General features: G+C 42.1%; 3 protein-coding genes across 4 annotated transcripts in view; all 3 read left to right on the top strand.

Annotated features, from left to right (window-relative positions):
- The window catches only part of Slc30a5 (solute carrier family 30 member 5), a 29,392-nt gene extending 3,847 nt beyond the window's left edge, over positions 1-25,545 (top strand). Inside the window, exons 2-16 of the mRNA XM_048442904.3 lie at positions 1,558-1,680; positions 4,058-4,124; positions 5,917-6,002; positions 8,902-8,989; positions 11,806-11,893; positions 12,900-12,976; positions 13,390-13,560; positions 14,030-14,318; positions 14,490-14,698; positions 15,429-15,586; positions 16,686-16,815; positions 18,488-18,689; positions 21,122-21,348; positions 24,377-24,505; positions 24,742-25,545. Coding sequence (XP_048298861.3) covers positions 1,558-1,680; positions 4,058-4,124; positions 5,917-6,002; positions 8,902-8,989; positions 11,806-11,893; positions 12,900-12,976; positions 13,390-13,560; positions 14,030-14,318; positions 14,490-14,698; positions 15,429-15,586; positions 16,686-16,815; positions 18,488-18,689; positions 21,122-21,348; positions 24,377-24,505; positions 24,742-24,912 — 2,215 coding nt within the window. The 3' untranslated portion in view covers positions 24,913-25,545. The remainder of the gene's footprint in view (positions 1-1,557; positions 1,681-4,057; positions 4,125-5,916; positions 6,003-8,901; positions 8,990-11,805; positions 11,894-12,899; positions 12,977-13,389; positions 13,561-14,029; positions 14,319-14,489; positions 14,699-15,428; positions 15,587-16,685; positions 16,816-18,487; positions 18,690-21,121; positions 21,349-24,376; positions 24,506-24,741) is intronic.
- Positions 25,546-36,739: 11,194 nt separating this feature from the next.
- Ccnb1 (cyclin B1) lies at positions 36,740-44,664 on the top strand. Its single transcript, XM_087896862.1, has 9 exons — positions 36,740-36,900; positions 37,375-37,545; positions 37,640-37,789; positions 39,344-39,526; positions 41,850-42,008; positions 42,222-42,458; positions 43,333-43,473; positions 44,077-44,187; positions 44,444-44,664. Exons 1-9 carry the CDS (start codon positions 36,880-36,882, stop codon positions 44,549-44,551), a joined length of 1,281 nt encoding a protein of 426 aa, XP_087752988.1. The 5' UTR covers positions 36,740-36,879; the 3' UTR covers positions 44,552-44,664.
- A 5,158-nt stretch (positions 44,665-49,822) lies between these two features.
- Positions 49,823-65,015, top strand: Cenph (centromere protein H). 2 transcript variants are annotated; one of them, XM_087896860.1, is made up of 10 exons: positions 49,823-50,000; positions 52,538-52,593; positions 53,488-53,536; positions 53,962-54,036; positions 55,248-55,304; positions 57,191-57,238; positions 57,840-57,903; positions 59,308-59,359; positions 62,491-62,654; positions 64,210-65,015. In XM_087896860.1, the coding sequence occupies exons 1-10, from the start codon at positions 49,876-49,878 to the stop codon at positions 64,300-64,302; spliced, it is 783 nt and encodes a 260-aa protein (XP_087752986.1). In that variant the 5' UTR covers positions 49,823-49,875; the 3' UTR covers positions 64,303-65,015. The 2 variants fall into 2 exon arrangements, with proteins under 2 accessions (XP_087752986.1, XP_087752987.1); XM_087896861.1 differs by lacking the exon at positions 57,191-57,238.
- Positions 65,016-70,765: the final 5,750 nt, after the last annotated feature.

Below are 70,765 nucleotides of genomic sequence, written 5' to 3'. Positions count from 1 at the left end.
TACCTTGAAGCTTGAAACTGGAGAGGCTTAAACAAATAGGGATTCTCTCACAAAAGAAACCAGAGGGGTCAGGCGGTGGTGGCACACATCTTTAATCCCAGCACTCAGGAGGCAGAGGCAAGCAGATCTCTGTGAGTTCGAGGCCAGCCTGATCTACAGAGCGAGTTCCAGGACAGGCACCAAAGCTACACAGAGAAACCTTGTCCCTGTCTCAGAAATTTAAAAAAAAAAAAAAACCCACAGTGATAGCCCCTGAGACAAATTCGTTATTGTTGTTTACAGTATATTAACCTTCGTATTCAGACATACAAAATGGATGCAACATCTTTAGCTAAATTTTTTAAATTATTTTTGTATATTTTTGGGTTAGGCTAAAAATTTAAGTCTTAGGTAAGTTAGGTGTGATATAATAGGCAAGAGAGTCATGAGTTTTGAGACCAGTCTGGACTACATAGCAAGACTCTGTCTCAAATATAGAGGGGTAATTTCTCCTTAAAGGCAGAAATAAGGTAGATCAGTTCAAGGCACTACTTTGCCTGTTGAGAGGAAGAAATGAGGCTGTACCTGAAGCTACCTGCCAGATCTCCCTTGTTCCCAAGGGCCATATGTAGCATCCAACACATACTGAGTGAGCATGGAATATTCATCCAAACCAAGCCAGAAGTTGGGCCTCAAGTCGTTGGGAATGAGTAGTTGCCTGGATGTGGGGAAGCAGGAGTCTGGGGGCCTAGTTTCTTGGAAGCCTAAGCTCTTCCACCCCTCCTCCTTTCCGGGACTCTGGATTGGATCTAAATCACTTTCAACCACAACAGTGCAGTTATCGGAACAGAGGACGGACAGATGCCTCTTTTTGTGTCGTAACTTTCTAGTCTCTTCACATAAAAATGTGGTTTCTGTTTTGTTTCTGTAATTCTCATTTTGACTAACAATAAGTAAAGCATATTTCAAATTTCTCCATGAATTTTGCTGAACTATATATATTGTCTGTGTGGGTTAGGGAGCACTGGGCATTGAACCTATGACTTCCCACAATCTACGCGATCACTCTACCATGAAGCTACATCCTCAGCCTCTTGCTTATTTATTTTTTGTTGTTCTTTTTTTGAAGATCAGGTCTCACTAAGTTGCCTGTGCTATTTTAAACACACTTTCTTCTCAGGCAGGGATCTGTGAGTTCAAGGACAACTTGGTCTGTGTCTTGAGTTCCAGGTCAGCCAGGGCTACATAGTGAGACCCTTGGGGTTCTGGGCGGGGGCAGATCCTTCTACCCAGCTTCCCAAGTAACTGGGATTACCAGCATGTCCTACCCTGACTGACTCAATGTTGCTTCACATATGGCATTAATATGCATTGAATATAAACCAAGAGTATATGTACCAAAAATAAACAGTAGTTGTGTGGATGGTGAGTTATTTGGGGAAAGTTTTTATTGTTGTTTTTTTGTGTGTTCATGTGTATTTCCATGATTTTTAATGTCCTCCTGTACTTGTAAACAAGATTCCAACAATCCTAATGATTTTAATTATATTAAAATTGTTTCTGTTTTTATATTTTCAGATTAACAAAATACATTGTGTTACTGTGTTTAACCAAATGTTTGAAGGCTGTGGGACTTTTTGAGTCATATGACCTCCTAAAAGCTGTTCACATTGTGCAGTTTATTTTTATATTGAAACTGGGGTGAGTATAGAGAGAGCCTTAATGCTTCTTAGTTCTCTGTGTCTTTAAGAAATCTTACCTACATTTCCTGTGAAGTTTATTCCTTCTGACAACTATTTGATAATTTTCTTTTCTTTAAATAGAAGCTTACATAAGGGTCTAAGTCCAGAGACCCGTCAGAAAAGGGTTATTTTAGCTGAGTGTAGCAGCCTGTAATCCCAGCACTAGGGAAGTTGAGTCAAGAGGATCATGAATTGGAGGCCAGCCTCAGTTTACACAGTGAGACTGTCTCAAAAAAAATTAAAAGGAGACGATTAAACTCTTACAACTTGCCAAGCGTAAGGATTTAGTGTAGTGTGTGCGGCTAGGGTTTGCAGGGCTCCTTATACCTGTCTTACTAGATGCTTTGGTTCATGTCTGTCTTAGCAGCCAGTCTTCTGTATTATCTTATATCATTTAATCTCATGGGGGTAGGTGGGGGGCTATACTTACACTCCTGAGAACAAGTATAAAAATACATCTTTTTTTATAAAAAAATAATTTTGACAGTTTGTTCTGCAGTTAAGAGCAGTTGCTCTTGCAGATTACCTGAAGTTCCCAGTGTCTACTCATGTGGCTCACAAATGCCTGTGATGTCAGTACCACATCTGACACTCTGTTGCCCTGTGAGCACCAGTACACACATATGTGGACAAACACATCCACATACCTGAAAATACAGTTCATCTTTAATAGTTTTGGTTTTGTACTTCCCTAGGGATTTATAGACTGTCCCTGATGTAGCTCAGTCTTGAGGCGGTCATAAAAATGTTACCTGAGGTGTGTCTTAGCACAAACATTCCCTGTTTGCAAGTTAAATCATGCTGTGCTGTGTTCCTACACAACCCATCGAAGGACAGGGTCCTCCTGTATAGTTTGTATATAGTGTTCTTCCTAAATGCTGATTCTTGGATCTTGAAATTAATAGTAATCCCCGTGTGTTAATAAAAGTCTTATTAAAGATGCTTGAGGGTGTAATTTGGTGAGTTAAGAAAGAAATTCTTGACTGGAAGAATTATATAACATAGTAAGAAGATAGCTGCATGTTACTGTTACATTGGTTCAAGATTTATTACTACTGAATGTAAAAGAAAATGGGTTGCTCTCTGTGCTTTGTTAAGGTATTGAAAGTATTAAGAGCTAAGCATAGTGGCTCATGCCAGTAATTTCACCACTTAGAAGACCCAATCTAAAGAATCACAAGTTCAAGATCAGCCTGGACTGCATCATGAGATACTTCCTCTACAATACAATACTCATTATTATGAGTCTTGACACTCTTTATTACTTCTGTGTTCTGAAGACAGTTACCAGGGAAGCCTCATCACTATAAAGGCAGTAGCTACTACACTTTTGTGATAGAGGCAGGGACTCTGAGTACCCCTGACTGACTTTGAACTTGCTTTGTAGATCAGGCTGACCTTGAACTCAGATCTGCCTGCCTCTGCTTCCCAAGTGCTAGGATTAAAGGTGTGTACACAGCCTAGAGCAAGGTTTCTTTAAATGTAATAGTCATGAAAAATTTGGCAACAAAAACTTAATTCAAAATCGAATGCATTGTTTAACTATGGGTGTAGAAAAAAGATCAAATGCATACTGAATCTGAGGTGTTTCTGTAGCACGAAGTAACTGTAGCTGCAGTCTTGTTTCTGCTCACGGCATGAATGCTTCGCGCTGTGCATGTCATCTTGTCATACAGTTCCAAAGAATACTTCTGGCTCATCTTGACCCACACTCAAGACTCTTAGGTTTTGAATTAGTATTTTTACATTATATATAAAATGTTCTAGTCTTAGAGAAACATAATGGTTTAATTACAGAAAACAAAGATTCAATATTTTCTAGTGTCATTCTTCAGCATGTTCATATCACATTAGTGTATCTAAGGATTGTACATACATCCATCTCATTAGTATGCAAATTTGCTTTCACCTCTAATAGTAAAACTGTATACACCAAAGAATTTAAGATATTTTAAAGCCGAACTTTAATCCCAACACTCGGGAGACAGAGACAGGCTGATCTCTATGAGTTCGAGGCCAGCCTGGTCTACAAGAGCTAGTTCCAGGACAGGCTCCAAAGCTACAGAGAAACCCTGTCTCAAAAAACAAAACAAAAAAAGATTTTAAAGATAAAATTTTGCTATGATGTTAGCAGTAAATGTTTGGTTTGTGTATATATTTTACATACGTGTATATCACGATAGCATAAAAATATATCAGATAGAAAGGGGCCATAGGAAGAAAGAGTGTAAAAAGCTCTGCTCTGGAGGATAGCATGTTTCCAGTTCCAGTGTGTTTGTTAAACTACACCTAATATTTAATGTAATGTTAATATATTATTCTTTCAATGTTTACAGGACTGCATCTTTTATGGTTTTGTTTCAAAAACCGTTCTCTTCTGGGAAAACTATTACAAAGCATCAGGTGAGATGTCGACAGAACATTTAGTCCTTCAGCCTCCCTTTCAGTAGTCCAAAATAAAGTGCCATTTTTACAGTTTGTTTTTGTTGTTGCTTGTTTGTTTGTTTTGAGACAGGATCTGTTATGTGGCCAACAACGACCTTGCACTCCTGATCACCTTGCCTCTGCTTCCCTAGTGCTGCTATTGTAGGCTTACCCCACCATTCCCAGTTTACATAGAACTGATGCTAGTGCTGCTATTGCAGGCTTACCCCACCATTCCCGTTTACATAGAGCTGATCCTGCGACTCATCCATGCTGGGCAAGCGGTCTCCCAACCTAGCTACATTCCCAGTCCTAGGGTTAGTTAACACTCTCCTGACTTGCTGTTTCAAAATTGAGGCTCCAACAGTGAACTATAAAATCTTAATGTAATGTAGAAAAGGGTAACAAATTTTAAAGGGATGTCTTTAATACAGTTTCCTTATTCAGAACATACACAGATCAGACATGGAGTCATGCCTCAGAGGCTAGAGTGTCACTGGGGAATAGATTGTGTGCAGGGGGTAGAAGTTTGGCCCCTAAAATCAGCTATAAAGATAACAATATTGTTCTATGTAATTGTGAGGAATAAATTATTTTGTACATAGGTTTATTTTTTAATTATACCTCTCATGTGAGGTATACACAGTGTATCACCCTGGTCATCATCGAAATTCCCCTCAGATGACTTCATGACAGAAAAGTTCCCCATTCAGCTCAGTCTCTCACAGAGTGACTCCCTGGGAGTGGTTATTCTCTACTGCGTGTCTCTTCATGTCACAGTTACGGTCCTCTACCATGTTATTATCAGCATGGCAGATTGAAGTTCTTCTATTTAAGATTTATTTATTACTTATGTATGCAGCATTCTGTTTGCATGTGTCCCTGCAGGCCAGAAAAGGGCACCAGATTTTATTACAGATGGTTGTGAGCCATCATGTGGTTGCTGGGAATTGAACTCGGCACTCTGGAAGATTAGTATGTGCTCTAAACCTCTGAGCCTTTGCCCCTGGAAAACAAGACATTTTAAAAATACAGTTAATCTTTTTAACTTCATCTAAGTTTCTTTCTCCATTTTCAGATAGCTGTAGCATAAAAATTCCTCATGGAAAGACAAACATGGTTGCATACACATGTACGCATGATACCCAAGGCATCAGAAACAGGAAGATTAGTATGAGTTCAAGGCCAGCCTGAACTGCGTAGTGAGACCTTGTCTCCAAAAGAATCCTCATAGAGATTTTAAAAAAGAAAGAAAGAAAGAAAAACCTCAACCATTATTCCTAGAAAACTAGTGGAAAAAAATTAAAAATTGTGCTGTGTAGGAAAAAAATATTTAAGACCTAAAAGGCAGGTGTAGTAGTGCACCTCTTTAATCCCAGCACTCAGGAAATGGAGACGGATGGACCTCTGTGAGTTTGAGGCCAGTCCAAGCTACATATTAAGACTCTTAAAAAAAAGAAAAAAAAGAAAAGAAAAAACCTAGCAACAGATGAGAATATAGACAATGGAAGTAAATCTAGCTAATAAGAGAATTTGGGCATTTTCTATTTAATGTTAAATTATGGGATCTCACTGTTAGCCTGAGCAACTTGGAATTCATTATGTAGACCAGGTTGGCCTGAAATTGAAGGTCTGCCTGCCTTATCTCCTGGTTTCAGAAATCAAAGACATGCTCTACCATATGCTGCTTTTTGTAGGTGTTATTTAAGCATGGAATATTTACTAGCAAATGGATATGACTGAAGTTTTGGTTTTTTTTTTCTGTTTATAGTGGATCAAAATATTTAAACATGCAGTTGCTGGATGTATCATATCACTTTTGTGGTTTTTTGGCCTTACTCTTTGTGGACCACTAAGGTAAATAAAAACATGTATTTTCACTATTTATTTACAGTTATTCATTTGAATCTTAATTTTGTTCTGTATCTTTTAGTATTTGCATGTGCATATATGTAGAGGTCAGAGGACTGGCAGTCCCTCCTTCTACCAAGTGGGTCTTGGGGACCATGCTTGGCAGCAAGTACCTTTTCTCACAGAGCCATCTCCCTGGCCCTTATTCCGTATTTTACATCAAGGATTTACTTGCACAGCTGTTTCTGTCACTTCTATAGCATTGAATACATGTCAGCATAGAAGAACTGGTTTAGTCTGTAGAGTAATTCTTGGGTAAATATCTTTAACATATTTCTTAATGATCTATCATAGATATTTTATTTGCTAGAATCCAAAAAAATCAGATAAAGAAGCTAATTTTTTGTTTTGTTTTCGAGACAGGGTTTCTCTGTGTAATGGTTCTAGCTGTGCTGTAACTAGCTCTTGTAGACCAGACCAGCCTAGGCCTCACAGACCCGCCTGCCTCTGCCTCCCAAGTGCTGGGATTAAAGGCATGCGCCACCACTGCCTGCCCGGCTCAGACAGAGAAACTAAAATGTCTGAAACGGGAAATGAAATAAACCAATAACCATAAGACGTCTTATAAAGGTCTCGTTTTTCTCTTAACCCTGCAAATGCCCTCATAAACTATTTCAGAGTACTGTGTAGTCATAGACTACAGGTGTGTAGGCTGCTCTCCTTTTGTTTCCTCTTAGATCTGTGTTGAGTAATCTCTGCATATGGGCCAGTTTAGGAAGGAAATGCTTTAAAATAATACATTGTAACGTGCGGCTCAGCATAAGAATCTTGTTTGTTTTTGGGGGGGGGGGTTGTACTCTAAAAGGTGTTAGCAATATGGCATAAGAAAAGGTACCTTAACTAAGCAGTGGTGGCACAAGCCTTTAATCCCAGCACTAAAATTTACAAAATTATGTTCATGTATTCCTGACCGTACATCTTAAGATAGGGATAGAAAAGAAATACTGGTTCTTTAGTCATCTGCTTTCTGCCGTATGCCCTTCCCACTACCCACACTGTCTCCGTCTCCCCATGGTGCACTTCAAGCGCCTGCTCAGAGCCAGGCACAGTGACGCTCTTTAGTGTTGCCATGTTGATACATTCATTTCTTTTTTTTTTTTAATTTTTTTTTTTAAATGTATACATCATTCTGTATACCTGCAGTCTGGAAGAGGGCACAAGATCTCATTTTTGATGGTTGTGAGCCACCATGAGGTTGCTGGGAATTGAACTCAGGACCTTTGGAAGAGCAGCCAGTGCTCTTAACCTCTGAGCCATCTCTCCAGCCCGATACATTCATTTCTTAAATTAGACTCTTTCAAATACAATAAAAGCTAAATTTATAATCAGTGTGTTCATTACAGACTTGGGTAAAGGAGAAAAAGGAAACATTTAACAGCTGGAACAGGGTTGATATTTAGATCTCTAAGACTCCTTCATTGGTTTTGGTCTGTTCTGGGGATCGAATCTAACAGAGACAGCACTGAACTGTATCTCTCCAGCCACTCTCCTGTTTTGAGTTTGGGGTTGTGTTTGTGAGTTTTTACTTTGTTTTGTTTTTAGACAGGATCTTACTATGTAGCTCTCACTGGATCTGGAGCTCACTCTGTAAACTAGTCTAGCCTCAGACTCAGAGCAATCTACCTGCCTCTGCCTCCCAAATGATGTGACTAAAAGCATGTGCCACCACACCCAACCTCTAATAACGTTCATTTTTTAATGAAGTATTTACACATAAAAACAGTAAATATATATCATAAAAAAGTTTATGTCTGTGTGTGCCACATGTGTGTCAGTGGCCATGGCTGCCAGATGAGGGTGTCAGTTCCTCTGGTATAGAATTACAGGTAGTTGTGAACTGCCTAACATGGTTGTTCGGAACTGCTGAACCACCTTTTTTAGCCCCTCTTTTTGTTTTAGGCATAAGTGCGTGTACCTGAGTGCATATAAGTGCACCACATGCATTTGTGTGCCTGAAGAAGGCAGAAAGGTATCACTTCTCGGCCTTTTGGCTAAGATCAAATGTAGAAGTTAGAAAGGGAGTCAGATACCCTGAAATGGGAGTTCCAGGTGGTTGTGCACTGTTATGTGGGGCTTGAACCAGGTCCTCTGTAAGAGCAATGAGCTCACCTAACCACTGAGACATCTCTCCATTCTAACACAAATATATTTTAAGAATAATAATTCACTTCCTGATCTGGGAAGCCTTTCTTCTTACTTGGGCTTGGTAGCACACAGCTGCAGTCTTAGCACTCAGGGCATAGAAGCAGACGGATCTCAGAGTTCAAGGCCAGCCTACTCTACAAAGTTAGTTCCAGGGCAACCTGAGCTACACAGAAACCCTGTCTCAAAAAGTCCAAAATAATAGTGATGTAGAGAGCAATAGAAGTTACCCAGAGTCAGCCTCTAGCCTCCATGTAGACATCACATGTACACCCACAGAAATCTGGACCAGCAGAGTGGCTGAGAGAGGAAACACGCTGTGCAGGCCCAGCATCCTGAGGTCAGTTTCAGGTGCAGTGGTAGGAGGGGAACACTCATTCCTGAAAGTTTTCCTCTGTCCTGTCTCCCCACCCCCCACAAACTGACGATAAATAACATTTTTTAACAAAAAGATAATATATTCTCAAAATATGGTATTTTTTAAAATGACATAATTCTAAGATTGAAGATTATTATTGCCTGGTATTTTGTAGTCTCGTTCTTTCTAAGACACTTAATACCAAAATACTTTTCAAAGGAATTGTCCCTATTTCTTTTTCTCATATTTTGTGAAACCAAAGGGATTTTCTTTTTTTACTCTGACTGAATTTGTACTTCCTGAAAAAGGTCAGATCCATTCCTGAGCAGTGTTTTCTTTTTGTAGGACTTTGCTGCTGTTTGAACACAGTGATATTGTCGTTATCTCACTACTCAGTGTGTTATTCACCAGCTCTGGAGGAGGACCAGCAAAGGTAGGTTTTCCATCATTGTTACGTAGAAAGTACAGGTGTTAAACACATTGTTCATAGCAAAAATAAACCATATCTTTTACCATTTATAATAATGAAGAGACTTAATACTAACTTAAACATTTTTCTGGTTTCATTTTGATTTGATTAAAGTTTCGTAGGAAGTTGTAAAAACAGTGCAGCGATGTGCTTTCTAGTCAATTTTTCCCAGAGGAGACGTAGAGGTTGATAATAGTATAATCCATGCTTTAATCCTTTATTCAGGTTTTAGCAATGTTACACATGTGTTTGTAGATTGTGTAAGCACCTCTCCAGCCACAATAGAGAACTGACATATCACCTGCGAAGATCTCCTTCATGTGCTACCCGTGGCCTTCTGCCTTATTCTCCACGTTCACAGGAAAAGCCTGTGAGCTTGCTGTGTTTAGTCTGCTGAACAGTTACCCAGCGCTTCACCAATTAGTCATCCCTGTTGAACAGAAATAATTTAAGTATTACTGTCTTTTGGAAAATGAGTTGTCAGTCTACCATCCAAATGTTAAAGCTGGCACTACACTATCTCCATTTTACCAAATTAAAATATTCCTACTCATGGTGCCTTGTCCTGGAAACTGGCATCTGATTCCATAGCAATTGCATCCCCTCCCCTACCACACACAGTAAATAAATCTAATTTTTAACAGATAAGAGAGTTTGAGGCTAGCCTGTACTACATAGTGAGACTCCCTTTAAAAGCAAAAAAGAAGGGGCAGCAGAGAATGGGGGACAGAAAAAATGAAAGGAAATGGGGGTTAAGAGAAAGGAACATTTTAGTTGTGTGAATTTTTATATATACTGCTTTTGGGCATAATTCTCATCGCACTAAGAATTTAATGAACAGACAAATGTCTTGTTTTCTTTTCTTTTGGTTTTTCGAGACAGAGTTTCCTTGTGTAAGAGTTCTAGGTGTCCTGGAACTAGCTCTTGTAGACCAGGCTGGCCTCAACTCATTGGGATTCCTCTGCCTCCTGAGTGCTGGGATAAAAGGTGTGTGCCACCACCACCCGCCCTAATGTCAGACACTTTTTTTTTTTTGGCTTTTTTGTTTTTTGGGGTTTTTTTTTGGTTTTTTGTTGTTGTTGTTGTTGTTGTTTTTGGAGACAGGGTTTCTCTGTAGCTTTGGAGCCTGTTCTGAAACTAGCTCTTATAGACCAGGCTGGCCTCAAACTCACAGAGATTCACCTGTCTCTGCCTCCTGAGTGCTGGAATTAAAGGCGTGCATCACCAGCACCAGGAATATCTTGTTTTCATTTGGAATATTTTATTACTGGAAGTTTTATAGTTCCATTTATAGTTGTAAGTGTACATGATATTCTTATGTAAATGTGTGAAATAACACATGTAAGTGTAAGTATTGCGTAAAATACTTGAGTTTACAGATAACAAATTGTAGTAAGAACATGAAGTTTTCATATCTAACTTTCTGAAATGTTTATATAAACTAGGCTTACACATTTTCTCCATAACTTTCTTTTATCCAAATTCTTTCCCTTCAATGACAACATAGACTTTCAAAGTTTATCAGGAAGCTGGGTGGTGGTGGCACCTGCCTTTAGTCCCAGCACTCAGGAAGCATAGGCAGACAGGTCTCTGAGTTGGAGAACAGCCAGGGCTACACAGAGAAACCCTGTCTCTTTAAAAAGGTTTATCAGGGCACTGGATGTATGGCTGTGAAAGCACCCATGTAAAAACCAGGCCCCAGGCCTTGCTCTTTATGTCTGTAACCCCACTGTTGTGTGGTAGAGACAGGTAGGTCCTGGGACAGGTCAAAGCAGCCAATTTCAATTTCAGGTTCGTTGAGAAACCCTATCTCAAAAAGTAGGGTAGAGAGTTAAGAGGACTGGAGTATGGATTTCCAGCATCCCCTCTGGGTGCTTACGACTGCTTGTGACTCCAACTCCTAGGGATCTGACACCCTCTTTTGTTCTCTGAGGACACCTACGTTCATGTGCACGATTCCCACATGCATACACATAGTTAAATAAAAGCAGAGAGCGATAGGAATCACCAACTGTCTTCGTCTGTCGTCCTTATGCTTGCGTGCAGCCAGCACACGCATCCACCATACGCATCTTTCACGCTATCTTAGGAATGACTTGATTTTCTCAGCATGGTTCCATGAACCTTTTCCCTAGGGTAACACTAGCTAGACTGTTCTGTTTCTTAAATATTGCAGAATGTGAAACAACTCTACTAACTATTGTTCCTTAGATACTGAGGGCTTTTCAACCAAAAATTAGGAAACTTAGTCTGTACACCTTAATGGTTTCTTCATATTAATATGCCTAGTCACGTGTAGGAGATAGGGTGCTAACATTAAAATGCTCTGCAGAGTTTTTTTTCTGTTGCTTATTATTTGTTATACAGTAAACTGTGTAAAGACGATCGTGTCAACTGTCAATTTTCACTAAATGTTCTTTTTTTTTTTTTTTTTTATCTTGTTTTTCAAAACAGTATTGCTCTGGAGCTTGCCCTGGAACTCACTCTGTAGACCAGGCTGGCCTTGAACTCAAAGAGATCCATCCACCTGTCTCTGCCTCCCTGGTGCTGAGATTAAATACATGCACCACCACTGCCCAGCATACATTTTTAACTCTTCTGAAGCCATGCTTGGTGGAGGATTGTGAGTACAAAGCCAGCCTGGGCTGAGTAGTAAGAGCCTGTCTCAAAAAGTGAAAGGGACAGAAACCTTTTCCTCTAGCATTAATGTGGTTATCATGCTAATAATTAATCTTTTAATAAAAAAACCAAAATAGAACTTTGTATTTCTTCTCTTTCAGACAAGGGGGGCTGCGTTTTTCATTATTGCTGTAATCTGTTTACTGCTTTTCGACAATGATGACCTCATGGCTAAGATGGCTGAACACCGTATCCTTTTGCACTAGATTAAAGTCTGGGAGAAAATTAGAAGCCAACAGAATGAGAAAAAGAAGAAGTAAATTAAACTCATGGGTAACAAGTGACTTTCCGAGATGCATGTTGACATTAATCACTATTCAAATAAATAGTAGAATTATTCCAAGTTGAATATTTTAGATTATCCTCGGTATTTTTCTACAGTGCTCATATTTTAGAATGTCCTGCTGCTAGAAAACAACAAAACATGTAAAGTCCTTTGCCCTGGTTTTCACGGTCTTGCCTGCTCAGTCCATACTCTTGAACCCATCTTTCAGGTCAAATATGTCTGTCCTCTTCTCAACTCTATAACCTGCCTTATTCTTTTCCAGCCATACGCCTTTGTCTGTTCTGTGCCAGTTTTCCTCTGAGTACTGACACTTGGTACCCTGGGGTTTATTAGTAAACTAATAGCAATTTATTCTGTCACACTGAGGTGGGGGCAGAAAAGGCTCCAGATCGTACCTGCTACATCCACTCCCGGCACACCCTCCTGTCTGCTGCTCACTTTGCTGGGCTTTGTGTGGTCAGAGATGTTAAGAAGACAAGTTGAAGACCGATTTTACAGACTGACCTGGAGATGTAGCATTAAGGTCTACTTCCATCAGAGAAGTAAACCAAAAAGATGCCTTGCTATTTGCGCATCTTTTGGAGGCTAAGAACCAAAATAGAGTCGCTGTCTCAGCACAGTCATAGTCATACAGCAGTAACACACCCAGAAGTCGAGCATGGTAGCCCATCCTTATAAGCCCATCTCTTGGGAGGCGGGGCAGAAGTTCGGGGTGTCCAATTTGTAAATTTTGTAAATTTTTTTTAGAATTAAACTGGATTGTTTTCAAAAGTACCGTGTTACTAAGGGTAGTTGAAATGGCATACCCAGACTGGTTTGTCTTCAAAATAAAGTAATTAAATTTTGAACAGAACTTTCGCTTTGGGAGCTGAGATTGAAAAGTGTTTTCCTTTACTGCAGTTTCCTTAGCTGAAGGACATCATGACAGCGCTCTAACGCACATGCTTTATACAGTTATCTCCTTCTTAGGTGTGGCGGATCACAAGGTGTGCGCTTCTTCAAGTTGTAACTGTCACTGGGGGAGGGGGGCATGGGAGGCAGGGCCTCGGGTAGCTCAGCTCTCCTAGAACTTGACAGGTAGCCAAGGACGACCTTGAACTCTTGATCTTCCTACCTATACCTCTGGGCCTATGCCACCATAGAAATTATAATTTTTAAGTTTCGTTTAAACCTGACATACGTCTTTACTCTTCACACTGAAGCAGCTGAGGTAAGAGGATTTCCAGTTTAAGGCTAGCCCAGGCTACATCATTATTGCTGTCAAAATATATTTAAACTAATTTATCTCAGGACTGGGGAGGTGATCTCAGACGTTTGTAAAGAAATGTATAAGTCTTTAAGGAGTTTTGAATATGATAGTATATATGTTTTAATGAGATGTTTCTCATTTCGCTTATAGGGCGGTGTGCTCTTGCTGGTGCTGGCTTTATGTTGTAAAGTTGGTTTTCATACGGCTTCCAGAAAGCTCTCTATAGATGTTGGTGGAGCTAAACGCCTTCAAGCCTTATCCCAGCTTGTTTCTGTGTTTCTCCTTTGCCCGTGGGTGATTGTTCTTTCTGTTACAACTGAGGTAATTGTTTAATAGAGTTACCATTAGAAATTTCAGTTCAGCATGTTTTAATTTGAGGTTGAGAGTAGTTTAAATTATCTTTGTTTTTCTTTCGATTTTTTCCCCTTTTTTGAGTTAATTTTAATTGTTTATAAAAAATGTAAGTCAATACTATTACATTTATATATACTTCACATTCGTTCCTATGACCCAAAGGAGTTGATGAAGAAAACCCAGCTAGTAGTCTTGAACTCAAAGATTTTGGCTCCTTAGTATTATAAAATTAAACAAGCTTGGGGTTTTGTTAGTACTCTGGAGAATACTTGGGAAATGTATTGATACTTTGTGACTCTTCCATGTTGGCTTGTTGTGAATAGTATTGAGTCATGAGTATTTGTTTCTGTACAAATGATCAGCAAACACTCTGTGAGATCTGCTCTCCCCCTGTAGAATACTGACAGTGTTTTGTGTTGTCTGTTTCCATTTCTAGAGTAAGGTTGAGTCTTGGTTTTCTCTCATCATGCCTTTCACCACAGTTATCTTTTTTGTCGTGATCCTGGACTTCTATATGGATTCCATTTGTTCAGTCAAAATGGAAGTATCCAAGTGTGCCCGCTATGGATCCTTGCCTGTTTTTATTAGTGCGCTCCTTTTTGGAAATTTCTGGACACATCCAATAACAGACCAACTCCGGACTGTGAACAGAGCAGCACACCAGGAGGGCACGGAGCATGTCTTGTCTGGAGGAGTGGTAGTGAGCGCCGTGTTCTTCATTTTGTGTAAGCATTCGCCCTTGCTTTTATTTGCATTAATCTGCTCTGGGGTTTCTGCTGTTTAAGCCTTCAGCATAGAAGTCGTTCAGTACTTGCATTTTAGTCCTTGCTGACCGTGACCATGTTGGTGACTTAAATGCTCAAAGCTAGTCTAATAGTCTCTTTTTCTCTTTGTAGCGGCCAACATCTTATCATCTCCCTCTAAACGAGGGCAGAAAGGCACCCTCATTGGGTATTCTTCTGAAGGAGCACCCCTCTATCACTTCATGGGTGATGCTTTCCAGCACAGCTCGCAGTCAGTCCCGAGGTTTATTAAGGAGTCACTAAAACAGATTCTCGAGGAGAGCGACTCTAGGCAGATCTTCTACTTCCTGTGCTTGAATCTGGTAAGAATTCTAAATATTAGTCATATTTTAAAGCACAATGTTGTTATTTTGGCATGATATGTAATTTTAGCACTTTAGTTCCTGACAAAGATGGGCTAAAATTTACATTTTTCTCTAATTAGTAGCAAAGCACCTATTGAGACGAGGAACACAATTTTTGCAGTACTGTGGATTCTGGCTTGGTATGCTGTTTTAAAGCACTGCTCCCATAGCTTGTAAGAGGTGGAGTTGCCTCTTTAGTAGGATGTCAGTGCACACTACTGATATTGACATTTTAAACCTTGCCCACAGATACACAGATTGAACAGTGCTTTCTAGTTTATAAAATGGTTATGTCTGATTGCTTAGTTCCTTATGATCTTTTGAAATACAGTTTCCAGGGTAAGTGTCAGGTAGAGTTTGAAACACATCTTCAAAGACAGTTTGGGGGGCTGGAGAGATGGCTCAAAGGTTAAGAGCATTGCCTGCTCTTCCAAAGGTCCTGAGTTCGATTCCCAGCAACCACATGGCGGCTCACAACCATCTGTAATGGGGTCTGGTGTCCTCTTCTGGCCTGCAGGCATACACACAGACAGAATATTGTATACATAATTAATAAATAAGTAAATAAATATTTTTAAGAAAGGCAGTTTGGGTAATTAAAGGTTAAATTCTTATGATTAAAGTTAATAGCTCTTTATTGTGATTTATTCTCAACATGCTCCTCCTGTAATGTTTGAAACCTTTTTAGCTTTTTACATTTGTGGAGCTGTTCTATGGCGTATTAACCAATAGTCTAGGCCTGATCTCAGATGGATTCCACATGCTCTTTGATTGTTCAGCTTTGGTCATGGGACTCTTTGCTGCCCTGATGAGTCGATGGAAAGCGACCCGGATTTTCTCCTATGGGTAGGTATGCTATCACAGCTCTGTTTCTTTAAAACAACTCAGATTCCATCTTCAGAAACAAAATATATTACATCCCGTATAGATAATGCCAAATCTTCACTTATATTTCATTTCAAGTTAATGGAGAATAAGAGCTACACATTGATTAATACTGAATGGCAGTCAGCTCAACATTATTCTTCCTAACACATCTGTTTAGAAGCAAAGAGAAAAAATACCACCTAAATCATTTGTGGTTTTGTTCGTCATGTTTCTTTGAGGGCATGAAATATTCATGACCATTCGCATCTTTTTGTTAAAAGTACTTAAAATTTGAAGTGACTATATGAAAATATCCTCCTATTATGACAATAATTGAACAAATGTCAAATCTCTTTTGCATGCAAGTTGTTTTAGTAAGACTTACTCCAGCTAGGCAGTGGTGGTACACACTGTTAGAAAAAGAAGCCATCTCTCATAAAACCAAAAAGAAAAAAAGAAAGAAACCTATTTAAATAAACCTACCCCTTAGTGATTGTTTATATTTTGGGATTCTTGTGTGTGTGTGTTTTGTTTTAGGTGTGTGTGTATCTGTGTATGTGTTGAGTGTGTTGTATGTGTTGGCTGCTTATATGTGTGTACCATATGCATACCTAATGCCCACAGAGGCCAGAAGAGACAGTCAGATGACTTGGGACTGGAGTTACAGACAGTTATCAACTGCTGGGTTCTCTGCAAAAGCACCAAGAAGTGCTCGTAACTTCTGAGCGGTCTCTCCAGACCCAGGTGAAAAGTGGATGAACCAAACCACAATAGTTTGGGTAGAGAACAGAATGTGTGCTGTCAGAGATATAGGACACATCAGAAGTTTAGATGGATGATTTATTACTACAAAATCAGACAAGACTTTCTGTAAGAAGGACTGTGTATATACAAAATTCCAATGAATATTTATTTGGGATAACTTGAACATAAATAATATTTTTAAATTTTGATAATTTTATATTATTTACTTAGTAGTGTGAAAACCTGGACTTGTTTCCTCACTTACTATAAGTTTATAATGTTTGTATTTTTAAAGTACTTAATTTTTTTTCTAAAAAGTACTCTGTGTTTTTAGGTATGGCCGAATAGAAATTCTCTCTGGGTTTATTAATGGACTTTTCCTGATAGTCATAGCTTTTTTTGTATTTATGGAATCAGTGGCTAGATTGATTGATCCTCCGGAACTAGACACAAACATGTTGACAGTAAGTATTTTTCTTTCCTCTTTGAGCCTGCTCACCTCACGCTCTTCCACCAAGGGTTGACTGGCCTAGGGCAGTTCTGACTTTGTTAAGTCAATATGACTTCCATTCTGGTGCATTGTCTCCTCGTGTACTGTTTTGTTTCCTGTGGTTTACCATGGTGTATTAAATGAAAAGTTTCTTAAATAAATCTAAAGTTTTAAGTCATTTTTAAGCAGATTATGGTGATGTGTACCTTTAATCTCAGCACTTCAGATATAGTCCAGAGGACTCTAGCTGTTTTATCACATTGCATTGTTATCATGGTTCTGTTTTATCTCTGTTGTTATTACTTTCTTACTGCGCCTGACTTATACTTTATCATGGGTATGTATGTATAGAACAAAACACAGCATCTGTGGGTAGATTTGGTATCATCCTCAGGCATACATTGAGGTCTTAAAACATACGCGCCCAGCCAGGCAGTGGGTGGCACGTGCCTTTAATCCCAGCTCTCAGGAAGCAGAGGCTGGCAGATCTCTGCGAGTTCAAGGCCAGCCTGGTCTACAACAGTTCCAGGACAGTTTCCAAAGCTACAGAGAAACCATGTATTGAAAAAAAAAAAAAAAAAGAAGGCATATGCCCCAACAAAAACAAAGACTAATAATGTGTTTACATTATTACTGCAGGCTTTTAGAAACCAATCCTTTTCTCAGATACTTTGAACTAATAATATTAACTTGTATTGTGGAATGTATAGGTTTTGTTATGACTTAATAAATATTTTTTCTTTCAAGATTGTATTTTTAGATACCTGAAGGCATTTGTACATGTTTTACCCAATAGATTCCATGACTGTTATAACAGTTTCAGATCTTCCTGTGCCCCAGCCCTTGTGCGTGTTGTTTGTGTAGATGGTATCACTCTTCATCTCCCAGTTTCTCGGGCTCTCACTCGCAGGGACACTGACTGGAGGTTGCACCTCCACAGCTCAGATGTGGTTTTAGACCTGGAGTTATGTGTCACTAACTTTTTAATGCTGGCACTTGAGTCTTTTAATTATGTGTATGTGTATTTTGCCTACATGTATGTCTGTATACCATGTAACAGGCTAGAGAGGTCATGGAATCCCCTGGAACTGGAGTTGTAAATGGTTATGAGCCACCATGTATGTGCTGGGACTCAAACCTGGGTCCTCTGGAAGAGCAGCCGTGCTCTTAACTGCTGAACCATCTCTCCAGCTCTCTCCCACCTGACCTATAAGTAGGAAAATGACAGTTAATTCTCAAATCACTGAAAGCAGTTTAGAGTTCTGGTTCACTTGTACAGTTGAACCAATGATGTGCCCATCTGTTTTGAGACAGGGTCTCACCATGTAGCCCTGGCTCACCTGGAACTCACAGAGATCCACCTGCTCTGCTTCCTGAGTACTGGGATTAAAGTTGTGCACTACCATGTACTGCCAGAATTTGCCATTCTCGATCACATTAAAGTAAATTCAAATATGTGTACCAGTTTTTTCTGGTATTTGAAAGTTAAAATGATTCAAAGTTTTTTGCTTGGGGAACTTAGTGACATTTACTGTGAAGTTTTTAAGCTGTGAGTAGGAAAAATATGCAGCCATGCGGTAGCTTCTAAATAGCAACTTTGTTTTCTAAGCTTCAAATTAAAGCTTTGCCTGTCTCCTTTCTGCTAGCCGGTCTCCATTGGCGGACTGATTGTCAACCTCATTGGGATCTGTGCCTTTAGCCATGCCCATAGCCACGGCCATGGCACTTCTCACGGACATTGCCACTCATCCGATCAAGGCCATTCTCACCATACTCATGGACACGGTGATCACGGTCACGGTCACAGTCACGGCTTCACGGGTGGAGGCATGAATGCTAACATGAGGGGTGAGTTCTTAGGAAGTCCTGTCTCCTGAATTGATGTTCGTACTTGTTTTTATTAAATATTGGCCTACTGGTGTTACCACTCTAGAGATGGTGGGACCTTGGAGAATGGAGCCAGTAATGAGGCGGACTAAAATCTCATGAAATAGCTGTCTTTATTTAGAGCCTTAGACAATTTGTGCTTTGAGGGTTAAGAAAGGTTACGAGTAAAGTTCTCATGAGTTCAAGCTGACTACAATCATGAGGATAAGCCACACGTGACAAAAATGTTTTTCCATATAGAGAATAGTTTAAACATTGAACAACAGCAAGCATACTGAGTGATCTGAGGTAAACTCACCCCTGTCTGCTACACCTGGGAGAAGCCCAAAACATCTTCCAAAAACAGTTCTGTTTTGAAGAAACTGAGGTCATGAGACTTTCGTCTTTTGTTTTCTTAGAGTTTTCTCACAAACACTCAGAATTCTCACACGACTCCGTTCATGAACTGTCTTCTGAAATTCTGATACAATTATTACTCAGGATTTTGTTGTTTTGTTTTGTTTTCTTGTTTTGTTTCTGGAGACAGGATTTCTCTGAGTAGCCTTGGCTGTCCTGGAACTCGCTCTGTAGACTAGGCTGACCTGCCTTTCCCTCCCAAATGCTGGAATTAAAGGCATAGCCACCACTGCCTGGTTTATTCAGGGTTTTTTAAAGGAGAACGCTAAGAATATAGCTCAGTGAAGAGTACTTGCCTAGTGTGCCCAGGGAAGAGGGAGGCAGGGACTAAAAAAGCAGCAGCACGGAGCGGCCTGGGGACACGATGTCAGCGAGGTTAGGCTCAGGCTCAGCAGGAACGGCAGCTAGGGAGAAAGGTAAGGACAGATGGGTCCTTGGGCCTGAGGTTCCTAATGAGTAGTTGTGAAGACCCACAGTCTATGAAATCTTATACCTGTATGCCACAATGATGGGAAGTAGGGAAGAAGACATCTTAGGTTGTGTGCACTCCACAATAAAGTCATCTGAAAAAATGGAAATGAAGGGGGGCTAGAGATGCCTACCACACATGGCAGCCTTTGATTATTAACACCATAAAACAAAAAAGGAAATATACTTGTGCTTAAATGTCCATGTTTAAGTCAATGCTGCACCATTAATAAACTCATGACTGACAAAACAAATGTTTGCTGTACTATAAAAATGACTGGGTTTTATTAATCACTTTTGGTATTGAATTGTTTATGCCAGTTAGTAATTTAGGTAATGTCAAAACTTGGCTCAAGCCAGATGGTGGTGGCACACGTCTTTAATCCAAGCACTCCGGTAACAGAGACAAGTGGATCTCTGTGAGTTCAAGGCCAGTATGGTCTACAGAGTGAGTTCCAGGACAGCCAAAGCTACACAGAGAAACCCTGTCTTTTAAAAAATAAAAAAACTTTTAGCTTAAGGGAGCTGGTACAGTGTGACTTGGTGGGTAAAGGCTCTTACTGACCAGTGATGCCTTTTGGCCAAAATTTAATCCTAGAACCCATGTAAAGGTGGAAGGAGAAAACCAATTTCACAAAATTGCCTCTACTACCATACATGCATCAAGGCATATACATCCATACACATATATCATGCACACACAGTTATAAATACATTTTTTTTCAAAGAATACTTAATTTTACTTTGTTTGTAGGAATAGCTTTTAAGCACATGATTTTTTACGCATACCAACTTGTCTGCGTTATTTTTAAAAGGCCCTTCTGAAAAGATCATGGAAAATGCTTGGTTTTGTTTTGTGTTTGGTTGTTTGGTGGGTTTTATAAGCATGGGGGAAATGAGACAGGGTTTCTCTGTGTAGTCCTGGCTGTTCTAGAACTCACTATGTAGATCATACTGGCCTCAAACTTGAGGATCCACCAGCCTCTGCCTCCCAAGTGCTGTGATTGAAGCCATGTGCCTCCACTGCCTGGCACTAACAGCGCTCCGTTTGTTAGCTAGTTTGTTAGTTTTTTAAAGACAAAATCTTTTATAAAATTTTAAAGACAAAATGAGCTAGTCTTGAATGCATACATATTTTTTAAAGGCAGGGTCTTATTGTGTAACTGGCCTGGAACTCTCTGAGACCTGCCTTACGTTTTCCTCTTGAGTGCTGGGATTAAAGGCGTGAGCCACTCAGCAGTAGAGCTCTCGCCACCACATCAAAGGCCTTGAGTGCAAGGAGGCAGGGAACAAAACAGACTTGCTTCAAGCATGATTTTTAGGAAGCCTTCCCAGACAAATGCTGTGTTAAGACTTAGCAGACTGTGTCACGATTGCCTGTGTCCTTACATAGTCTATACTCTGGGTTCCTTGACAGTAACCATGCTTTAGCCACTAACAAGGTGCCTGGCACTGACAGGTGTCAGCAGTGCTGTAGAGGCCAGTTAGATGGACTGTCATTGCTCACGTCCTTAACGTTTTATTTGTAGGTGTATTTCTCCATGTTCTGGCAGACACACTGGGCAGCATTGGTGTGATTGTTTCCACGGTTCTTATAGAGCAGTTTGGATGGTTTATTGCCGATCCTCTGTGTTCTCTTTTTATTGCTGTGTTAATATTTCTCAGTGTTATCCCACTGATTAAAGACGCCTGTCAAGTCTTACTTCTGCGACTACCACCTGAATATGAAAAAGAACTGCATATTGCTTTAGAAAAGGTAATTTCCTCACTACTTTATCCTTTGAAAATAGCGAGAAAAAAGTTGAGTAAATTGTTTTAACAAATAATAAGCAAGGTATAAATTAATATAATACAGCTTATCTTAAAGAACATAAGTACAGTAGATCGGGCCTTACTGGCTCAAGCCTGTACTCTCAGTTGCCCTAGAGAGTAAGATAAGATGAGCAAAAGTTTAAGACTAGCCTGGGCAGCTTAAGTAGGACTGTCTGAAGATGAGGAGAGCTAAGAATATGTACAGTGCATGTCTGCATGTGTGGACTCTGAATTCAACCCCAGGACTACAGGAAGGAGAGGGAGAAGGAAAGGAAGGGAGAAACAGACGAGACAGTACACAAACCAAGAACTGAATAAGTATAAAGATACTGTATGACGAAGATGCTAAAAAAAGATTGTTTTTTTTTTTCTTAATTTATTATATATACATTGTTCTGCCTGCGGGTCAGAAGAGGGCACTAGATCTCATTACAAATGATTGTAAGCCAACATGTGATTGCTGGGAATTGAACTTGGGTCCTCTGGAAGAGCAGCCAGTGCTCTTAGCCACTGAGCCATCTCTCCAGCCCTGATCTCTATTCTGTTCTTTGTCATTAGAATATTGCTTTGGTTTCTTTTTGTCTCTTTTCAGTATTATTTAAAAAATAAGGCAAGAAGCTATGATTCAGTCAATAAAGTACCCACCTCACAATCCTGAGGTTCTGAGTTCAATCCCCAGAACCCATGTCAAGATGCTAGGCATGTAATGTCACCTGTAATCCCAGGGGACCAGGATAGCCTGATTTAGAAGCTCCAGGCCAGTGAGATGCCTTGCTTTAAAGCAGATAGATGGTATTTTTAAGGAAAACCTCACTGGACCTACACAGACAGACACACACGTGTGTGTGTGCGCGCGTGCGCGCGTAAAAAACTTTATTGAGAAATTGCTTAAGGGGCTGAAGAGATTGCATGGCGGTTACTTCCAGAGGACCCAGGTTCAATTCCCAGCTCCCACATGGTAGCTCACAACTGTCTGTAACTCCAGTTCTAAGGGATCCAATACCCTCACACAGACATACATGCAGGCAAAACACCAATACACATAAAATAAAAGTCATTAAAAGAAAAGGCACTTGAGAACAAAGAAGAAAATAAACTTACAGAATTAACTAAGTAATTAGTAGAAGCCTGTTTTGTCATTATAAAATTATAGAATTAGCTCACAAAACCTATAGTGTGTACTTTTTTTTTTTTTTTTTTTTTTTTAGATAGGGTCTTAACTACATACCTCTGATTGGCCTGGTACTCAAATTTGCAGCAGTTCTTCCTCAGGCTCACCAGTGGTAGGATTACAGACATGTGCTCTATACCCAATTTCTCCCAGTTTTCATTTTAATGAGTTACTTAAGTTTTCTCCCATTCTCATAATCAATGAATACTATATCATACTTCTTTTAAAAGATTTTATTGCTGGCTTATTTTTTGAGATAGGGTCTTGTGTAGCCCAGGCTGTACTTTAATTCCACATGTTGCCTGCTTCCCAAGTACTAGGAATACAGGCATGTTCTACCACCACCTATTTTTTTTTTCCAGTATGAGGCACTGAACCCAGGGCTTTGTATGTGTTGAGCAAGCACTTTATCAACTAACGACATCCTCAGTTCTCAAAAGTATTTTTTATTTAAGGAGATATCTCAGTGGTTAAGTATTTACCTCTCTAGTTGGCAGCTAGCAGTGTGAACCTGGGAGGGCGGAGCCTAACGATGAGATGGGCTGACAGTCTCATGAAATAGCAGCTTTATTCTGAGCCTCAGTTTACACTCTGAGAGTTAAGAGTCACATGAGCAAAGTGTTCTTGTCTCAAGGACAAGCTGTATGTGGCAACCACATGGTTTTCTGCAGAGGCGTATAAATAAATAACAGTAACCAGGTGTGAGGAGTGATCCGAAGTAAACTCACCTGGTCCCAGACCTAGAAGGTGCATAAAAGCATTCCAAGAACGGTTCCGTGTTTTCGAAGAAATTGAGCTCACAAGACTCTTGTTTTCTTGGAGTTTACCCACAGACACTCAGAATTCCCCTCACGCAACTCCATTCACTGACCATGTTCCAACAGTTGAGAGCACTTGTTGCTCCTACAGAAGACCCAGGTTCAGTTCCCAGCACCCACATGGCATCTTGATTGTCTGTAAGTTCCAGGGGATCCAGTGACCTTTATGAGCACTGCACACACAGTGTATTTACATACATGAAAGCAAAACATTCATACACATAAAAACTGTGTCTTTAAATAATAATAACACATATGCCCATTACAGAGAAGTTTGAAGTACAGCAAAATATAAAGAAGAAAAATCAGATGGAATTTGACAACACTTTATAAGTTGTTTCACCACATAAAATTCTCAAGGGCTGGAGCAATGGCTCAGCAGGTTAGAGCACTGGCTGCTCTTCCAGAGGACCCAGCGTCAGTTCCCAGCATCCATGTGACTGCTCCCAGTGGTCTGTGTAACTCCGGTTTCAGAGGATCCAACACCCTCTTCTGGCCTCTGAACACCATGCACACACATAATGTGCATACACATGTAGATAAAACACCCATACACATAAAAGAAAAGCAAAAATAAATACTTTAGAAATTAAAATAGCAAGAAACAATGTTGGTTAGCTTTCTCCATTTAATACCATATTGAAGAAATGTACATATTAATGACAATGCAATATTACATTTATTTAGCCAGTTTTCTGTAGTTGACAATTTAGCCAACCCTCTGTTGAAAACTGAGGCTGTCTTTTGTATCTGTTATCTCTGTGACTGTGTGTGCATGCACGTTATCAGTGTAAAGGAAGCTATGGTTAAGTAAATACGCCCAGGCAATGTTTAGAGTAGGCAAAAATGTTCTCTGCCTCTTGAACAGCTTATTACAAACTATATCTTTTTATTTCTTTGACCTCACCATAATGTTCCTAGATCAAATAATCTGTATATACTTTATAAAAATCTTTTATACAACCTCTCCACTTACTTCACAGATACAGAAAATTGAAGGATTAATATCATACCGAGACCCCCATTTTTGGCGCCACTCTGCCAATATTATAGCAGGAACAATTCATATACAGGTGACCTCTGATGTGCTGGAACAAAGAATTGTGCAGCAGGTAACTTTTGTCTGTGATAATTCATTTATAAGAGTCTGTCCACTGTAGGGTTTAGTAGCCATATACTCTTAAAATATCAATCTTGCTGAACCTGGTGGTGCTCGCCTTTAATCCCAGAACTCAGGGACGCAGAAGCAGGCAGAGTTCCAGGCCAGCATCTCAAGACCCTGTCTGAAGAAGAAATCTGTACTAACTACATTATCCTTAATTCTTTAATTTTCTGAATTTTTTAACAGATTACAGGAATACTTAAAGATGCTGGAGTAAACAATTTAACAATCCAAGTGGAAAAGGAGGCGTACTTTCAGCATATGTCTGGCCTAAGTACTGGATTTCATGATGTTCTGGCTATGACAAAACAGATGGAGTCCATGAAATACTGCAGAGATGGTACTTACATCATGTGAGATGTACCCATGTGCATGGACCGTGGAGGCTGAGTGACAGTGTGTATAATGTTACATCAGCATGAAAGTTGCACACAACTGTACAAAAGCTTTTAAAGCTCCCTGCTGTTGGATCAAGGAGTCTTTTAGAAGAAGATTAAAATGTAGAATGAAGCATTAATTGTACAAGAAAACTGTTACTCTGCTTGAATTATGTGTATCGGACTCTTAAATATGAATGAACATGATGTAATTATATCACATCATCTTCAGAAGTGGACACATAATGATGGGTTCTGGTGAAGACCAAATTTCTTCTGTGCATTTATTTTCTATCAGCATCCCCACTGTGGATATGTATTTACATGTTTATTACAAAGACCCAGAGGAAGTTTTTAGTCGATTTTTTGCATATCTGAAGGACAAAATGGGAATAAAATTCTATATTTATGAATTTTCTGTATATAAAACTGATTTCTAATTATAACTTAAGTACATTAAGTAAAAACTGTATTTCCACTTGAAATGTAAATTATTCAGGAGAAATTTCAATCCCTGAGTTGAGATAAACAATGAGAATAGAGAACTATAATATAGTTCCTGATGTATTACATGATTTAACCACTCCATTAAATAAATTTTTTATTTTTGGTAGTATTTGCAAATGAATAATTGATTAGGGCAAAGAACTTACACTAAGTTGTATCGTGTTACTTTCTGTTATCTTGCATCTCTGAAGTTGAATATCCTGTTCTGTGTGCATCTGACACCCCAAGACCCTTCTCATCCATCTGCCCATCAGTCCCTGACTTCCAGCAAGTCACTTGCCTCCTCGGTTGTGCAAGAGAAACAAATAATTGCCTGTTCAGAGTTCCTTTCTCAATCTGGGGTTATAACATTTTTCTAATTTCTGGGGAAATATACATATGTAAGAAATAACAGAGTAGTTTAAGATTTAAGTGAAACTTACACATGGCTTTTGAACACCATAAAATTGAAATGCCCTTTATATAGTTATGTCTACCATATTTGTCCATTTTCCCCTTTTTATTCTTTCATAATCCATCCTGGCTGCAGTTCTACTTCTCCCCTAGATCTTCATTTCCTTTCAGAAAAGATAAGGCATTCCAGGGATACAACCAAACATGGCATAACACATTACAATAGGACCAAAAAAAAAAGACTACTAAGTATGGCAGCAGTGAACATGAGGTTGAGAAGGAACATTGTCCCACCCAGTGTAGGGCCCAGCCATGTTAGAGTGAGAATAAGCATGGGCTTCATAATGCAGTGTGAGTAAATACCCCAGACTCTGGCTGCTTAGTGGGGGAGATATTCAAAGATAGGTTTCACCACAGTTTCAGAAGAGAGAGAGGAAAGAAAGAAAGGCAGGTCTCCAAGAGACTCACAAAAGGACATTTGAACTTTGGGTGTGGAACACTCTTAGCTCTGGACAGATGACCCCGTGATGACAGAACTTGCATCTTTGCTTCTTGACCAGGATTTGAAAACAATCTGGTCCAGACAGCATCCAGTGTCATTTTGGCCTCTGGGAGTGTTTTACAAAAGACTCGATCTCCTGGGTTATATAAAGAGGTGACCCTGAAAAGGTATATCGATACCTGGGGTTGACCTTATCCTAGTACTCACTCAGTGATAGCTCTATCTTCCTTGGATAGGAGTCTGGAATGGCAAGGCCTTCTGCCAGGTCTGAGCGGTTGATTCTGAGAGTGTGTGTATAGACAGTATCGCCTGCAGCTCCCCCTCCCAGGATGACTACAGTCTGAGACTTCCTCCTCTATAGGGACCACCACCAAGATGGTCCCTATAGAGGACCTCACCTGCCTCCTCATCCTGCTCACCTGCCTCCTCATCCTGATGCATATAATAAAGCTGCTGAATTTTCTGGCTGCTGCGAGTGCCTACATCCTACCAGATCCCAGCTTTTCTGAACACATTTCTGTTGTTTATTCATGATCTGTGACCTCAGGTTAGCCCCAAAGCCATGCATGTCCTAGCAAACATGACAGTTTCCAAAAGGACCACATTTCTTTAAGTACTATTAAAACGTTATCGGGAGCCGGGCAGTGGTGGCTCACACCTTTGATCCCAGCACTCAGGAGGCAGAGGCAGGCGGATCTCTGTGAATTTGAGGCCAACATGGTCTACAGAGCAAGTTCCAGTACAGCCAGGACTACAGAGAAACCATGTCTCAAAAAATAAAAAGAAAGAAAAAATAATAAAAAACAAACATTAGTAGAGCTGAGTATGGGGTCTCCTTTTCTTCCAGTGTGCTCTAATCTGGAAGCCTGTCTTGTGTGACTTTGTCCACCTCCCAGGGACCAAGTAATTCCAAAGGCAGTTTGAGGACACTTTGACAGCAGACAAAGACTTCATTTAGTTCAGTAGCTGAACCAATTTTAGGGCCAAGACTTAGAGCCTAGTTACGGTTTAGATGAAGCCTTTCTGTCCTCTACCTGGAGAGCACAGGAAGCATCAGATCGAGAAAGATGACACAGGTCTGAAGTTCCTAACATGACTATTTCTTGACTGGTGACAGTTGGCTTCATTGCCTGTAGAAAAGGTGCTCACTGTCATTCTAGAGGTGGCATGAGACCTCAAACTCACTGTCTCAGATTGTGTGGCAGGCCGTGTGCTTGAAAGACGGCGATTTGAGTGTGTCTGTGTGGGCACCCAGAGCTTCGTCTCGCTATCCTAACTACAGTAGCGTTAGGAGCTGTGTGTTATGGAGCTACGTGCAAGGCTTCTCAGAGCTTGACATTCCTGAGCGCTGGTGATGTGCCATTCCTGGTTCAGCCTTGGACCCTGTGTCCAGGATAACATCCTTAGTTCTCACTGGTGACTCCAGAACACTGGGATTGTTCTCCACCAAGAGCTTCTGGTTAAGTCAGACTCCTAAAGACCTGAGTAAGAGCACGTGTAAGGAATCCCAGAATGTAAGAGCTTTTAGGAAAAGGGAAGGATTAGGGAAGCCTCAGCTAAGCAACCTGAGACATGAAAGGGGAAATTATGTCTCCATGCCTCCTGATTCTCCCGTGTTCTGTACCTCCACACCGGACTGCTGGCTAGATCAAGGGTTGGCGTACAGGGTTGTTTTATGGCAACTTGACACAAGCTGGAGTAATTGAAAAGGAGAAACCTCAGTTGAGAAAATGCCTCCATAGATCTAGCTAAAAATGTCTGCCATGGGAGGCCATAGGATGCCCATGGTCCCTGCTGCTGCTGGCTGTTGTAGGCAAAGAAGTGTCTTCTGCAATGGTGTAATATGCAGACTCACAGCTGAGAATGAGAGATATCAAAGATTTCCGTGACAATCCCTTCCCTTCACCCACCCACCCCCAAAACAGCCTAGACAGGAAGTCATTGAAGAAAGCCCATAAAAGTTGTTATAGGGCAGCCAGGTGGTGATGGCGCACGCCCTTAATCCCAGCACTCTGGAAACAAAGGTAGGTGGATCTTAGTGAGTTCAAAGCCAGCCTGGTCTACAGAGCAAGTTCCAAGACAGCCAGGACTACACAGAGAAACCCTGTCTCAGAAGAAAAGAATGTGATAGCGATACTGAAGGGTAGCTCTTTACAGTTGATGGCTCTCGCAGGGGCGGGGAGGGGAGGGGCTGGCCACTGGAAGTTTGACCATGCTCCAGTGAGTATACCGGCAACACAAATTGGACTTGGTGTATTTTTTTCTTCTTGCTATATTGGGGGTGGGGGTGCACAAGGGTAGAGAAATGGAGAGGAGCCCTAGGAAGGAGTGTGAACAGGGTATATTGTATGAAATTTCCAAAAATCAATACAAATATTATGTTAAATAAATAAAGAGCTTTTTACACTGACAATGGGAATTCTTACCGTATACCTGAGTTCTTTGCATCTTATCTTCATTGCTATGATTGTTTTCACTACATAGAACACTATGTATTTTCTACGCTATGTAGCTTTCAGGGTACACCTTGTGAGCCAAAGACTAAATCAATCCATTCTGAAGGGTCTATCTCTGTTCTGTTTACAAAATAGAAATTAAACTGTTTTCAAAAAGTCAGCGGTAAAGCATGTTCTTAATTACTGATTGATGGGGGAGTGCCCAGCCCCTGGTGGGCGGTGCCATCCTGGGCTTCTCTAAGGAAGCAAACTGAGCAAAGCTGGAAAGCAGCCCTCCTTGCATTCCTGCCCTGGCTTCCTCCAGCGGTAGACTAGAATATGAAGGAGTCAAATAACCCCCCCCAACTTGCTTTTAGTCGGTCATGGTGTTTTATGATAGCAATAGTAACCCTGAGTGGGACAGAAATTGGTACCAGGATTGTAGGGAATTCTTAAGAGTATATCTCACCTGGCGTAATCTCTCCTCAGCAGATGTAACTCCAACCTCAACCCCTGAAACATGGCTTTTTTTTTTCACCTTTGACTGAGGAAATTAATCCTTGGTTGTCTACTAAACCAGCAGTGACTGCTTCTGAAGGGGATGCCAGGCCAGACAATACTGATCTCCCTAGGGACTCCCCAATAGTGGCTTCTAGACCTAGAACCAGACTGAACGCTAAGCAGGCTCCTAGAGAGGAGGCAGAAAGTGTAACCCGTGGGGAGGTGCACCACACTACTGAAGTGCTTAATGAGTTTGCTAATTCATTCAAGCACAAGCCTGGGGAATGTGTATAGGAATGAGTTTTAAGGGTACGGAGGAAGGAACAGAAAACTGGGTCAGGCTAAGTTGATTGATATGGGCCACCTGAGCAGAGAGTCTACGCTTTATATGGAAGCTCACACAATTTGTTTTAAAAAGCTGTCAAAAGTTTGTTTGAATGGTTGATTGAAGCATTTGTCAAAGGATGGCCTACTGCCGATTAGTGGTGGCACATGCCTTTAATCCCAGCACCTGGGAAGCAGAGACAGGTGGTTCTCTGTGAGTTCAAGGCCAGCCTGCCGGTCTACAGAGTGAGTTCCAGGACAGTCTCCAAAGCTACAGAAAAACCTTGTCTAGAAAAACCAAAAAAGAAAAAAGCTGGCCGACTGAAAAGGAGTTGGAGGTGCCTGATATCCCTTGGCTTAGTGTTGATGAAGGGAGTTTAAGGCTCAGGGAAAATGCGGTGCTCAAGTGGGTGGGTACCCTGTGTAAAACCCAATCCTTCCCAACGGGAAGGTCCAGAAGACGTGCCCTTCATAATTCTGTAAGACAAAAAATGGTAAGAGGGGCACCACCAGCACATTTGAAGAGATTTCCTTGTCCCAGACCTTAGGGTTGGAGGCACTGCAGCTCAGCTGGATTAATTAAATGCAATGGATTTAATTGGGCCTTGAAGTAGCAGAGGCCAGGTGGCAGCCCTGAATCGCCAAAGGCGAATTATCACAATGGGCAATGTAGACAAAGCAAGGTCCATAATAGCTTGACTCATAATGGTCAGCCCAGGCAGAGTGATTTTTGGCAAGACTCATACGGGTTAATCAAGCAGGGTGTTTCCAGGCATGAAATAGATAAGAAGTCTACTGAATTTTTGTTGAAAAGAGGAAAAGCTCCCAAGCCAATGAAAGAAAGACCACATTGGATCATGGCAACAGGGAGTCTCAGTCCATAAACCAACTTCCAGACCTGAGCCAGTTTGCAGTCCCTGAGCCCCTTGAATGAAGGGTTGGCTGAGTTCCCCTGAGGAAGGACCTTGATAAAATACTTCAGGGTCTTACTGCTAGCCTTTCCCCAGTCCTTCCTCAGGGGGACCTATGACCTTTAGCAAGGGTAAACGGTCCTGAGGGAAAGGAAACAGTCAGACTTTCCAGTGTCTATTGGATACTGGTTCTGAACTGGCTCTGATTCCAGGAGAGCCCAAGAAACACCATGGCCCTCCACTAAAACAGGAGGTCAGGTGATTAATGAAACTTTGGCTGACTCCTGACTCACAGTTGGTCCCAAAGCTCATCTTATGGCTATTTACCCACTCCCAGAATGTATAATTGGGATAGATATACTTAGAAGTTGGCAGAATCCTCACGCTGCCTCCCTGACCTGTGGAGCGGGAGCTTTTATGATTGGAAAGGCAAAATGGAAGCCTTTAGAGCCGCCTCTGCCCTCCAAACCAGTATTACATCCCCAGAGGACCTGTAGAAAATAGTATCACCAAGTCGGGCCGTGGTGACGCACACCTTTAGTCCCAGCACTCGGGAGGCAGAGGCAAGCGGATCTCTGAGTTCAAGGCCAGCCTGGTCTAGAGAGTGAGTTCCAGGACAGCAAGGGCTGCACAGGAAAACGCTGTCTTGGAAAAAAATAAAATAAAATTCGCGTCACTACAAAGAACTTGAAAAATGCAGGGGTGGTGGTTCCCGCCACATCTCCCTTTAACTCTCCTAAGTGGCCAAGGCAGAAGACAGATGGGACTCTTGGCTACTCCTCCAGCCACCATGCTGCCCACCATGATGATAATAGACTGAACCTCTGAAACTGTAAGCGAGCCCCCTCAATTAAATGTTTTCATTTATAAGAGTTGCTGTGGTCATGGTGTCTCTTCACAGCAATAGAAACCCTAAGACATGTGGTGACCCCCAGCCATAAAATTATTTTTGTGGATACTTCATAACTGTAATTTTGCTACTCTTTTGAATCATATTGTGAATATTTTGGGAAACAGAAGTTTGCCAAAGGGGTCTCAACCCTGGGAAACTGCTGCTTTAGGGTGTTTCTTGGTGTTACCATGTCCTGTGATTAATGTCAAACTACAACCACATAATGCAGGCAGGATGAGAAAGAGCACAGACCCATCAAGAACGAAGGTATGGGGCTGGAGACATGGCTCAGAGGTTAAGAGCACTGGCTACCCTTTCAGAGGTCCTGAGTTCAATTCCCAGCAACCATATGGTGCTCACACCCATCTGTAATGAGATCTGGCACCCTCTTCAGGCCTGAGGAATACATTGCAGGTAGAACACTGTATACATAATAAATAAATATTTAAAAAAAAAAAAGAACGAAGGTATGGGTCACTCCTCTAGGGAAAAGCTCAGATCTGCTGAAGTGCTTGCTGAGGGTGGAGGAAACACGGAACGGGTAGGAGAGAAGGTCATTATAAACACCAGCTAAGGGCACGTGACCAGTTGCAGAAATGAAGTTTGTAATTGACATGAATGTGATGCATTTTGTTAAGAATGTGTTTGTAAATCGGGCGGTGGTGGTGCACGCCTTTAATCCCAGTGCTTGAGAGGCAGAGGCAGGCAGATCTCTGTGAGTTTGAGGCCAGCCTGGTCTATAAGAGCTAGTTCCAGGACAGGCTCTAAAAAAATCAAAAAAAAAAAAGAATGTGTTTGTATAGATATTTGCATTACATACATTTAATCCAGATTATTTGAGCTGGGACAGATATGCTTTAAGCTTTAATCCAGAGCTTTAATCCAGATCTAATCTGAGCCACACCTTCTGCTGGAAGCCTGTAGAAGGACCTGGAAGAAGGTTTTGCTCTTTGCCTGCTTGCCCTCACCTTGCCAGCAAGTCCACTCTTTCTCTGGCATTAGAGCCCACTTCTTTGGGATTCCAGCATCAGCATGTACTGAGGACCAGCCGAGACATCCAGCTTTGTAGGCTGAGCAACTACTGTATTCCAAATGAAAACATTAACCAGGGCATAATGATGCCTAAACATGATATGCTATCCCACGTGAACACATTATACATTTAACCAGGTCATAATTATGCCCCAAAATGGTATAGATCCCTTGTACAATGGCACACACATTATAAATTTAAAATAGGTGGCAGTGTCTCTCAAGGAACATTCTTCCAATAGCCAGCAACTGTTGGATTTGATTGGTCATAGCCTGTAAGTCACTCTAAAAAATTCCATGGAGAGAGAGTGAGAAAGAGAGAGAGAGAGAGAGAGATTCATTCTGTACGTTCTATGACTAGAAAAAAACCCTGAATGCAGTGGCTGAACAGGAATTTTATATTTTTTATATTTTATTTATTTTGGTGCAGGGTATGTGTGTATATGTGCCTCCACGGCACACATGTGGCGGTCAGAGGAGCTGGCTCTTTCTTTCCTCCTATGTGGGTTCAGGTCAACAGGCTTAGCAGCAAGCTCCTTTATTCACTGAACCATCTCACTAGCCTAACAAAAAGCATTTAAGATTTTGTTGACAAATCAGGCATGGTGACATTCACCTTTAAAGCCAGTACTCAGGAGGAGGAGACAGCAGGATCTCTGTGAGTTTGATGTCACTCTGATCTACATAGTGAGTTTCAGAATAGCCAAGGATACATAGAGACTCTGTCTAAAAATAAGTAAACAAATAAATGTCTGTTGTCATAAACAGACCACAGTGACTGCTATCATCAGCATAACTAAGGTTCACAATTCAGGGTCAGCATCTGGTTTTGATACAATCTTAAATAAAAAATTACTATTTCTTGGAGTGTGTGTGTGTGTGTGTGTGTGTGTGTGAGAGAGAGAGAGAGAGAGAGAGAGAGAGAGAGAGAGAGAGAGAAGGGGGATCATAGATTTATTTTCTTGTTAATTATGTGAATGTGTGTGTGTATTGTGTTGGTATGTGGAGGGATGAGGCATAGAAGCCACAAGGAAGGTATTAGATCATTAGATCCCCTGGAGCTGGAGTTATATGAGGCTGTGAGCTACTGGACATGGGTGCTGGAAACCAAACTCAGTTCTCTAAAAAAGTGGTATATGCTCCTAACCGGAGACATCTCTTCAGATTCCAGCTTTTACTGTTTTTGGACTTAATTTATTTTTAATTATGTGTATTGTAGGTCTGTGTATGGAAGTATATTCTCAGTGAAATATAATAAAATATAGCATTTTGCTATTGTGATTTTTTTTTAGCGTGTGTGTGTGTGTGTTTGTGTGTGTGTGCGCGCACGCACGCATGTGTTTGCATGTGTGTTGTAGCAAAAGCTAGAAAAAGGGCTTTGGAGATCCTGGAGCTGGAGTATTAACCACTCCTAAGCCAATCAGCATGGACCCTGGAAACACCGTGAGGTCTGCACTGGAGAAGGCAGCTCAAACATAGGTTTAAGCCAATAGACAGTCTTTATCAGCTGGCCGATGACTACACTGGGAATTTAGGATCGCAGTGTAGCCCTGAGTCTTTCTCAGGGTGAGCTTTCAAGCACAAAATGCGTATCTTGGGTTAATAACTGCTGTTAGACACTAAAAGAGGGCCAGTCATTGTCTTCAGGTGTGTACCACCGAGGAGCCCACCAGGCGCCAATGAATCTTCCAAACCCATGGTCACACAGATGATCCTGAATAAGTTCAGTAGGTCTTTATTTCTTTTCTTTTCTTTCTTCCTTTTCTTCCTTCCTTCCTTTCTTTCTTTCTTTCTTTCTTTCTTTCTTTCTTTCTTTCTTTCTTTCTTTTTTTTTCTAAGATAGAGCCTCACTACGTAGCTCTAACTGGCCTGAAATTCTCTTTGTAGATCAGGCTGGCTTCAAACTCTTAGAGAACCGCCTGTCTCTGCCTCCCGAGTGCTGGGATTAAAAGTGTTTGCCACCACACCTAGTTTAAACTCAGTAAGCCTTTCCAAACAAAACCAACAAAAAACCGCACAACAACCAGAAAAGTTAAGGCTTGCAGGGAGCAGGAAGGGGTGAGTGCAGGGAGCAGGAAGGGGTGGGTGCAGGGAGCAGGAAGGGGTGGGTGCAGGGAGCAGGAAGGGGTGGGTGCAGGGAGCAGGAAGGGGTGGGTGCAGGGAGCAGGAAGGGGTGGGTGCAGGGAGTAGGAAGGGGTGGGTGATTAAGACAGGAGGGACAGCAGAGAGGGGAAGAGGCTATACTAATCAAAATTGCTTTATTCATGTATGAAAATGGCAAAGAACAAACTCAATAAGGTTTCTTTCCCTTTTTGGTGAGTGAATTAATCTGACTGGGCTCCATCCGCAGCACCACAAACAAACAAAAAAAAATCGGCAAAGTCAAAGCACTCCACACTCACACAATAGCTAAAGTCGAAAACTTTAGCATCAGTTGACAAGGATGTGAAACAACAGGAACTCTTGTTTGTTGCACGGACATGGGAAATGACATGCATAGAACCATGAATACTAATCCCAGTACTCAGGAGGCAGAGGCAAGAGGATTGCAGTAAGTTTGAGTCCAGTTTGGTCTACACCACAGGGTGTAGTCAGGCCAGTCAGAGCTGTTTCAAAAGAAAGGGGCAACCAGTAGATGGGCCAGTGGAAAAACACACCTACCACCGAGCATAACGACCTGAGTTTGATCCACTGAACCCATAACCATCCACACGGGTGCCTATGGGACCATTGGCAGTTAATGGTTGCTGGGAGAGAGGAGGTTGTTTGTTTGTTTGTTGTGATGTAGCCACTGAAAAGTTGCCCATGCATTAGTAAATATCACCTTCCCCATGCTATGCAAGTAACCCTAATTCAACTCAGTGAGTCACACACAAAACACAAAAGAGTAAGGGGGGAAGCATTGCCACAACTCCCAGTTGCTTGGCCCTTGGTGGAACACGCCTTTAATCCCAACATTCAGGAAATTGAGGTAGGAAGAGCACTATAAATTCCAAGGCCAGCCTCAGACACTTAGTCTTCCAAGCCAGGGTGAGCTATGATAAGACTTATCTTAAAGCAAGCCAAGCTTTTGTGCGCACACACACACAGAGAGGAGTGTGGTAGGTTCAGGGATATAGTATTTGCTTACTAAATATATTAATTTGTATACAAGGATTTCTAGAGGGCTGGGGATACAGCTTCACTGGCAGTGTCTACCCCGCACGCTGGAAAGCCTGGCTTCGATCTCTAGTGTGATGTAAAGTCGGCGCTGTGGTGTACACTTGCTATCCCCACCCTGAGGAGGTGGACAGAGAATTGGAGATTTGAAAGCATTCTCAGCTCAAGCCGTGCTTGAGATCCTAGTCAAAAATAAAGACTCATTAGGGTTACTGAAAACTAGTGTGGGAAAAAAACTGCAGTTAATGACGTTAATAAAGAGCATAAGGTAAAAAGAATGGAGAGTGCATTAGGGATTCCTGTTAAAGAAGTATATTTTCTTTTTGGTTTTTCGAGACAAGGTTTCTCTGTAGCTTCGGGGCCTGTCCTGGAACTAGCTCTTGTAGACCAGGCTGGCCTCGAACTCACAGAGATCCCCCTGCCTCTACCTCCCGAGTGCTGTAAACAAATAGATTTTACTTGTTTATTTATTTATTTATTTTTGAAGTAAGTTTAAGCTTACAGCAAAATTGAGACGGTACATTTTCTTTTACCACTGGGGCAGAAACTACGAGGGCGATTGATATTTTGGTTTGTTTAATTATAAAACTATTTACTATGTATATGTGTGCTGTAACTTCATGCTGCAAACCTCAAATATCTATCCTGATAGCTGTTGGAACATTCTTTTTCTTTTTGGTTTTCCGAAGTAAGATTTCTCTGTGTAGCCCTAGCTGTCCTGGGATTCTCTTGGTAAACTAGACTGGCCTCGAACTCACAGACATTCTCCTGACTCTGCCTCACGAGTGCTGGGATTAAAGGAGGGTAAGAAACAATACGTAGGGCGACAGCCAAACTGGTTTGCGCGCTCCTGAACTGTGGCAGCTCCACAGTCGCTTCCCCAAGGCCATAGGCGTCTCCTAGGCTAGCATAGACTGCACACACTAGGCAATGCTCTCCAAGCCTACCTAAGGCAGGTGGCCGCACAGTAGGGAGTGCGCAGGCGCCCAGCCTGAGCTCGCGAGGGATGGACCGGGCTGCGGGGGCCGCAGCTTGGCTCTGGCCCCGCCCCCGCCGAACGTGGTCGCGGGATCGCCCAGGAAACGCATTCTGCGGGAACTCGCAGCGCCAATGGGAAGAGAGCGAGTGCCACGAACGGACCAATGAGGAGCGAGCGGCCCGGGGTTTAAACCCAGGCCCGGCAGACTCTTCTTGGCTTGCTGCGGAGGAACGGCTGTTGGTGTCTGCTTTTGGCCAGCTAGAAGCTGGGGTCTTTGCTGCTGCTCGCCGAGCGTCTTCTTCAGGAGGAGCCATGGCGCTCAGGGTCACTAGGGTGAGCCGGGCGGGGCTGCGATCGTCGGCGCGGTCTTCTCCCGCGGCGGCCAGGCGAGGGAGTGGGGTCCCGGAGGGCCCCGGGCGAGGGGAGCGGAGGACCGGCTGGATGGTGAAAAAGATCTCTGAACCTATCTGGGCATAAGGACTGGAAGGAATGCACAGTGTACTTTAGTGAAGGCCCCAGAGTGAGCACTTTGCTTTCCCAGAGTGGTATCTACAGCTGAGGCTTTTGTGGTTTTTTTCTTTCCGATGTAAACTCACGGTCTTTAGGATGGCATAGGACATAAGAGGAAGTTGGGCAATAGGTGAGTATGAAAAATCCGGGTGGAAACTCGGCGTGGCACGACCCGAGGCTAGACCCTAGAATCCTAGCTTTCCTTCAGGGAGCCTTAGTTGAATCTGTCCTTAATTAACGCTTGATTTCCTGGAGCCGCCATGGATCCGCTCTCAAGTGGTTTTAACTTCTTTTCAGAGCACGAAACTTAACACGGAAAATAAGGCCAAGGTCAGCATGGCAGGCGCCAAGCGTGTGCCTGTGGCAATTGCTGCAGCCTCCAAGCCCGGGCTGAGACCAAGAACCGCTCTCGGAGATATTGGTAACAAAGTCAGCGAACAGGCACAGGCAAGAGTGCCCCTGAAAAAGGTAACTATCTTCCTGGCCCCAGCTATCGTGAAAGAGCCTGTCTTCCAGCTGTCACCCTTGGGAAAACATTCTGTTTTCTCCATTCTGTCCACAGGAACTAAAAACTTCAGTTACTGGGAAAGTTTCAGCTAAAATCCCACCAAAACTTCTGGAGAAGGTTCCAGTGAGTGAGCCAGAGGTGGAAATTACTGAGCCTGAGCCTGAACCTGTTATGGAAGAAAAGCTTTCTCCTGAACCTATTTTGGTAAACACAGCATTTTTAAAACGTTTATTTCTTCTCTAACCTCATTTCTCTCTGATACGCACAGCAGCGTTTAAGTATCTAATATTTATTGAGTGCTTAGCAAAAGCCTTTACTGTGCACTAACACACTCTGGGGTAGGTATTAGCTGTAATTAAGATGGTGGCGGATAAATGTGATGCTTTTGTTTTGTGTAGACAGGGTCTCACTGTGCTGCTGGCTGGCCTGGAACTCACAGGTTTGATTGCCTCCTGAGATCTGGGGTCTAGGGTGGACACCATCATTTTCTCATCGCTGTCCTTGAACTTGAGATTCTTCAGCCCTAACCTCCTAGGGCTAGGATGGAGCAAACGGGCCAGATCTTCTCATTGCTTTATGTGTAGCTTCCTGAAGCAATGATTTTTGTTATATAGTGCTGTAAGTCCAACTCTGTCTGGAATTAACAGAATGAAGCAGAGGTGTACTCATGAAACTTTTGCTCTCTAATATGGCCACTAAATTAATAAACCTGTTAAAAGAGTAAATTTTTTTTTTCAGGCAGAAAATAAAATGAGTTAAATAGGGTGTGTGGTGGTGCAGCCTCTAATCCTGCACTCTAGAGTAGAGGCTGGTGATCTCTGAGCTCAAGGCCAGCCTGGTTGACTAGCGAGGTCCAGGCCAGCCAGAGCTATGTATAGTGAAACCCTAATCAAAGGGGTAAAAATGATGGGTTAATACTATAAGCCTAAAAATAAAGGTTTGACTGGGATTGTAGCCCTGTCTGTTAGGAGCTTTCCCTTTGACTGTGTGTCTGTATTTGTGGCCAGAAGAGGGTCCCTTGGAGCTGGAGTCGCAGGTTTTTGTGAGCCGCCCAATGTGGGTGCTAGGATCTGAATTTTGGTCCTCATGGTGGAGCAGCAAGGACTCCCTAATTGTGAGCTATCTTCAGCCCCAAACCCTCCCTCTCCAAAAAAAAAAAAAAAAAAAAACCCAAAAATTTTTTACATTATGTTTTGGGTATGAGTGCACACTTGTAGAGGTCAGAAGATACCTTAAAGTCAGTTTTTCCACCACATGGGGCCTGGGGGTTGATTCAAGTTGTTAGGCTTGGCAAACAGACACATTTACCCATCTTGCCCAGTTCTTCCTGTTTTAAACTGGCTTAGTATAAATTGGGATTTTACTTTAAATGAATCCAGATCTCACTATCCATACCTGACTGACTTGGAGTTTGCTATGGAGACCAGGCTGTCTTTAACTCACAGAGATCTGCCTCCCACATGCCCAGATTAAAGGCATATACCACCATGCCTGGCTCTGGAAATTTTTTTATTTATTTATTTTTTTGAAGATTTATTTTTCATGGGCAGGGCAGGGATTTGTTCTTGAATGCAGTGCTCAAGGAGGCCAGAAGAGGGCATCATATCCTGGAGCTGGAATTGAGTCAACCTGGTCCTGCATAAAAACAGGACACCATTTATTTAGAATGATTTCTTGGATTGAGGATACCGATACTGACTTTCCTTCCCAGACTATAGCAAGTTCTTCTCTTTGTTTCATGGAGTCTCTCTTTTTAAGGTTGATAATCCCTCTCCAAGCCCAATGGAAACATCTGGATGTGCCCCTGCAGAAGAGTATTTGTGTCAGGCCTTCTCTGATGTAATTCTTGCCGTGAGTGATGTGGATGCAGATGATGGAGCTGACCCAAACCTCTGTAGTGAATATGTGAAAGACATATATGCTTATCTCAGACAACTGGAGGTAAGTATTGTTACAGTCTGCTTTTACTAAAGAAAAACATAAATGCTAATTTAAGACAACTGGAGGTCAGTATTGTTAAAGTCTGCTTTTACTAAATGCAGCTAGGTTTATTAAAAACTTTTTTTTTTTTTAGGCCAGATTTCCCTCTGTGCCCCTGGCTGTCCTGGAACTAGCTCTGTAGACCAGGTTGGCCTCAAAAAGTTGTACACCAGCCAGGCAGTGGTGGCCTGCCTTTAATCCCAGCATTTGAGAGGCAGAGGCATGCTGGCCTCTAAGTTTGAGAGTGAATTCCAGGACAGCTAGGGCCACACAGAGAAACCTGTCTTGAAAAAGTAAAAAAATGTGTGTGTACGTGTACATGCATGCATGCCCTTGGAGGTCAGAGGCAGCAAATTCCTCCTGGAGCAGGACTTGCATTAATTGTGAACAGTTGGTGTCAGTGATGGGAAAGAAACTCATGTACTTTTAGAAGAGCAGTACCCAGCTGGGCTGGGGTGATGGCTCACGCCTTTAATCCCAGCATTTGGGAAGCAGAGGCAGGAGGATCTCTGAGTTCAAGGCCAGCCTGGTCTACAGAGCTAGTTCCAGGACAGGCTCGAAACTCTGTCTTGAAAAAGAGAGAGCAGTACCCACCTAATGACAGAGCTATCTTTCCAGCCCCTCCTGAAAATAGTACAGTCTGTATGTAACTCTAGTAGAGTTTGGGGGTGTCATCACTTTTGATTACCTACCTATAGCAGTTTTCATTGACTAATTTAGTCTGGCCTATTAATGTATATGAAAAATTTTTGCTGGGTGGTGGTGGTGGTGCATGCCTTGAATCCCAGCACTTGGGAGGCAGAGGCAGGCGCATCTCTGTGAGTTCGAGGCCCGCCTGGTCTACAAGAGCTAGTTCCAGGACAGAGAAACCCTGTCTGGAAAAATAAAACCAAAAAAGTTGTACACCATCAATTCAGCAATTAGACATTTTTATCAACAACACACTTGACATTTCTTCGCAATCGATAGCACTTGAAATTCTGTTTTGAAGCAGTAGAAATAGTCACTAAGTCCATGAAGTGGACTGATCACACGAATGCATTTCTGTGTTGGGGATACTACTGTGCAGACACATCGCAGTGGGTTTGAGGAGGAGGTAGATGAAGATGGAAAAGTTCTTTCTTTAGCTGTCCCAATACAAGGCATGTTTGTCAGTGTGCTTGTGCTTAGCAGGGAAACTATTTCATGTGCCCAAAAGGAGCACACACACACAAAAAAATTAAAGTTGTTTTGTCAATTTTGGCTACTTGGAAAACTTAATGGCATCTACCCTTTCACCGCTTGAGACAAGACAGTTCTCTAATGTACCTTTATCAGATTGCCAGCCCAGGCCTAGGAACAAAGGACAGGACCTTGGGCGTGCTGAGTGGGCGCTGTATCCCCAGCATTGTCGAGTTACCATTGGGTTATCCAGTCTTGTCCTTGTGACAGGGTGGTTGTAGGTGTGCTTATGTGGAGGTCAACAGTTGGTTCTCCTTCCACCTTTACGTGGGTTCTGGGGACTGAACCGAAAGTCAGCACTTTACATTAAAGCCATCTCCTTGGCTCCCATTCCTTTTGACATCTATATTTTCTAAGAGAGTCTGCAGTAAGATACCTGTCCAGGTACGCTGTCTGTTTGTTAATTCTTGTTACTACTAAAAGGTTTTGTTTTATATTTTTTTATTTTTTAACTGCAGAAGTGAATTTGGCAGTTGAACATACTGGTCCTTGTTGCCTTATTTTCTTTATGCTATGTTGGTGTTTTGAATTTATAACTTAGAGCAAGATTCTAGCTGATCTAAAACTTTCATGATTATTTTTTATATATCACAAAGCTTATGTTCTATAGTACCAATCTTTTTTTTTCGGGGGTTTTTTTTTTGTATTTTTTTTTTTTTTTTTGAGACAGGGTTTCTCTGGAGCTTTGAAACCTGTCCCGGAACTAGTTCTATGCAGACCAGGCTGGCCTCGAACTCACAGATCTGCCAGCTTCTGCCTCCCGAGTGCTGGGATTAAACGCGTGCACCACCACTGCCCAGCTCTAGTACTAATCTTGAATGAAGATGAATAAAATCTATATTGATATGTACTGACGACAGGTGCAAGATGTGGGCCTACGGTACCACTGGTTAATTTAATGTTACAGCATCTTCAAAATATGAAAAGTCTGTCACGCTCTTCTAATCCTTACTTTCTTAGTAACGTTTTGCCGAGAGCTGTTTTATGTTAATTAACTGATCTTTATTGTCATAAATGGTATATCGAGCGGTGTGTCTAGGATAACTGACATTTTCTTTTGCAGGAAGAACAGTCAGTTAGACCAAAATACCTACTGGGCCGTGAAGTCACTGGAAACATGAGAGCCATCCTAATTGACTGGCTGATCCAGGTTCAGATGAAATTTAGGCTGCTCCAGGAGACCATGTACATGACTGTTTCCATTATTGACCGGTTCATGCAGGTGTGTATAATTCAGTAAGTGAGAGTTTCCGTGCCTGAGTTCTATCACAGCCTTGGAGGGGACGGCGGACACTGGCAGTTGAACCCAGCCAGGTCCCAGACGTGGTGGGCAGGTACCTTAGCCACTGAGCCTGAGACAAACAGCTTTCCAGGGAGATGTGGTGTTGCCAGTTGATGTTCAAGCACACATTGTTCATTAACATTCCATTTGCAGGATAATTGTGTGCCCAAGAAGATGCTGCAGCTGGTTGGTGTGACAGCTATGTTTATTGCAAGTAAATATGAAGAAATGTACCCTCCAGAAATAGGTGACTTTGCTTTTGTGACTAACAATACTTACACCAAGCACCAAATCAGACAGATGGAAATGAAGATTCTGAGAGTTCTGAACTTCAGTTTGGGTCGCCCTCTGCCTCTGCACTTCCTCCGTAGAGCATCTAAGATTGGAGAGGTACAGATTACTTGAAATTTATGCTGACTTAGATAAATGGCTAACTACATGGGAGAAGGATATATATGGCCATTACTATTTATAATCAAGCTGTGTATTGTTTGGTTGCTTACTCTTTTTTTTTAAATTTATTTATTATGTATATACTGTTCTGGGCACCAGATCTCATTATAGATGGATGTGAGCCATCATGTGGTTGCTGGGAATTGAACCATTTGTAACATGAGGGGCCCGGCTTGTTGGGGTTTCCGTCCCGCCCAGTACCCCACAGCCGGCAAATCCCAAAGAGAAATCACACATAGGACTCCATAAGGCTATAAACTGATTGGCCCATTAGGTCAGGCTTCTTATTAGTTCTTATAACTTATATTAATCCATTATCATTATCTATGTTAGCCATAATGGCTCGGTACCTTTTTCAGCTGGACAGGTTACATGCTGTCTCTTTAGTGGTCTGCACAGGAATGGCAGAGGAACCTCCCTGCTTCCCAGAATTCTCCCGTTCTCATTGCATCACCTCTACTTCCTGTCTGGTTTTCCCGCCTATACTGCCTGCCTGGCCAATCAGCGTTTTATTAAAATATGATTGACAGAATACAGACAATTCTCCCGCATCATTTCCCTCTTTTTTTTTTTTTTAAACAAAGGAAAATACCCATAGTCCATTTGTTGGGAATGTGGGCGTAGTATTTGAGCGGGAACAGCAGTCAGTTCTCTTAACCTCTGAGCCATCTCTCCAGCCCAAGGTTGCTTACTCTTAAGGCCTTCTGTGGGCCATTGTATTTGAGAGTGTAGTCACAGATAGGCTTTGCTTTGTAAGTGACTGCTGAAGTAAAGCTCTCCAAAAAAGGCTCAGCATGTGGCTCGGTTCCAGGTTGATGTTGAACAGCATACTTTGGCCAAATATCTCATGGAGCTCACGATGCTGGACTACGACATGGTGCACTTTCCTCCTTCTCAAATTGCAGCTGGAGCTTTTTGCTTAGCGCTGAAAATCCTTGACAATGGTGAATGGGTAAGCTGTCTCTCAAACCCCAAGCTTTCAATTGTAAATGTCCTTTGAATGCACTTCTCCTCAGCCCTTAAGAATGTGACGTGAATGCTTCTAATTTCTTCAGCTTCCCTCTTAGGATAACACCCTTTTGGAGTCTGCTTAAAATTTCCTTGCATACATGGAAGCTAAGCCAAGTGGTCTAAGAAACCCATTGCACATTCTTAAGTACCAGATGCTGTCCTGACCTTGGGGTAGAGAAAGCAACCAGCAGCTACAGTGCTGTGGTTAGATTTGGAGCACAGGCTCTTGCAGTAGCATGCCTGGGCAAGGAGATGACTTAGATTTCAGCTGTGATTACCATGCACTATCCCCCTGCCAGACTCTTGAATAGCGTCTGGAAAGTTTTATAAATGACTGGTGTTTTAATGTGTTTTTGGCCGGGCGATGGTGGCACACAGGGAGGCAGAAGCAGTTGGATCTCTGAGTTCAAGGCCAGCCTGGTCTACAAGAGCTAGTTCCAGGACAGGTTCCAAAGCTACAGAGAAACCCTGTCTCATAAAAACAAAACAAAAACCCAAAAAACAACAACAACAAAAAAACCAAAACCGTGTTTTGTTGTCTTAGACACCAACTCTGCAGCACTACCTATCCTACACTGAAGAATCCCTTTTGCCTGTTATGCAGCACATGGCTAAGAATATAGTCACAGTGAACCGCGGCCTTACAAAGCACATGGTGAGTTAACTGAAATTTCATGGCTGGTTAAGACCTTTAATTTTGCTGGTTGGTGGTGGTGCACACCTTTAATCCCAGCACTCGGAGGCAAAGGCAGGCGGATCTCTGAGTTTGAGGCCAGCCTGGTCTCCAAGAGCTAGTTCCAGGACAGGCTCCAAAGTCACAAGCTCGTTTCTCTCTCCAACCCCTCCAATGTGCACACCACAATGGGAAGGTTTCTGTTTTCTTCCTTAACTATAGTTCTTTTCTCTTACAGACTGTCAAGAATAAGTATGCAACCTCCAAGCATGCTAAGATCAGCACTCTGGCACAGCTGAATTGTACATTGGTTCAAAATTTGTCCAAGGCTGTGGCAAAGGCATAACTCAAGTAGATCGCCACTACATCTGCAAATGCGATTGGCACCATGTGCCGCCTGTACATAGTATACATTATTTGCTTGTTCTTCAATAAAGGTCGTTTTACTTTCATAGCTTACCTCATTTGAATGGTTTGCTTCTGACTCTAGGATAACAAAAGTTGTCTGAAACATTTAGGAATTTTTTTTTCGTATCTTTTTTTCTGTTTTTCATTTAGGAATATTTTAAAAACTGTTTTTACTTTAACAGGGGATCCAAGTAATGTATATAGTTGTAGCCTATGTTTATATACCTTTTATGTGTCTTTTATGTGATCGTGTCTTTAGTCATCCTGCAAAGTCCTCTGCCTAGCTCTGGTTTCAACTGTGTATCTACCAGCTTGTCCTTAGTTCCATGTTCTTCAGGTGCTGCCCTTCCCCACTGTCTCTTGAGCTACGGACTTTCATAGCTAAAATCCAGTTTTTTTGTTAATTGTTTATTTGTTCTTAATTGACTTGGAAAATAGGATGTTTAAAACTAAAGGTATCTTTTAAAAGAACTTGCCCCTCAGTCTCAATGTCCTGTATAAATATAATCATGCATATGTTGTCAAGGAGATATTATACGGGTTCATTTTTTTCCCCAACAATATGCCATTCACTGCCTAATATTGCATTGATTGTGTGCATTTCATACTGTATGTAATGTATTCAGTCTTCCCTTCAAAGACATTCAGACTGTGTTCTCTCGTTGCCTCTATTATACACAGTGCTGCTAAAATGCTGCTTTGTGCTTTGCTTGACTTTATACGTAGCAGCTTTACTAGGGGAGTGTGCTTCAAATTCTGACACAGCTGCCTGAGACCAAGGTGCCACTTCCTCTATCTTTCTTCTGTCTTGTGACTCTAACTGGCAAAAATCTGTCTTATTTGCTGTTTTAATTTATGCATCCAGTAATAAAGTTGAATAAAAATTTATTGATGGAAAGCCTTCCCAATTTCCCCTTTGCCCTTTTGACTGTTTAATGTTGTCTTTTGCTGTATAGAAGCTTCATGTTGCTAATAAACATCTTTGCCTTCAAATACAGACTTGTGAGTTTAAGGCCAGACCCTGTCTCAAAATTTGTTTTTCTAAAATGCTTTCTCTTTTAGGTGTATATTTCCTCAGTAAACTGTAAGCGGTATGATGGAAGAGTCATCCATTTAAGTCTCTGTGGTAAAACATCTTAGGTGACGTTGGCCTCTGATCTAATGCAATGGTTTTGTACTGAGTTAGGGGTTTGTGGGGCCAGATACAGCTTAACTACTTTCAAGTAGTTGGTGTCAAATATTTGCCGCATGAACTTTGAGGTTGTTTGGTTGCCGATACATGGTTACCTGTGTGCCTGCTTGGAGTGGACTGGCACATATCTTCCCATATAGAAACTTCTGGAGCCTTCACCATGAAATCCTGAGTTTCCTTAAGCTTATTGCTGGTTTTTTTACTTGTGAAAAGTTTTTACTATCTTTTTTTCATTCTATTTTTTTATTCATATTTATTGAGCTCTATTTTTCTCTGCTCCCCTCCCTGCCTCTCCCCTTCCCTCTTCAACCCTCCCCCAAGGTCCCCTTCCTCCTAATTTACTCAGGAGATCTTGTCTTTTTCTACTTTCCATGCAGATTAGATCCATGTATGTCTCTCTTAGTGCCCTCATTGTTGTCAAAGTTCTCTGGGATTGTGGTTTGTAGGCTGGTTTTCTTTGCTTTATGTTTAAAAAACACCTATTAGTGAGTCCATGTGATAATTGTCTTTCTGTGTCTGGGTTACCTCACTCAATGATGTGTTCTAGCTCCATCCATTTTCCTGCAAAATTCAATTCATTTTTTTTTCTGCTGTGTAGTACTCCATTGTGTAAATGTACCACATTTTTCTTATCCATTCTTCGGTTGAGCTGCATTTAGGTTGTTCCCAGGTTCTGGCTATGACGAACAAAGCTACTATGAACATAGTTGAGCACATGTCCTTGTGGCACGATTGAGCATCCTTTGGATATATACCCAAAAGTGGTAGTACTGGGTCTTGAGGAAGGTTGTTTCCTAATTTTCTGAGAAATCGCCACACTGACATCCAAAGGGGTTGTACCAGCTTGCATTTCCACCAGCAATGCAGAAGTGTTCCCTTTTCTACACAACCTCTCCAGCATAAGTTGTCATCAGTGTTTTTGATCTTGGCCATTCTTAACAAGTGTAAGATGAAATCTCAGATTTGATTTGAATTATTCTCTGATGACTAAGAATGTTGAACATTTCCTTAAGTGTCTTCCAGCCATTTTAGATTCCTCTGTTGAGAGTTCTCTGTTTAGGTCTGTACTCCATTTTCTTTTTATTATTGGATTATGTGTTCTTTTGGTGTCCAATTTTTTGAGTTCTTTGTATATTCTGGAGATCAGATCTCTGTCTGATGTGGGGTTAGTGAAGATGTTTTCCTATTCTGTCATTTTGTCTTGTTGACTGTGTCCTTTGCTTTACAGAAGCTTTTCCGTTTCAGGAGGTCCCATTGTTTCTCTCAGTGTCTATGCTACTAGTGTTATATTTAGGAAGTGATCTCCTGTGCCAATGCATTCAAGTGTACTTCCCACTTTCTCTTCTATAAGGTTCAGTGTGGCTGGCTTTATGTTGAGGTCTTTGATCCATTTGGACTTGAGTTTTGTGCATGAGGATAGATATGGGTCTATTTTCATTCCTCTACATGTTGACATCCAGTTATGCCAGCACCATTTGTAACATATGCTTTCTTTCCATTTTATGTTTTTTGCTTCCTTCCCATACTTTTTTAATTAGATTACATAATTTTCCTTTACCTTTCTTCAATGTAACCCTCTCCTTACATTCTCAAACTTACGGCCTGACTTAATATGTTTATATGTTCATAAAGTAATATGCTTCGTCTGTATAATGTTACTTGTGTGTATAATGTCAGCACTGACCATTTTGGTATTAGAGATCAATTAGAGAACCTCCAGGAAAGACTTCTCTGCCATTTTCAGCATTTCTTAGTTTTCTGTAGTTGTCTAAGGTTAGGGCCCACCTGAGTTTCCCCCTTCCGTGTGAGCATGTCTGGCTTCCTTGTTGAAGTCTTATTGAGGCGGTCATGTTGTTGAGACTTCATGGATGTAGGTTCCCTAACTTTTCATGGAGACAGACTCAGTCTTGTTCCATTGACTTTTAGCAATTTATGTCCTCTTCACTGTCTCTTGAGCCTTAAGTGCTCAAGGTTGATGAATGTGTTGGGGAGGGACACTACAAGGTAACTTGCTCTGGACTGTGATGGGTTGTGGTTTTCTTGTCTATAAGGATAAGTATTTAGAATGTAGTGCTCTAACTGAACTGTCTCCAGCTGGCCTGGGTCTCAATGTTTCCTCACCCTCCTAAATGCTGGAATTACAGTGTTCCACTGCCTGCCTCGGGTTTGTTGCCATTGGTATGGGGGGAGGGGTGGTCTAACTCAGGCCTCATGCTTGTAACAAATTGAGCTACACCCAGCAAAGATTTTAAATCTTGAAATTTTGAGAATTTGGTATAAGGTGTTTTGTTCTGATTTGCCACCCCAATCCCCTCCAACCCAACTTAGTATCCTGTAGTCTGAGTTTTAAATTTATTCTAACACCCCTTCCCATTCCAACCCCCCCCCACCCCTGGGTTTCTGTAGCCCTAGCTGTCCTGGAACTCACTCAGACCAGTCTGACTTTTTTTTTCCCCCGTGGTGGGGGTAGTGAGGCAGGGCTTCTCTGTGTAACAGCCCTAGCTGTCCTGGAACTAGCTCCGTAGACCAGGCTGGCTTCAAACTCACGAAGATCCAAAAGACATGCACTTTAAACAGACGCTAACAGGACAGACAAGGTGTGATCAACTTGGGGAATAGCAAGAGAACATCCAGCACTTCAAAGAGTTGCTGTGCTTATTCAACAAGGCGCTAGATATACATACCTTAAGTGACCATGGAAACCTTAACAAGTCAATCATTTATATAGGTCCAGCTTTTCTCCATTCTTCAACTTCAAGGCTCAATTGTAACCAGTCAAGTCCAATACCCAATTTTCAAATGATTTCTAATCCCAACCTTGCCGCCAACTGGCAAACAGAATCTTGCCACGCACTCTGTCCAGGTAATTACTGTACATCCCAGACTGGCCTTGAACTCATCACAATCTTCTTGCAGTCAGCCTCCCAAGTTCTGGGATTGTAGGCCTCCTTCCTCTTTCTGCTAGGAATCTCACAGCTGAATGGAGTACCAGAGCAAGGAATTGAAAGATCAATCGTGGGTGTGCCATGGTAAGCGCTGGGCTACTTAAGGCTTTCGTTTCTCCACTAAATGAGAGATACGAACCTTATGGCCGATGAACAAATACCTAACAGGGATTGGGAATGAAGTTCAATAACCGAGGGACCCTAGACTTGTTCCCAGCACTGAAAGAGAAAAGTTTTCAGTACAATACTAGTCATTCTCAGCACTTGGAAGGTGGAGGCTGAGGACTGGGATTTCAAGACCAGTTTTAATTTTTTTTCTTTTTTTAATTTTATTTATTTTTTATATTTAAGGGCTCCAGATCTCATACAGATGGTTGTGAGCCACCATGTGGTTGCTGTGAATTGAACTCAGGACCTCTGGAAGAGAAGGCAGTGCTCTTAACCTCTGAGCCATCTCTCCAGCCCCCTCAAGACCAGTTTTGAGCTGCACGGGACCCGGTTTCAATAAAGTAAAGAGGAAGGGGAGAGCGGAAGCTGGAGAGATGATTCGATGATTAAGAACGTTGGCGCCACTTTCAGAGAGGTCAAGTTCAATTCTCAGCACCCAGTTTTCGAGGGAATCTGATGCCTTCTGGCCTCTGCAGCCACCGACAAGCACATGGTTCATCTATCCCATCCTCCAAACACAAACCTAGACCTGAAGTGTAGTCGCAGGAAGGATAATAACAGCACCCAGGCAGGACGGCTATTGACATTTGTTTAAGTCAGAACTCTCTCCCGCCCCCTGCTCCCGACCACTCTTAGTTTGAGTTAAATTACTCCTGGATTACCGCCCCTGGTTTGTTGCTGGGTTGTTGCTGGGTCATCGATCCCCGGACATTATATTTGCTAGGTAAACGCTCTACCACTGAGCTACATCTCCATATACCCCTCCCCAAAGGCAACAGAATGTGTTGGTGAGAGTTCAATCCATTTCTCCATGGAAACCAGAGAAAACGCACCGTAGTAACTACTGCGGCAGAAGGTGGGGCTTTAGGGCGGAAGGGGCGGGGCGAAACGGGCACTTCCGGGTTTCAATTTCGTGGCGGGACTAAACGCTCGAATGTTCCCATAGAGATCAAGCCTATGGCCTCTGCAATGGAGCAGTCGGGGGAGAAGCCTGCGGCCGAGGCTGAGGACTGCGGAGAGGTGCGGGATCAGCCGCAGGCTGCGGAGAAGTGCTTCGAGGACCGCATCCGCCTGCTGCTCAGGTGCCCCCGCCCGGCGTCCCGCCCTTGCTCAGGAGGCCCAGGGTTCAAATTCAGACTCACTGGCTGCCTCTTCTGGCTCCGAGCCTGAATGCACTTTTAAGCGCTTTGAATTGTCACTGCGGAAGAGGGCAGCAAAGGATACCGTGCGCGCAAAGCTGCTGGGTCGGGATTTAGGTGGGACCTTCTTAGGAAGTGCTTAGCAGTGCCCCGTCCTTAGCAAGGCTTCGAACCTGTTCTATCTTACCTTGTCACTCTAGTCCCGGCTGGTTGAGCAGTACATCCAAGCTCAACTACAGGAAGCGGGGGAGCCCAACCCTTTCCCCACCCCACACCCTTTTTTTTTTTTTAAATTTGATTTTTCGAGATAGGGTTTCTCTGTACAACTCTGGCTGTTCTGGAACTCACTCTGTCGAACAGACTGGCCTTGAAAACAGAGACCCGTCTACCTCTGCCTCAGGAGTGTTGGGATTGAGGTGTGTGCCACCACCTCCCGGCCCAACCCACCTTTTGTGGCTACACCTTTAAGCTTCCTTTGCTTATCATTCTAGTAGAATGATATATAGGATAATGCCTATAATTCTATCGCCCTGAAGTCAGAGGCAGGAGGATTACTACAAATTCAAGATTAGCCTGGCATACATAATTACAGCCTGCCAGTGCTACGCAGCAAGACCCTGTTTCCTATGTTTCCTATGCTCTCCAGTTAGCGGTTTCTAGGGAAAATTTGATGTCAAGGAGCTGATTCAGCCCAAGGCCAGGACCAAATCCACCCTTCTGATCTTCTAAAAAACGCTGTCCTGGAAATGGGACCCAGGGTCTGGTGTATGCGTAGCCAGTGCTGTACCACTGGGCTTCAGCGTAGTTCTTCCGTGTTTAAATCAGGATGGGAGCCAAAAAGATTTCATAACACGTGAATCCAAATGTTAATGCTCATAAAGTTTTATTGGGACTCAGTTTTCTGCTACAGGGGCAGAGATTAATAGTTAAAACACACTGTATGACTCCCAAATCCTAAATTATTTGCTAAATTATTTCCAGATGGTTCTTCACAGAAAAAAGAAAAGTATTTTTTGCAGACCTTTAAAAGTCATAACAAAGAGACTTGTTTGAATTTTTGGAACAGGGTCTTGCTGCGTAGCACTGGCAGGCAGTAATTATGTATGCCAGGCTAATCTTGAATTTGTAGTAATCCTCCTGCCTCTGCCTTCAGGGTTATAGAATTATAGGCATTAGCCACCATACCCAGCCATACAACGGCCTATCTGTTGGTTTTAACAAAAATCTCAATCCAGTAAAGATTTAGGAGCCAAATGTTGGCGTGAAAGCCTGCTATCTCAGAGAGACAGAGAAGGCACCCAGCTGGCCTTCCTCCTTAGTGGAGGTCCCAGAAGCCTTCACTTTCTCAAACGAGACTCCCTGTCTGTCCTCCTGACTCCCTCTTACTCTCTGTCATTTTTCCTGTGTTCGCTCCCTGTCAACTATTTGCTTGTTCTGTCTCTTGACCTGTGGTTGACTTTATTTAATCCTGTTTACAATATTCAAGCAGAAAACTGTGTTAAAGGTGTGAGCTAGGTCTGCACCACACCACAACTAGAAACAGGTTTTTTTCCAGTAAATGGCGCGATCTCGGGATTCACAGTGTGAACAAACAAACTACAGCACACTGTCTGTCTGTAATGCCTATAAACATGACAACTTCTTTCCATTTCATCAGAAAAAGAAACTTTTTTTGTGTATCTATACTTAACACTTCTACTTTAATCTGTAATAACTTGTCGGAGGCAGGGTTGTTTTTGCCTGTAGTAATAATTGAACCTAGGGCCTGAAGCATATTGGGCAAGCACTCCAAGACTGAGCTACATCAGCAGCCCTTTTTTCACTATTTTGAGATCAGATTTGATAAGTTGTCAAGACTCGTCTTGAACCTGCTCTGAAGCCCTGGTACCTGGTGTGAAATTGTGGTTTTCATTTGGAATTTTGTCACTTGGAGAACTTGCTGTAATGTAAGCCTTTGTCATCTGTCAGCTGTTTCTTAGCTGTTGATTTGGGTCTCTAAAAACCAACACTCAGGACTGCAGCTGGCAGCAGAAGCACTCGCTATCATTCTCAGCTTTTTTTATATTTATTTTATATTTTATTTTGGATTAGGAATAACAGAACTAAAAAAACTACTAAATATTAAGTACTTATCTCACTACAAATATTTTTGTTACATTTTTTGTATTTACTGAAAATGCTTTTTAAGATTTTTAGCCGGGCGGTGGTGGCGCACACCTTTAATCCCAGCACTCGGGAGGCAGAGGCAGGTGAATCCCTGTGAGTTCGAGGCCAGCCTGGTCTACAAGAGCTAGTTTCAGGACAAGCACCAAAAACTACAGAGAAACCCTGTCTCGAAAATAAAAAAAAAAAGGAAAGAAAAAGAAGAACAAAATAGAACTATAGAACTAAATTTTTAACTTCCAAGTTTCAGTATTGCACAAGGATTGTAACCACAATCCAGAAATACTTTCCTATCTCTTCTCATTTTCACTTTGCAGGCTGAGAGCACAGACACAACAGCAGCTCTTAGAATACAAGTCAGTGATTGATGCAAGTAAGTAGTTTCATTCTCAAGTACTTTTGCGAGTTGGCTGATGAATATTATGTTTTTAAAATTACTTATTTTTATTGTATATGCGTGCATTTTGCCTGCTGTATATCTGTACCCATAAGCCAAAGAGGGTATTGGATGCCCTGAAACTGGAGTTGCAGAGGTTGTGAGCCACCATCTGGGTGGTGAGAAATGAGCCCAGATCCTCTACAAGAGCAGCCAGGCCTTTTTTTTTTTTTTTTTTTAATTTTATGTTCATTGGTGTGAAGGTGTCAGATCCCCCGGAACTGGATTTTTAGACAGTTGTGAGCTGCCATGTGGGTGCTGGGAATTGAACCCGGGTCTTCTGGAAGAGCAGTCAGTGCTCTTAACCGCTAAGCCATTTCTCCAGCCCCCAGCCAGGCCTTTTAAATGCTAAGCCATCTCCAGCCCCCAGATTAATGGTATTCTTGGGGGCTGGGGAGAGTCAGCTTTACAAAAAGTTGTTTTTCTCAGGCATGGTGACTCATGCCTGTAATTCCAGCACTCGAGAGGTAAAGAGAATCGGATCTCTGTAAATTTGAGGCCAACCTGATTTCCATATCGAGTTCCAGGCTAGCCCAAGCTACACCATGAGACCCTGTCTCAAGAGATAAACAAATTGTGTAGATTCTGTGTAGCAACCCAGGTAAACAAAGAAACATCTAAGATAAGATAATTATGAAGGGGGGTTGCAGCAAAATGGCTCAGCTGGTTAAGGTGCTGGCCAATAATCCTGACACCTGAGTTCAGTGCCTAGAACCCGTGTGGTGGAGGGGTGTCACATGTGTTCCCTGATATGCACACACACACACACAATAAATACTTATTTGGATAAAATTGTTACTGACTTAAAAAAAAAAAACTTTTTACTTGTAGATGAAGAAAAAACTCCTGAACAGACCATGCAAGAAAAACAAATGGAAGTGTATGTCATATTTTAATATTTTATCTGTGGCTTTTACTAAGATTGCATCATACGATCCGTACTGTCTTCCTTTTCACAACCTCTTTCTTTGACAGTGCTGTCTGTCTTATCCTTTGTAATTCCAAATAAATAAGTCATACCTATGCTTGGAGGTTGTTGATTTGCAGTGGGGTATTTGGTGTTGGAGGTATTTGGGTGGCTTCTGTGCTGTCTGGCATTCCCCCACACTGGCTAGATCCAGCTTAGTGAAGAGGCTCAGCCTTGAGCTCCCCAGCTGTGGAGATGAGCTGCTGTGTGGTGAGCCTTCACTTTCTTCTGTTCAAATAGAGGTGTTCAGGCTGTTTTTCAAGATTTACTTCATACACATTTCAGTAACAACTTTCACTAACATTGCTGAAATTCTTTGGTTCATGTTTCTTTAACAGTAAAATTGAAGACCTGGAAAATGAAATTGAAGATGTAAAAAGTAATTTCGAAATGAAAAATCTTGCACTAAACAGGTATCTCTTACTTTAATACCACTAAGAATTGTGAACTAAATACAAACATGAGCTTAGAGAGAAGGTTAAGGAAATTTTTTGGGGGGGGGGGCATTCAAGACAGGTAGACCAGGCTGGCCTTGAATTCATAGAGATCTGCCTGCCTCTGCACTGGGATTACAGGCGTGTGCCACCATCACCCAGCAAGTGGATTATTATTAACTAAACTGAATTAAATGATGATTAGAGGCCAGGCATAGCCTGTGATCCCAGCACCCAAGAGCCTGAAGCTGGAGGGCCAGGAATTCAAAGCCAACCTTGGCTACAAAGGGAGATCCTATCAATGGAGGGTGGCGTGCAAGGAGGAAGCTGGGAGTAGTTGGTAATGTATATTTTTAATTCCAGCACTTTGAATAAGAGGCAGGTAGATCTTTTTGAGTTCAAGGTTAGCCTGGTCTACTTAGCATAAACAGTTATGCCTAAGTATGAGACCCTATCTCCAAAAAAAAAAAAAAAATACAGAAGGGCACAGAAGAAAAGAGGGAGGAACAAAAGAGATGATTAGGAAATGTTACAGAAACTTAACCCTGAAGAATTGCGTTATTCATTGGTATCTTCCTTTGAAGAAGGTGTGTTGGAGAGGCTGATAAGGGGTCTTCATGAAGTTAACAGAGTTTCAAACATGCTGGTGTTTAAAAGTGTTATACAGGTCCATTTATTTCAGTAACTGTTAGTACATAGAATTGTGACAAAATTTTTCTGATGCAGAGTCTCACTCTATAGCCCAGGCTGGCCTGGAAATTGGGGTGCAGTTCAGATTGACCTAAAACTTACCGGAGTCCTCCTGCCTTAGCCATCCACGTTCTGGGGTGACTGGAGAGGGCCGTTTCCCTCATCATGAAGTTTAAATATATTTTAATTACTGGTTTTGCTTTTGGGTTTGTCATTTTAGATATGTTTGGGTTGTTTTGTGTTGTGTTGTGTTTAGAGATAAGAACCTAGGCTTGGAATTCATAAACTTCCTTTCTCCTGTTCTGGGACTACAGGCATACCAATTTCCAGGCCATACTGTTTTTAAAATATATTATGTTTTGTGTGTATTGAGGGGAAAATCAATCTTGTTAGTCTTATAAAAAGTTTTTAATACCCTGTATTATTTGTTCTGTGCAATACAAGCTTTTTCTCTTAGGTCCCATTTTCTTTTTTGTTAACTAATGTTTTCTTTTTCTTAGGATGAAGCTTTCAGCTGCTCTTAGACATAAGTTGGAGAAGATGGGCGCTGAGAGTAGGTATGGCCTTTACATTCCTTTTTCTTTCTTTCTCTCTCTCTCTCTTTCTCTCTCTCTTTCTCTCTTTCTTTCTTTCTTTCTTTCTGGAGGCAGGGTTTCTCTGTAGCTTTGGAGCCTGTCCTGGAACGAGCTCTTGTAGAACTAGCTCTGGGATTAAAGGCATGCGCCACCCCCACCCGGTGGCTTTTACATTTCTCCTGGATTTGGACAGAATGGGAACAAGAAGGGAGGTATGCAAAATGATTTTAGGTTGTGACTTTTAAAAAAATGTGCATGAGCCAGTTGTGGTGCACAGCTTTAATCCCAACACTGGGAGGCAGGAGGATCTCTGTGAGTTTGAGGCCATCTTGGTCTATATAGTGAGGTCCAGGACAGTCAGGGCTATGTAGAAAGAGAGAGCCTGTCTCAAAAAAACTTAGAAAAAAAAAGTGTGTGTGTGTGTGTGTGTGTGTGTGTGTGTCTGTGTGTGTGGACAACTTGAGGAAAACTTATCAGTTTTCTCTTGACATACGGACCCTGGGAATTGAACTCTGGTCCTCCAGTAACAACTTAATGAAATAGGACTCTACTTGTTTTTCATTGGTAGAAATGAGTTTGTTTTACCTGCCTGGGCTACAGGGTGAGTTTAAGGATAGCCCGGACCACTTAATGAGCCCCTGTCTCAAAATAAAAAGTTTTTAAAAAGGTCTGGGATGTAGCTCAGTGGTAGATCTCGTAGTTAACACATACAGGGGAAGTTCAGTAGCAGTTCTGATAAGGTGGGCAGGGCACAAGAGGGAAGGAACTAGGTGCTAGTTCTGGTATAAATAAAAGCTCTGGAAATCCTAAGGGTATCGCCTCAGGCCACACCTGTGCGCTTTCTTCTCCAACACTCTGAAAGTCTTGAGAGATAACGTGCCCTCCTGGGAGCCCTGAGAAGTTCTGGGATGGACCCAGCTGCCTCTCCCATCTTGATGCCTCAAGGATGATTTATAGCCTCTCCGTGTTCCCGTGTTCCCGCTGGCTCAGAGTCTGGACTAGACTCTGAAGTTTCAAGGTCAGATGTGGAGGCGCCAGCCTTAAGCTCAGCTCTTGGGAGGCAGAGGCAGTCTGATCTCTATGATTTTGAAGCTAGTCTGGACTCTTGTGAAACCTTGTCCTAAAAAAATTTTTTTAACATTTATTTGTTTATTTTTGTATGGGGGTCCGTGGGTATGGCATCCACATGGAGATGAGAGGACAGCGCGTCTCTTCTCTGCTTGGGTTCCAGGGGTCAGACTTAGTCATCAGGGTTGGCAGCGGGCAGCCTTACTCACTCAGCCCTCTCAGAACCTTACACCAGTTTTGTAGTGAGGCTGGAGAGACAGTTCAGTAGCTAAGATGTGGCTGCGCTCTCAGAGGACCTGGGTTGGTTCCATTCCCAGCACCCACATGGCAGCTCACAACGATCTGTAATGCCAGTTCCCGAGATCCGATGTCATTTTCTGGCCTCTGAGGGCATACTCATGTTTTTTGTACTTATATACGTGCAGGCAAAAACCCACACACATGAAATAATAATTTAAAAAACAAAACAGTTTTATGTTAAAGGAGCAAAGTGCAAGTTAGATTCCCCATGCTTAATGGATACCTCGTGAAAACAGAAAGTTCAAGGTCAAGCGGTGTCTGTAGCCTACTTTGGTGTTTATTACTGTTAACAATCATTTGAACAGGGCATCATTAGTGTGGACATCTCCAGCTCCTGAGTGGTGCCTTAGATTCCTCCGCGAGCAAGCTGAAGCCCAGTGTAAACAGTGAAACAAACCACCTTCAAGCTTTTAATTAAGCACTCTCACCTTTAACCAGCCAAATGTTCCTTTAGTTGGCTTCCATGAATATCGTACAAAAGTCCCTCCTCTGTCCCCTAGCTCTCGAAAAGCACTGAGCCTTGGACTCCGGTGTGCTCCAAGTCACAGGTCTGTTCTGCTCAGATAAACTCATTACATTGTGGTTGGGTTTTTTGTTTGTTTTAGTTTTCTTGTGGTTTTTGTTTGTTTTTTTGTTTGTTTTTGAGAAAGTGTCTTTCCGTGTTGTCCAGTTGTCCATGCTGGCCTTGAACTGATTATGTGGTACAGGCTGGCTTCAAACTCAAACCTTGTCTTACCCTCCCAAGTCCAGGAGTTGCTGGCTTTGGCCCCTGTGCCCTCTTTATACAGTCAGGGTTGAAATCTAGACCATGGTTTGGATTTGTCCATTCTAGGCGGTCGGTCTGCCAACCAGGCTACATTCCTAGCACCAAAGTTTACTTTTTTTTTTAAATTAAATTGATATGGATGAGTGTGTATGTGGCTGTGTTTGTACCTGTACCACATGCATGAAGTGTCTGCAGAGGCCAGAAAAGGGCATGAGATCCCTGGAACTGGAGTTACAATTGGAATGTTCAGTGAGCTGTCATGTAGTTGCTGGGAACCCAAACTGGGTCTTCTGCAAGAGCAGTATCTTAACCACTGACCTAATCTTCAGCCCCAAGATTATTTTTAGCTTAAGTAGATAAATCATATTTTGTTTGTTTTGCAGTGTGCTCACTGATGACATGAAGCAAATATTAAAACTACAGAAGTTGATAATGAAGTCCCAGGAGGTGAGCTGGCACATGGGGTGTCTGTTTTCAGGGTTTTGATGGCATCTTGATGCTAACTCTATGAACTCAGGATTGAGGTGTTCACTGAGATTGTGTGTCTGCAGACTGCTTTCCTTAGGTTATTTTTGTCCTTTTACTGAGGTTACAGATTATCAACATAATTCAAATGAGTATTTTCTTCCCTTGGCTTTGTGGAAATAGGGGAATTGAAAATCCTGGCTGTAGGCCAGGTATCAGTGCATATGCCTGTGGTCCTAGCACGTTGGAGGCAGAGACAGGGACCAGGAGTTTACTCCTTCTTGATTCCATAGTGAGTTAAGGCTAGCCTGGGCTATCTGAGAGATAACTGGGAGTACTGGAACATGCCTTGGCTATTAATCCCAGCACTCAGAGTGAGTTCTGGTGCGGGAGAATTGTCTGCATTCTGTCAATCATGTTTTAAATAAACGCTGATTGACAGAATGCCAGCTACATAGTAGACTTCTTTCTTGCTTTTCTTTCTTTCTTTCTCTCTCTTTCTTTCTTTCCTTTTTTGTGTTTGTTTGTTTTGTTTTTTGTTTTTGAGACAGGGTTTCTCTGTAGCTTTGGAGCCTGTCCTGGAACTAGCTCTTGTAGACCAGACTGGCCTCGAACTCACAAAGATCCCGCCTGCCTCTGCGTCCCAAGTGCTGGGATTAAAGGTGTGTGCCACCATGGCCCATCTAGTAACCTTGTTTCAAAATCAAACACAAACAAAAAATAAAAAAGAAAGAAAAGATGAGTGGCTGGAGAGAAGGTTCAGCGGTTAAGAGTGTGGGCTGCTCTTCCAGAGGTCCTGAGTTCAATCCCCAGCACCACATGGCAGCTCACAACTGTCTGTAACTCCAGTTGCAGGGGCTCGTACACCCTCATATAGACAGACATGCAGGTGAAACATCAATGCACATAAAAACAAAGATAAAGAGAAAGGGGGAATTGGAGCTTAAGTCAAACTAGGCCTGGAGAGATGGCTCAGTGGTTGAGAGCACTGATCTTTCAGAGGTCCTGAGTTCAATTTCCAGCAACTCACAACCATCTATGGATCTGATGCCTCCTTTCACAAAGGTATACATGTAGATAGAGCCCTCATATATAGTAAAACAAGAAGAAAAGAAAAAAAAAAGGAAAATCGGATTCGTCAGGGGGTGGTACACATGCCTTTAATCTCACCACTCGGGAGGCAGAGGCAGGTGGATCTCTGTGAGTTCGAGGCCAGCCTGGTCTACAGAGTGAGTTCCAGGACAGCAAAGGCTACAAAGAGAAACTCTGTCTCAAAAAACCCCCCCAAAAATTAAAAAGTGAAGAAAATCAAACTATGTGAAGCTCAGTGATATGTTATTGATTTATCATTGAGTGACATGTTTTAATTTTCATTTTCATAAACAGGAGTCTGCGGAATTAGAGGGAAAACTGCTTGACGTTAGAAAGAAGAGACTTCGTATGTAAACCGTGTTTATAACTTTTCTCGTATGCGCGCGTGCGCACGTGTGTGTGTGTGTGTGTGTGTGTGTGTGTGTGTGTACACACGCACAAATACATGCTCATTTGCTGAGGCACTCATGGGGAGGTCGGTGAACAACCCTTACGAGGTAATCTTTCCTTCTGCCACCTCAAGTCTCAGGCTTTGGAGCAAGGGCCCTTACTTACTGATCCATCTTGCTAGCCCTTGGGTTTTGGTTTTTCCAGACAGGGTTTCTCTGTGTAGCCCTGGCTGTCCTGGAACTTGCTCTGCCTCTGAGTGCTGGGATCAAAGCTGTGTACATACAGCCACCTGGCCTCACTGACCCTTTTCAATTATTTAACTGCTTGTAGAACACTTTTTATTTACTTTAGCTATTAACAGGGACAGATTTCTCAGCAGCTGTTAAATTTAATTATCAAAATTTCTGAACATGACAGTTGTTTTAGATTTTAGATCATGGTCAGCTGTGGTGGCACATGCCATGAAGCCAGCACTCTGAAAGCTTAGACACGAGGCTTGGGAAGTCAGGTCACACTGTACTTCATAGTGAGCTCAAGGCCAACCTGGATTACATAAGAGCCTGTCTCAAAAAATAAAAATAAAAAAAATTATAATATAGGTGTATTCATTCTCTCAGTGAAGAAATTAAATGATAAACAAAATTATAGTAAGAAGTCATGCCCCTCTCTTTGTGACTCCAGTTTGGTATATGTCAGTTCTAGATTCTTTCACTGCCCATGTGAGCACATTTATAATGTGCACAATTTCTCAGTTATCAGTATAATGTTTCACAGTCTTACCACGTAATCTATTACAGCATAATTCTAGCACTCGAAATGTCAGAGGTTCACCACTTGTTCAAAGCCAGCCTGCACTACATAGTTTGCAGCAGGCTGGACAGGAATTTACAGCAAGAGCTTTTTAGAATGTATATACAAACACATGTGTGTATAAATAGATATGTGTATATGCTGTGTGTGTGTATATATATATATATGGCATGAGATTCCTTTTGATTGAAACTATTGGGGTTGGAGAGATGACTCAGAGGTTAAGGGCCCTGACTGAGTTCTGTTCCCAGCAACCACATGATGGCTCACAACCATCTGTAATGAGATCTGGTGCCCTCCTCTGGCCTGCAGGGACACATGCAAGTAGAATGCTGCATACATAAGTAATAAATAAATCTTTAAAAAAAAAAAAAGAAACTATTGACATGTGTATTACAAAGGTATCCCACCTCCCCTCAAATCCCTGAAACAGTCACTACACAATGGCACAGGGATTTTTTTGTTTTGTTTATTTATTTTGTTTGTTTGTTTTTACTTCCAGACCCAAGTTTTCACTCCCTCCTCTCCTGCAAGTCTGTCCCTACCTCACCCCCCCCATCCACTCCTCAGTTTCTCTTCAGAAAAGGAAAAGCTTCCCATGTCTATCAGCCAGCATGGTATATCAAGTTGCAATGAGTCTAAGCACCTCCTCTCCTATTAAGGCTGGACAAGGCAACCCAGTAGGAGGAGTGGGTCCCAGAAGCAAGTAACAGAGTCAGAGACAACCCCTGCTCCCATTGTTAGGAGTCCCACAAGAAGACTACGTCACACAACTGTAACATATATGTAGAGGGCCTACTAGGTCAGTCCCATGCAAGCTTCCTGGTTGGAGGTTCAGTCTCTATGAGCCCCTATTAGCCAGGTTAGTTGATTCTGTGGGCTTTCTTGTGTCCTTGACCCCTCTGGCTCCTACAGTCGTTCCTGCTAGGGCTGGGACTTATGTTCAATAGTTTGGACATAAGTTTGGACTCAGGCTGACTCTAAACCGTGATTAAATGTATAGGTTGTCTCATTGGTTACAGGTTGGAGTCCTCACAAATTTACTAAATCAAGGATACTAGAGAAATCATTTCATCTGCAAATCATGGAAACTATGAAGGTCCATACTGCACTTTTAAAAGAAAATTACAGGGCTGGAGAGATGGCTCAGAAGTTAAGAGCACTGACTGCTCTTCCAGAGGTCCTGAGTTCAATTCCCAGCAACCACATGGTGGCTCACAACCATCTATAATGAGATCTGGTTCCCTCTTCTAGCCTGCAAGTATACATGCAAGCAGAACACTGTATATGTAATAAATAAATCTTTAAAAAAAAAATTACAGAAATATATCCACGTCGGAATTTGGATACCTAATAATAAGATTCTTGGATTGGAAAAGCAGATATCATGCTAGACAATGGTGGTGTGCACCTTTGGTCCCAGCTCTTGGGAAGCAGAGGCAGGCTGATTTTAATTCAAGGCCAGCCTGGTCTGCAAAGCGAGTTCCAGGACAACCAGTGCTTCACAAAGAAATCCTGTCTTGAAAAACCAATAAATAAATAAGTAATAATGAGAAAAGCACGTACCTACCAAGGTATATCCTTTCAGTGAATGTAAAACTGAAAGTGGCTAAACATTTATGAGAACCAAGGCCTAGAGATGTAACTCAGTTGGTAGAGTTTACCCAGCATGCAAAGAGCCGAAAGTTTGGGTCTGGCATTAATCCCAATACTTGAGAGACAGAGAGAAAGAGAGAGACAGGAGGATCAGGAATTCAAAGTCAGCCTGAACTAGATGAGACCCTGTCTCAAAAAACCAAACAGACCATAGAGAAGGCTCAGGGTTGAGAACACCGACTGCTCTTCAAGGGTCCCCATGTGGGACTCCCACACGGCAGCTCATGGTCATCTAACTTCGGGCCCAGGACATCCGTCTCACTGTCCTGGGCTCTGTGTGCTGCGCACACTTGGTGCACAGAGCTACATGAAGGCAAAATACCATATACATAACAATAAAATAAATAACGTCTTGGCTGGACTAACCAGGAAGTACTGTGCTTTATAATCTCTCATGGCCCTTCTTTATAAAGTTGTCCTATGTGTCATGGGAACGCACACCTTTAGTTCTGAGTTCCAGGTCAGCCAGGGCTACATATTTAAAACAAATATGTCCATTTAAAAAAAAAAGTAACCTATTTAAAAAAAATGCCAGTTGGTGGTGGTGCCAATTGGTCTCATATATATGAGAGGCTCATATATATATGGTTATATAATGTTGTTTTATCTTTAACCTAACAGAATTAAAACAAGCTTCAAAAACTAAGCTTTTCGAGATACAAACTGAGAGGAACAAAGAGAAAGAGGATCTGGACAACATGGAAGATTTGGAAATGATAAAGACCATGCAGAAAAAACTGCAGACAGAGATAAAGATTACTACAGTCATTCAACATGTGTTCCAGGTAACAGTTATATACGTGAAGAACAGTGGTGACACACGCCTCTAATCTCAGAACTCGGGAGGCGGAGACAGGCAGATCTCTGTGAGTTCGAGACCAGCCTGGTCTACAGAGCGAGTTCCAGGACAGATCTCAAAGCTACAGAGAAATCCTGTCTCGAAAACCCAAAAAAAAAGAATCGAGATAGCTGAACGTGGTAGCACACACCTATCATCTGAACACTTTGGAGAGAAAGGTCATGTCTCCAAAACCCAGAAACGGGATGGAGAGTTGTGTCATTGGTTAGGAGCAGTGGGTTTCTCTGTGTAGCTTTGGCTGTCCTGGAACTTGCTCTGTAGATCAGGTTGGCCTTGAGCTCATAGAGCTTCACCTGCCTCTGCTATGTAAGTGCTATGATTAAAGGCATGCGCCACTACTGCCTGTCAAGAATGTCCCTTCTATAGAACAAATTTTTTAATGTTTTTATTCATAATAGCATAACATTTCTAAAATCTGTGTAAATATTATTTCAATAAATAAGTTACTATCTTTGCACCACTGTTTATCGGTAGGTAATAACCAGAATTCTTATTAATTATGATCCTGATCATTTCTTCGTTGTCCACTCATCGTCTGCCACAGAAATGTTTGTTAACATCTTCAAAGGTTTAAAATGTTGATGAGCCCAGGCGGTGGTGGTGCACGCCTTTAATCCCAGCACTCGGGAGGCAGAGGCAGAAGGATCTCTGTGAGTTTGAGGCCAGCTTGGTCTACAAGAGCTAGTGCCAGGACAGGTTCCAAAGCTACAGAGAAACCCTGTCTCTAAAAATAAAAAACAAAAACAAAAGAAATCGTTGATGAACTGAACTTTTTTTCTCTTGAAAGTAAATCGTACCAGTTCTAGTTACTGTTTCTCCAGAGAGGGTGAGGTACACAAGAGCAGTGCAAAGTGAGTCCGACCCAGGCGACAGTGCTTTCCCTGGAGTCCGGCAAAACACTGCAAGGCTTCTTAGTGAGTAAATCTGTCCAGGGAGCCCATAGGTGAACCCTGGAAATACCATCTGGCATTATGTGCAGCGAGGATGCCGCGGTTGCTGTGGGAACTGAGGATGTGGTGCTGCTCTTCCTCTTGATCACGGTGCTGCATCCCCGTAGATGCTCGGTGGGTATTAGATGAGGTCAGTGCAAGGGTGCTGGGGATATCGCTCAGTTGATGGTGTTCACCTGGCAGCACAAAGCCCTGGGTTTGGCCCCCAGCCCACATGACCTGGACATATGGGTAGGCTGCTCTAATCCCAGCACTGAGGAGGAGGAGGCAGGGGCGTCAGAAGTTCAGCATCATCCTCAGCTGCACAGTTGATGTATAGCAAGTTCAGTGCCAACCCACTGGACTACATGGAACCTGTCCAATTTTTTTTGTTTGTTTGTTTTTATGTATACACTATTCTGTCTGTGTGTATGTCTGCAGGCCACAGGCAATGCTCTTAACTGCTGAGCCATCCAGGAAAAAAAAAAAACAGGGAAGGATTTGTTAATCTTGTTAAATTAGGTACTATTTTTTTTTTTTTTTAAATTGCAGGGCCTTATTTTGGGGAGTCAAATCAACTGGGCAGAGGATTCTGCCCTCAAGGAAATTGTGCTGCAGCTGGAGAAGGATCTCACCACTATCTAATAAGGATCCTGCTTCAGCAACTCAACATTGATTTTGCGCCCACTCTTTCATGTAAATAGCAGAATTCATGGGAAATATAAGAGCTGGTTTTGGAACTTCTCTGATACTTCAGCTCTGAGGGCCCGGGTTGGTGTTATGACGTGATTCTTTTGTTTGAAATACGATGACTAAAGTGACTGGAATACGCTGCAGGAGTCTGAGCATTGCGGTCTTGGAAGGAGGCATCTGCTCCAGCTGCTATAGAATGTGGACATCTTCACAGCCATTTTCCCGGGAGTCCCTTTCAGGATGCTTTTATGCATCTGTGCATTGGTTTGTCAACCAGCACATTAGAAAGGATCCGAGTATGAAGTGTTGATTGTTTTAAGTACAGTTGTGATTGTGACTTTGTCTTTTTTTCCCTTCTCTATTTAGCATGCATTTTACTTTTATAAGTTAATGAATTAAAAGAATAAATGTTATCTTATTAATTAAAAAAGAAAATGTCCAGTGGTTAAGGGCACTGGCTGCTGTTGTTGCAGAGGACCCAGGTTTGGTTCCCAGGACCCACCTGGCTGCTCACAACCATCTATAACTCCTGTTCCAGGGAATCTGACATCGTCTTCTGGACTCAGCCAGATACCAGGCATGCATGTGGATCATGTACATACATACAGGCAAAACACACATACTTATAAAAAAAATCTTTAAAAAAATAAAAAGTTGCCATTTTATACTCTCTATGTTCCATTTTTGGATAACTCTTTTTTGTTTAAATTATAAAGTGATTGGCCCAGTAGTTAAGGCTTCTTATTAAGTGATTCTTATAACTTTCATCAGCCCATAATTCTTGTCTTTGTTAGCCACATGGCTTGGTACCTTTTCTGGTGAGGCAGTCACATCTTGTGTTCTCTGTGTCTGGATAGCAGCTGCAGACTGAGCTTTCCACTTCCCAGAATTCCCCTGTTCTCATTGCCCCACCCCTACTTCCTGCCTGACTACTGGCCAATCAGCATTTTATTAAAAATTATGCAAGTGACAGGATAAAAGACCATTGTCCCACAGCACTTCCCCCCCCCACACACACACACTTTATTTTAAAACAAGAACTCTGAATCTAATATCCTTTGTTTAGCTTTTATCCTGACCATCATCCATAACAAAGGAAAATTCATTTTGGGGGAATCTGGGCATAGTTTTCTAGGCTACTTCCTGCCGATTGAGGGCACTGATAATCTTATGGGGATCTAAAGAAAATTTAGAATCATGATTAAGTCATGACTGGAGTATCCTGTGAGGCTTGATCATCTTAGGCAACAGTCTTGAATATGTTCTGGATGTAGAACTCAGACATTTGGGCCATCCGTTCCTACTGAAGATTTCTCAGGGGGTCTTCTTGGTCAAAACTGATTTTTCTTAACGCAGAATGAATTCATAGTCCCTCATTTCTTGAAGAAACAAAAGCAAAACATCTTCTCCAAAGTAACATATCCTTTGACTTAAATTTGAATATTTTCAAAATACCTACCTTGGATTAATTCAGCAGCATTTATAAACAAATGTCTTAGCAGCTGTTGCTCCTTCCTCAGCTATCAAGCAATTCAAAGACAATACAATAACATACAGTATCCAGACTCTGTGTATTTTCCATCTTTATGTGGCTTTATTTTAAACTATTTCTTTTATTTTAATTTTTGGTTTTTTTGAGACTAGGTTTCTCTGCATATCTTTAGCTGTCCTGGAACTGACTTTGTAGACCAGGTTGTCCTTGAACTCACAGAGATCTGCCTGCCTCTGCCTCCCAAGTGCTGGGATTAAAGGTGTGTACCACCACACCTCAAATTCACAGAGATCCTTCTGCCTCTGCCTCGTTTTTTGGATAACTCTTGAGTATCTGGAGGTTGTGATGGTTAGTGTTAACCTGACAGAATCTATAGTCATCGGGAGATGCCTGCTGGTGATTATCTTGATTGCCCTAATTACGCTGAGAAGACCACTCTGCAGTGCTTTTCAGTGGTAGACCCTGGCTGTGGCTGTAACTAAGAGGTATTGCGCTTGCTTGGCATGCCCAAGGCCAGGGTCAATCTCCAGCACTGGGTGTAGGAGGAACTAGCTGAAGGAGACCCTAGGGGTGGGCGTGGGCGTCTCAGTCACACAGGAACTGCTCCTGCATGTCTTCCTGCTGTGACACTCTAAAACTGAGCATGAATGAATCCTTCCTCCTGTCACCACTAGCAATGAGGAGGGGCAGGGGGCAGTTAGCTGCATTTTCATGCTTCTTTGTTCTCAGGACCCTAAGAGGGAAGGGTTATAAGGGCTGATGGTTTCAAAGGTTTTAAACCATCCATGGTTTCAATTTGAATCTGTGGTGAGGCAGATGACATGGCAGAGAGCGTGTTGGGAAAACAAAGCTGCTTAAGAAGTAAAAGAGAGCTAGGGCTCATTCATGGGATCCATCTTTCTCCCCCTGGGGCTCACATCTCAACGGTTCCACCACCTCCCAGCAGGCCTGCAGACCAGTGACCAAACCTCTGACGCATGAGCTCCTGAGGGAGGGACACTTCAGATCTGCGTAACACACCTCCTGCGGCGTCTACGTGATCTCTTCAAGGAAGCGTGCCCTCAGAGAAGGTGTGTGTGTGTGTGTGTGTGTCTGTCTGTCTGTCTGTCTGTCTGTCTGTCTGTCTGTCTGTCTGTGCATGCTTCCTGCATTGGAACCCTTGCACTTTTGATATTACCTGCTTATGTTGTAAGGAACACAGTCTGGTTTCTTCTGGAAAGGAAGATAGTGTCTTTAAATTTCCAGAGTCTACTGATGAGACATTGCCATCTACAGGAGTATATGATGCTAATGGGGGAAGATGGGTTAACATTTGTAGAGAGCTGCGTAGTGCCATGCCTTAAAGATGGCACTGGCTGGTTTCCACCTTCCACCTCCCCATGGTGAGTGCTCTCACTCGTAAATAACTCCATATATGGCTAAGGCTAAGGATCTGGCTTGCTTCTGGGTATCTGGACCTATCTGCATCTCCCATGTGGCATGCTGGGGTTGGCTACCCAGAGGCTATTTAAGCTGTGGGCTGGCTTTCCCCAAGGTCAGAAGATTGTTCAAGGTTCCTGAATAAACTGCAGAAAGAAAAGTCAAGTGTTGCATCTTCCTTGCTGGTCAAGGCGGTCGCGACAGACATTCAAGGCAAAAAGGTTTCCAGGTTTAATCTGGTGCTTATTAAATGAAGAACAAAAGGAAATCCTAATTAAGCAATTAAGACAGATTCAGCAAAGATGGGATAAGGAGAGGAGAGAGAGATAAATGCCTGTAACGTCTTGAGCTTGGTTTTGGGGAAGGTTTGAAAAGGAGTTAGAAATATGGAGAAGAAGGAAAGAAGTTCTTCTGCATAGATGGCAGAAATATAAAAAGACTGTGTGACTGTTAACCACGATTGCTTGCTCTTAGTTCAAAATGTCATGAACTCATAGCCTAAATAAAGATTTATATCAAAGCCGGGCGGTGGTGTCACGTGCCTTTAATCCCAGCACTCAGGAGGCAGAAGCAGGAGGATCTTTGTGAGTTCGAGGCCAGCCTGGTCTACAAGAGCTAGTTCCAGGACAGGCTCCAAAGCTACAGAAAACCCTTGTTTCCAGAGAGAGAGAGAGAGAGAGAGAGAGAGAGAGAGAGAGAGAGATTTATATCGAAACTAATGCCAAACTATGTCTAGCACGACCAACCGAGGACTCACACCAGGGACATCTGTCTGATGAAATTTTAGTCTCATGTATCTGATATGATTCTAAGAATAATTTGTAATGCATGGAAAAACAATACATGCTTTTAAGCAATCCTTTCTGTATAAAGGATAAGCCTCATGCCTATTAAAGATGCATTCATATGCAATTCCTTTGAGTCTTGTGTCTGTTTGTCATTCCCCAACTCTTTACCCACCTATTCCTGAGACCCTGACCGAGTGCCCCAGCTGAGCTGGTTCGTGGCAGTCTGAACTTTAGCACGGTTTTTTCCAAAGCACTTTCCTGTAGCACAGACTGGCCTTGAACTCTAACTAAAGCTGAACCTGAATTCCTGATCCTTCTGACTCCACCCACTGAGTGCTGCAGTTACACCTACCTGGATATCCAATATGCAGTCACCTTTTTATATGGAAGATAAAAATAGAGATGAACTCAATAGCAAGATAGATATAGATGGATGGATGGATGGATGGATGGATGGATAGGTAGGTAGATGATAGATCGATAGATCAAGGCTACACAGAAAAGCCCTGTTTTGAACTCCTACCACCACCACCAAAAACAGAACAGAAAAGATGTATTCAATGAATAATAGCATTTGAAATATATTATTTTTTGTGGAAAGGGTTATTTTTTGAGATAGGTTGTTTTATTTTGTTTTTCAAGACAGGGTTTCTTTGTGTATCTCTGACTGTCCTAAAACTAACTCTGTAGACCAGGCTGGCCTCAAACTCAGAGATCTGCCTGTCTCTGCTTCCTGAGTGCTGGAATTATGGCATGCCAAGCTTAATCTAATCTTTAAATTAACAGAAAATGATTTTGCCTATCTTTAAATTAGCAGAAACAGTAATTTGCCTAAATCCAAGTTCTGAATACTTCTCTTTGAAATGTTTATAGTTATATTTCATTTGATAAATCATCTTTATGTCTAATTTTATGTTTTTGCCGTAGTGTAATGTCTATAGGTTATTTTGGAAAATTACTGATTTGGAAAATTTGTGATTCAAAATCACAGCAACAAATAAATCAATAACTGCTTTTTTGGTCATTTGTTTGTGGTGCTTGGAGTGAAGCCCAGAATGTTGCCTGTAATAAGCAAGCTACATCTCACTGAGCTACACCCAGCCCTCACGCATGCTCTGTCAATCAATCTCAGCCTAGATTATCAGCATCATCTGGAAGAGCTTCGCCTTTTCCTGGGATTTCATTGTTGTAGGCATTCCTTGCTTAGCTGTAAGAGAGAAACTTATCAAACTCTTGCCACAGCCCTGGGAAGTACCAGCCCCAAGTCCCAGGGCTTGTGACAGGCATATGTAGGTCTGTCTTCATCAGCTCAGCTGCTCACTGAGGGTTTGAGCTGAGAGAACAGCTACAGTCTGAAGTATTCTCGTGCAGGAACTTCCAAGATCAAGTTCAGTTATTTGAGCAAAAGGCCACTACAAACACACACAGACACACACACCAACAGCACAAGTAAAATGAAAACTGCTTTAAAAAGGTGCATCAAGGGGGCTGGAGAGATGGCTCAGTAGTTAAGAGCAACCTCTGCTCTTCCAGAGGTCATGAGTTCAATTCCCAGCAACCATATGGTGGCTCACAACCATCTGTAATGAGATCTGGCGCCCTCTTCTGGTGTGTGGGCATACATGCAGGCAGAATGTTGCATACATAATAAATAAATAAATAAATCTTTAAAAAAAAAAAAGGAGCATCAAGCCTGCCCAGTCATGTAAATGAACGTTTTATATTTTGTCTTTTTAAAAAAGATTTAATTTTTCTCTGTATGTGCATACCTGAGGCACTTCCAGAGAGTGCCTGAGTCGAAAGACATTACTTATTCTCTCAGACGGAGGCCCTCCTTTTTATCTGCTAAGTAATAGTTCAGAGTCATCACTTGACCCACCTTTGTTTGCTGGGTGTGTGAGGTGATATAACTCGTTGATGTTGTTGGTCTTTGGATCAATAAGTGTTGTGGTGGTACCTGCCTTTATCACAGCATTCAGGGCCAACATGTTGTACATAGTAAGTTCCAGGTTATCATTCCTATATATCCCCCTCCCTCCAAACACTTTATAGGAGAAAGAGAAAGATAAAAGAAAGAAGAAACAAAAAGATTCCTTAATCTAATCTCCATTGCTTAATTTCCTTCCTGACCATGACCAATAACAACTTGCGTCCAATCCCCCTAAACAACAACAAACATCTGTAACCCACTGAACAATCAAAACCACCAACCCACCTCAGGAATGTGGGCATTGTATTCTTAAAATTGTATCCCATTTTCTGGAGGTGACAGCATTTTTAGGGGACCCTGAGAAAACTGGGACAATGGTCAAATCCTGGGAGAACTAGCTGCATCGTTGATTGTCCAGTCTCTGTGTGATGGGAAGGTGAAGGTCTGAACTGAAGCTTTGGCTGGAGTAGTCTGTGAGACTGGACCATGTTAGCCGGCTACTGTGAAGTTGTCCTGGGTGCACATTTTTGAGGAAACAGCAACATAGGCATTTGTGAGAGGCTTGATCACCTGGGCTACTTGTTGTTTTCATTGGTGTCTGGTCCTTTTGTTCTGAAAGCATACAAACTTTTAAAGGCAACATGCATGTCTGCATTAACAGAAGTATGGAATGTGTGATGTGCACACATCAGCTAAAGATGATTCTCTGCACTCTGTTTGAGCAGGTAAAAGGCATCTGTTAACTTTATAAGTCCGTTTGGACTACAAAACCAAACTGTTACACAC

The sequence above is a fragment of the Myodes glareolus genome, chromosome 15, assembly GCF_982192425.1.
Source record: "Myodes glareolus chromosome 15, mMyoGla1.1, whole genome shotgun sequence".
In the NCBI taxonomy this organism is placed as follows: Eukaryota; Metazoa; Chordata; class Mammalia; order Rodentia; family Cricetidae; genus Myodes; species Myodes glareolus.
This window is presented reverse-complemented; position numbering and strand designations above follow the sequence as displayed.

Coding starts and splice junctions, on each gene's coding strand:
- Cenph (XM_087896860.1), top strand. CDS start 49,876: ATGGCCTCTGCAATGGAGCAGTCGGGGGAGAAGCCTGCGGCCGAGGCT. Junction 55,305..57,190: donor AAGATGGGCGCTGAGAGTAG/GTATGGCCTTTA, acceptor TCTGTCCCCTAG/CTCTCGAAAAGCACTGAGCC. Junction 57,239..57,839: donor CGGTGTGCTCCAAGTCACAG/GTCTGTTCTGCT, acceptor TTTGTTTTGCAG/TGTGCTCACTGATGACATGA.
- Ccnb1 (XM_087896862.1), top strand. CDS start 36,880: ATGGCGCTCAGGGTCACTAGG. Junction 37,546..37,639: donor CAAGAGTGCCCCTGAAAAAG/GTAACTATCTTC, acceptor TTCTGTCCACAG/GAACTAAAAACTTCAGTTAC. Junction 39,527..41,849: donor CTTATCTCAGACAACTGGAG/GTAAGTATTGTT, acceptor TTTCTTTTGCAG/GAAGAACAGTCAGTTAGACC.